The 71,469-nt window shown below is 35.4% G+C and overlaps 9 protein-coding genes across 9 annotated transcripts in view; 6 read left to right on the top strand and 3 right to left on the bottom strand.

The window, feature by feature from the left end:
- Positions 1–6,755, bottom strand: part of LOC107038046 (mediator of RNA polymerase II transcription subunit 15) — an 8,438-nt gene extending 1,683 nt beyond the window's left edge. Inside the window, exons 1-7 of the mRNA XM_015256915.1 lie at positions 6,533–6,755; positions 6,361–6,448; positions 6,008–6,059; positions 5,750–5,935; positions 3,370–4,032; positions 2,669–3,107; positions 1–1,411 (exon numbers count right to left, since the gene is read on the bottom strand). The exon at positions 1–1,411 is cut by the window's left edge and continues 1,683 nt beyond it. Coding sequence (XP_015112401.1) covers positions 979–1,411; positions 2,669–3,107; positions 3,370–4,032; positions 5,750–5,935; positions 6,008–6,059; positions 6,361–6,448; positions 6,533–6,597 — 1,926 coding nt within the window. The 5' untranslated portion in view covers positions 6,598–6,755 and the 3' untranslated portion in view covers positions 1–978. The remainder of the gene's footprint in view (positions 1,412–2,668; positions 3,108–3,369; positions 4,033–5,749; positions 5,936–6,007; positions 6,060–6,360; positions 6,449–6,532) is intronic.
- Positions 6,756–7,177: 422 nt separating this feature from the next.
- LOC107038063 lies at positions 7,178–15,834 on the top strand. Its single transcript, XM_015256939.1, has 4 exons — positions 7,178–7,384; positions 10,754–10,950; positions 11,850–11,982; positions 13,873–15,834. The coding sequence occupies exons 1-4, from the start codon at positions 7,299–7,301 to the stop codon at positions 14,411–14,413; spliced, it is 957 nt and encodes a 318-aa protein (XP_015112425.1). The 5' UTR covers positions 7,178–7,298; the 3' UTR covers positions 14,414–15,834.
- Positions 15,835–16,556: 722 nt separating this feature from the next.
- Positions 16,557–25,741, top strand: LOC107038026 (protein roadkill). The gene is made up of 4 exons (XM_015256890.1): positions 16,557–17,242; positions 19,298–19,821; positions 23,282–24,224; positions 25,285–25,741. Exons 1-4 carry the CDS (start codon positions 16,688–16,690, stop codon positions 25,501–25,503), a joined length of 2,241 nt encoding a protein of 746 aa, XP_015112376.1. The 5' UTR covers positions 16,557–16,687; the 3' UTR covers positions 25,504–25,741.
- Positions 25,742–28,989: 3,248 nt separating this feature from the next.
- On the bottom strand, positions 28,990–32,391 carry LOC107038053 (protein roadkill). Its single transcript, XM_015256925.1, has 2 exons — positions 32,144–32,391; positions 28,990–30,282 (listed from the first exon to the last, which is right to left on the bottom strand). Exon 2 carries the CDS (start codon positions 30,227–30,229, stop codon positions 29,261–29,263), a length of 969 nt encoding a protein of 322 aa, XP_015112411.1. The 5' UTR covers positions 30,230–30,282; positions 32,144–32,391; the 3' UTR covers positions 28,990–29,260.
- A 108-nt stretch (positions 32,392–32,499) lies between these two features.
- LOC107038065 (speckle-type POZ protein A) lies at positions 32,500–37,324 on the top strand. The gene is made up of 3 exons (XM_015256943.1): positions 32,500–32,584; positions 33,164–33,840; positions 35,418–37,324. The coding sequence occupies exons 2-3, from the start codon at positions 33,172–33,174 to the stop codon at positions 35,781–35,783; spliced, it is 1,035 nt and encodes a 344-aa protein (XP_015112429.1). The 5' UTR covers positions 32,500–32,584; positions 33,164–33,171; the 3' UTR covers positions 35,784–37,324.
- An 8,317-nt stretch (positions 37,325–45,641) lies between these two features.
- LOC107038083 lies at positions 45,642–49,652 on the bottom strand. Its single transcript, XM_015256965.1, has 2 exons — positions 49,534–49,652; positions 45,642–46,544 (listed from the first exon to the last, which is right to left on the bottom strand). Exon 2 carries the CDS (start codon positions 46,524–46,526, stop codon positions 45,822–45,824), a length of 705 nt encoding a protein of 234 aa, XP_015112451.1. The 5' UTR covers positions 46,527–46,544; positions 49,534–49,652; the 3' UTR covers positions 45,642–45,821.
- A 2,855-nt stretch (positions 49,653–52,507) lies between these two features.
- Positions 52,508–53,551, top strand: LOC114841225 (speckle-type POZ protein-like). The gene has a single exon (XM_029126108.1). The coding sequence runs from the start codon at positions 52,508–52,510 to the stop codon at positions 53,549–53,551; it is 1,044 nt and encodes a 347-aa protein (XP_028981941.1).
- Positions 53,552–59,069: 5,518 nt separating this feature from the next.
- On the top strand, positions 59,070–60,186 carry LOC107038059. Its single transcript, XM_015256934.1, has 2 exons — positions 59,070–59,136; positions 59,215–60,186. Exon 2 carries the CDS (start codon positions 59,221–59,223, stop codon positions 59,803–59,805), a length of 585 nt encoding a protein of 194 aa, XP_015112420.1. The 5' UTR covers positions 59,070–59,136; positions 59,215–59,220; the 3' UTR covers positions 59,806–60,186.
- Positions 60,187–63,696: 3,510 nt separating this feature from the next.
- LOC107038091 (4-coumarate--CoA ligase-like 3) overlaps positions 63,697–71,469 on the top strand; it is a 12,545-nt gene continuing 4,772 nt past the window's right edge. The window contains exons 1-4 of the mRNA XM_015256973.1: positions 63,697–63,717; positions 63,813–63,941; positions 69,427–69,637; positions 71,268–71,469. The exon at positions 71,268–71,469 is cut by the window's right edge and continues 277 nt beyond it. Coding sequence (XP_015112459.1) covers positions 63,697–63,717; positions 63,813–63,941; positions 69,427–69,637; positions 71,268–71,469 — 563 coding nt within the window. The remainder of the gene's footprint in view (positions 63,718–63,812; positions 63,942–69,426; positions 69,638–71,267) is intronic.

Below are 71,469 nucleotides of genomic sequence, written 5' to 3'. Positions count from 1 at the left end.
TGTATTTAATGGTCCTCCATGCATTTACATAAGCTTTTGTTACTCTGTAGTTGAGAGGGTATTCAAATAGTTGCTTTTTTGTACTATTCTGACTCATTTTCCATTCTTTTTGTGAAAATGCACTCATTCTAATCGATATTCATGCAAAAGTCGACAGATTAAAAATTGTTGAAAATAAAGTTGACTCATTTTTTATAATTAAGAAGCGATAAATGGTAATCATATTCAGAAAACTATTTCAAAAACTTATACGTTGGGTTTAAAAAAAAAATAGTACTTAGTAATATGAAAATAACTTGAAATTTGAGGATTAAAATTTGTAATAAATTCTAAATGAAAGATGTGATGAAAAATGTAAATTTAAACATTTTGGTTCAGTTCGTCCTCAATTGGCAGTCTAGTATTATTGATAATAATTAATCTAGAAGTGCAAAAATAACACAGAGTTTTATGAGCAAATTAACTTTTCGAGATTAGGGAGAAAATAAAAATCTAGAAAAGAAATCTCGAAGCCATAAAAAATAAATAAAAATTCTTTGCTCAATATATTGTTCAAACAAATAATTGAAAAAAGAATTTGACGGATCGATGGCATACACTCATCAAATTTATAATTCATGGGAAAAATTATCACCTTAAATAATTTTTTTTTCTTCTTGAATCTATTTTTACCCGTTACACTCAACGACTCAACTGGAGTTCATTCATAATACTTTCAAAAAAATTTATCCTCGAAAAACGAAAAGGTTTCTTTCCCGGGATGGACCTCTCCCTAAATTCTTCATATTCAAAGATATAATTTTTGTTGAGCACAAACATCCCCTGAATAAAAAATTCCTCCATCAATAAATTCATTAAAAATTCATTGATTCTAGAATTGATCCCTCAGTCCAATGAATTACTCGTAATAAATATAGGTACGTCATAAAAATAACTAAAGACGAATTCGCTGTCCGAATTCCTCTTGATTCAATTGAACTAGAGCCCCATGAGTACAGTGGCACCACTGGCAGGCGTCTGAGTGGGTGCACTGGCTTGGCGAACGCTCATCTCCCATGTGTCCAACAATTGCGAGACCGAAAATCGTTTCGGTAATTTTGTTATTCTCGCATTGAGGGCCTTCTGAACAGCGCAAAGAAAGGCTGTCGCGTATTCGTGAGGTGCCATCACACATCGTGGTGGTGTCAGTGGATAGTCTGATGGCACTGTCACTGAGACTGGTGGTACACAGGGGAGATGGCGATCGTCCAGCCAACAGATCAATTGAATGCACTTCGAGCCTGTCTGTTGGGCTGGATCAAGGCTGACTTTGAATCTCTGATCTAGACGAGCTATTTCACCTTGGAGGACATCAGGAATTTCACTCGCTGGTTCTTCTACTCGTTGTCTTTTTAATGGAGGTGGTAAACCCCTGTAAAAAATGCCATATTTATTTTCACATTGATTTACTCCACATTAATTATTGAATACACTGGATTTAAATTAACAATTTAGTTTTTATTCCAATTCATCGTCTCATATTGATCATGATTTCATTGTGAAAAATTTTCAAGAAGAAATGTAGACTGAGAGGACTGAGAGAAATACTAGAAATGAATTGTTCAATAGAATAGCCACGGCGATATGCAGTCCTGTCATTTCGAACGAAATTTTTATGATTGAGCATTGACTACTGCCTCTATGAAATTCTTTCAAAAAATAAATGAGATTTTACTGAAAAAATGCGGAATTTATTATGAATAATTTCCTGCTTTCGATTGAAACTACTCTATCCTATCTAGAACTAAAATTTTTGGTCTTTTCATTCCTTTTTTCTCAGCTTAATCGACAGAGGCATTATTTTTTAATTAAATTTGGAAAAAGACGTTTTTGGGCATTTTGAGGACTTTAACATTTTTTTTTCTCAGATTTGAAATCAGCGTAGAAGTCAGCGTGGAGGACTGTGTTATTCATGTTTGGAAATTTTGCATTTTCCCTTATGAATAATCACAGAATTATTCTTTGAAATTTTACTGAAAAATGCAGAATTTATTATGAATATGTCCTTACTTTTGATTAAAGTACTCTATCCTATCTAAAACTAAAATTTCTGGTTTTTTCGTTGCTTTTTTCTCAGCTCAATTAACACAGGCGTTACTTTTTAATTAAATTTTGAAAAAGGCGATTTTGAGCCATTTTGAGGAATTTAATTTTTTTTTTCTCAGAAACTAGGTCATTTTATGAGATTTGACCTGCAGATTTGAAATCAGCGTGCAAACATCTTTCGAGTGGTGGCAGTCTCATCCCTGTGCCAAAAAAGCCGGAATTTTGGAGGACTGTGTTATTCACGTTCGGAAATTTTGCATTTTCCCTTGCGAATAATCACAAAATGAATCGTTTCAATTTTCAATCTATCCTACAAAAAACTACAATTTCTGGTCTTTTCGTTGATTTTTTTTCAGCTCAATTGACACAGGCATTATTTTTTGATTAAATTTTGAAAAAGGCGATTTTGAGCCATTCTGAGAATATTAATTTTTTTTTTCTCAAAAACTAGGTCATTTTATGAAATTTGACCCATCCCTGTGCCAACAAAAGCCAGAATTTTGGAGGACTGTGTTATTCACGTTTGGAAATTTTGTATTTTCCCTTGCGAATAATCACCGAGTTATTCTTTTCATTTACTTACTTTATCTCTGGACCAAAGAGAGCCTCCAAACACGGCCCAAAAGTCCTCTGCAGCGTGTGATTGACCACTGGGCTCTGCAAATGCGTGCTAACAGCCTCCAAGAGTGGACTGAAGAAGTGATGCTCCTTCATCGATGTACCCACTGGTCCAACACTATTCTCCGACCTCTTAAGATCCATCTTCTCCAGCACAGCCTCACACTTGATGATCGTCTCAAGTGGCACTCGCCTCGAGGGGGTTGACAGAATCTCCAAGAGCTTCTTCATTTTACTCAACTTGTCGACATTCCCCTCATTACCCATTTTCGTGATCATTCTTCTCAGGGGGTCCACGTATTTACTCAATTGTCGAATTTTTTCACGATATGCAGCCTCTTCCTGGGGACTTGCGACTGCTCCACCTGGGGTGTTTAGGGAACTGCTTGGAGATGGAGCCATTCCTGGAATGGAGTGACATTTTTCATTTTATTTTTTAGAATTATTAACTTGAGAAAACAATACGAGCAAGTTTTCCACATTTTATTGATGAAGAATTATTTTATAGATTTTCTTAAAGTGAATGGTAACAGAATGTTTTGACTGGGAATTTATCTTCTGTGGAGCTAGATCATAATAGATTTATACAACACAAAAAACCCAACACTTAAATTTGATCGATTACGAAGTTTCCATTCGAAAGCAAAAATCGAAAAATTATCTTACCCACAGACCGTTGTTGTCCCATCATGGGATGCTGAGGACTAGGTGAAGGTACGAGAGCAGGTGATGCCACCATCTGATTGCTGGTGGGTGCGCCAAGACTAGCCGGACTCGGCGCTGATGGTGACGGACTCTGTCTCAAAAATTGATTTGGCGTTACATTTCGTGGCCCAGTAAAGCCAGTATTCATCATCTCTGGTTTGCGCTGCATGTGCCCCATCTGCGGTGGCATCTGACCGGGTCCCATCTGCCCCATGGGCTGGGGTCCACCCTGCATGCCAGGTCCCATAGGCCCCATTTGTCCAGCCAACTGTGCTTGCATCTGATTGGGCATCTGTCCCTGCAGTTGGCCCTGTAATTGTCCCTGCAGCTGTCCCTGCATGGGATTCTGCATTTGACTCTGCATGGGGTTCTGCATATTCTGCTGCATCTGACCAGGCATCTGGCCCATCTGACCGGGCCCCATCTGATTCATCTGGGGCATGTTACCCTGGGCCATTTGGTTCATCTGCGACATCATTGGTCCACCCTGCATCCCCTGCATCGCTGCCATGTGGCCCATTGGCCCACCAGGCTGGCCAGGCATCATTCCCATGCCTGGCATTTTATTCTGCATGTTCTGCATTACCATTCCTGGCCCTGGACGTTGATTCAATGACTGCAGAACTGGAAAGCAAAAGATAGGGATGCGATGAAGTAGACCATTTTTATTGGGAAAAAAATGTGGGATTCGGTGAAGGATAGAAGGGTTTTGTAACGTAAAACACTCGGAATTAACATATATATCGAATTGAATTTATTGACGGCGAAAGGAACTTTGGTTTACACCATGAGAGCTGGAACGAGAGTGTGCTCCCGCGACAACGGTATTCATCCTCCGATCGAGGATGTCCGAACTATTACCAATTGTCGCGAAGTGACGTAATAAGGTATTCGGCTGCTAAGGCGAGCTCGAATACAATAGATTGAAATAATGCGAAATAAATATAAGTAGCTTTGCTACAAAAAATGTTATTTAATTGTTGAATTGTTGGGGGAATGCAGTCTTTTTTTTTCATCGAAGGAAAAGAACACTCCTGTCTCTTTGAAATGAATTGGCTGAGTTTATTTATAAATTTCTGATTCATGGGCATTATTATAAAATTTCAGAATGTCTCCTCAAGGATTTGATCATCCTAGAATTTTTGAAACTAAATGTTCTCTGTACTCGATTTTTAATTCAAAGAATTCAACTATATTCCACGGAATTTTAACAAAAATAATGAATTAATAACAATTAATTGTTGTATTTTTTAAATTCAATTGGAGTAGGTTTGATTCAATGAATTAATTATTGTTTAACTTATAAACATTATCATAAAATTCAACAGTATCTCCTCAAGTAAAAGATCTAATAATTTAATAATTTAATGAAAAGTATCAATTTTCATTAATTGACAGAAAATCTCACTGAATTCTTCAGAACTTTAACAAGAATCATAAATTCACAAAAATTAATTGTCATATTCTCTTTATTTAAAGTGTCCTATTGCTCCAAAAACTAATCATTTGAGGAATTGAATGAGTTTCAAAACGAGACGAGACGATTACATGAATTAGTCATAATTTACAGTATTTAATGGCTGTTAGGTCGTCAATTGTCACAGCAGCCAATGCCTGTCAGTTCGTTAATTGTCATGATACTTGCCATTTCAATTGATGATAGGACTATGACATGAAAAAATATAAGAGAATAATGAAATAAGAATTAAAAAAGAGAATCCATCCGGAAGCAATTACCACCTTATAAGCAACAATAACTCTTCTCATTTATAAAAAAAAATGAAATTATCCACTTGTTTCGATTGTCCAATCATAATTTTTCATCACGCTGTGCGAAAAAGTGACTTTCACTTTGGCTTCGCGTGCCAAAAACGTTCCTTTTCCACACATTGTGATGAAAAATATCGTTCGATATCCGTGGGAAAAGTGTTTTTTGGCTCGTGGGAGGTTTATAGCACGAGCCGAAGGCGAGTTTCTCTTTTCCGCACTCGTAACCAAATATACTATTTTAAATCCAGTGGAAATTGTGATGTATTTTAAAGTAGGGGAGGGTGGGGTAAAACGAACACTTTAGACTTTTTTTCAATTATTCATAACTCAGAAACAGATTGATCAATTGAGCTCAGTTTAGGCTCGTCACAAAGGGAAAGAATTTTTCTTTGTACTGAAAAAAAATTATTAAATTTTATCAACATTTCAACCCCTCATTAACATTTTTAAAAAAGTAAAGTGTCCGTTTTACCCCAACCTCCCCAATGAATATGGAAAAAAATCGAGATAACATCAGAAGATAATTCATTTGTGCCATAAAATTAATCAAACAATAAAAATGCCATATTACGGTTAGCTGCTGTGTTCCCCGGTTGCTGCTGCACCATTCCCTGTGGATTGGGTCCCCCCTGCATCCCCATAACCTGAGCATTGCCAGTCCCCTGTCTAGCCAGTGTTTGCAGTGCACTCATGGGGTCTGGCATACCCTGACCCCCACCTCCAGCACCTGGAGGCATTCCTGGTACTTTCTTGGCATCTAGTAATCACCAGAATTAACACAAACCCATTCAGCTACGAATAATAATGGAACAAGAACCACTCTACTCACTCATCTCTCGAACATGGAGAATCAGTCTAGCCACGAACCCCAGGTAGTCCTCCTGGAAGTTCCAAAAATCTCTCAAAAAACATAGAATAAAAAGAAAAACAAAAAAGTCAAAAGACAATGAAAAACGACATCAAATAAATAATAGGGGAGGGGAGGGGAAAATGGACACTTTTGACTTTTTTTGAAATATTTATGACGTGCTGAATTGTTCATGAAATGGAATAATTTTATTTTTCAGTTGAAAAACAATGAGCTCAATTGATAAATCTGTTTGAGTTATGAATATTTTTAAAAAAGTTAAAAGTGTCCATTTTACCCTACCCTCCCTTAATGATAATGTATTCAATATTAACCTTGTTCTTGGCTTTTTGAAAAACATGACTTTCCATTTCGATACTGTTCTTGGAGGTTGGTGTTCCCGAATTTTTTATAGCCTCTTCACTGTTTAAAAATAATAAAAATTAATTCAAGCAGGTTCATTCATCAAGATTTACAGATTTTCCAATGTATTTAGGATTTACTCACATTTTGGCAACGACACTCTGTCGAAATGCCTGGGTACGCCAAGAATTCTCGTCTGGTTGGGACATTTCGTCGATATTTTATTATTCCACTTAACAATTTACAATAATTGTCGTATTATTTTGTTTATGCAGAAATTCAGATTCCAGTGGAAGCTTTCACTGCTCCAATGGATTATTTATCGTTGTTATCTGTTTGGCATGAGTGTTACGTGCACGAGCAATATGTTTATGATGGGGGATGAATAATAATAATGACAATGGATCTTTAAATCGTTGACTTCTTCATGAGGACGAGGTCTGGATGTTTAATGGGAGGTGGCGCCACTGGGATGTGCCAGCAGGGCAAAACCACTTTTACCACTGATGATAAAATATTCTTGTGAACTCTGTCGATAAAAAAATCTTTTTTACTCTCACGAAATCTTTTTTTTTTGTATGAATTATGTTTCCTGTCAATGAATGTTTAAAAAATGTCGCGGGCTTTGGAATAAACGAATTGTTTCCATTAATTGTTAATTAAAATCGATTCACTTATTGTTTTTAGTTCATTCTCTTTGGAGAATGGTTTATTCGGTTTTTGTTGCATTGAACATGATCTTCGTCGATGTATGCGGTACCGGGGGCTCATTTCCGGTTGGAACGACGCCACAGAGGGTCCATTTGGTCCATTGCTGCTTTGTCTGCTCGAGATTTCGGAGATTTTTGGGGTGTTGGGGATAAATACTGGGGAGAAATCGTGAATCGTTTGGTTTTATTCACTCGTGAATATGAAAATGTTGATCCAAGTGATGTTAATTTTCCTGACAATGCTGGGGACTTCAGATTGTCGGCTGCTGACCAGGAACGAGAGCTTGTGAGTCATCAGTCCTCTAATTCATGAATTATCTTGTTCAGGGAGAGGGAGGAGAACAAAATGAACCGTTTTTGACCAATAACCAGAGATCGGTAGAGTGGAATGCAAACATTTTTTCTCGTTTGGAAGATATTTTTTTAGGCTTTAATTTGATAACTGAATTAAATGTTTTTGAAGGTTCTTGGAAAATGTGACGAAGTCGGTAGAAAAGATCCAATAGAAACCATTTTCGTAAGAAAAATCAGAATTTCATTTTTATATACAACTTATGCTATTCCTATTTACCACTCCTGGGCTTCCCATAAAAAAAACAAGAAAAAAAATGCTTCATCACTGAAATAATGCGAAACAAAGGGTCTATTGTTGCTTTGTCTGCTCGAGATTTCGGAAATTTTTGGGGATAAATATGGGAATAAATTGTGAATCGTTTGGTTTTATTCACTCGTGAATATAAAGATGAGTCAAGTGATTTTAATCTTTCTGGTAATGTTGGGGCCTCAGATTGTCGGCTACTGGCCACGGATCGTAGGAACTTGTGAGTCATCAGTCCTCTATTCATGAATTAAGGATAATCGGGCGAGCCCGGAGGGTTAGAAAAAAAGCAGCCATTTTTTTCTTTTTTTTTTGCGTCTTCTTTAAATGATGGAAAAGGCGTGTGCAAAGTTTCAGACTGCTGGGGAGCATGGTTAATTTATTATGAATTTTTGAAAAAGTGGTCATTTAACCCGTGATCTTATGGAAGTCACCAAAAAAACTGCAAAACCCAAGAAAAAAATGCAGCCAAAGTCACGAAACTTTAGACACATTTAGAACATGTGATCAATGATTTTTTGAGTGAAAAAGATTGTCACCTAGGAGCATTGTTTATTAATAATAGTGAAAAAAGTACTGAAAAATGAAATTTCTGCGCACGCAGCCTAAACGAGCAGCAACGTCCCAAGCAGCACAGTTCTGGAGGGTATCTGCAAGTATACCAAAAAGGCTGTCTAATGTCTGTCCAAAAAGTTAACCTGTGTCTAGAAGTTAACTAAAAGTTATCGTATAACTGCAAGATACCTTTTGGACGCCCAAGTAGCAAACCTTGCAAAAGATATCTGAAAGTATACCAAAAAGGCAGACTAATGTCCGTCCAATAGGTATCTTGCAGTCATACGATAACTTTTAGTTAACTTCTAGGTAACTTCTAGAGACAAGTTACCTTTTTGGACAGACATTAGACAGCCTTTTTGGTATACTTGCAGATACCCTCCAGAACTGTGCTGCTTGGGCGGACATTGGTCTGCCTTTTTGGTATACTTTCAGATATCTTTCGCAAAGTTTGCTACTTGGGGTCCCAAGTACCGATCGGGTGGGGGTAGCGCGGTCAATTTAAACGTCTCTCGAGATAGAGCGATGAAGCGTTTTGTTGTGTGGAGATTTTCAGTCTAGGTATTTTTATTTAAAGGGGGCGGGTAAGTTAGCCGTGGAGTGCTGAACCACTCTGCTCTGTAAGTGTGGGATATTTTAAATAATTGTTTAACACGAACACAGATTTATGTCACACAAATAGTTCCTTGTATTTAATTAACTTGTCAATAGTCCGCAACTCGAGTTCACATTAATTTCACAATTAAATTTTTTTTCCAAAAGTCTTTACAATTTCGTCTCTTCACAACTTTCAAATTCACAATTAAATCTGTACTTGTTGAAACATAAGATAGGAGTTTAATTTCTAACTTCTCTTCGATCGTCCGCTCGGTCAAGCATCCATGAGGTGTCAACAATTTTAGGGATGGAGGGGGTTCAACGAATCATTTTGCAAGAAACCCGAAACTTCATCCTGAGGGCGTTGGTCAGTGAGATGGTATCGAGGGCGGGGGGGGGGGGCAATGAGGGTACCGAGAGAGGGGTGTCACGACTCACGCGTCCCTCGAAGGGGAATTTCCAACTCCAGGTAAAGAGGTCCCGTGCCCCCCGGCGTAGAGGCATAAAGCAATAACGAACGAAAAACTGAAAATTCCCGAAGTGAAGACCAGATGTGCAATAAAAAGGATTAACTAAATGATGGTCGCGGGGAAATTCAAAATAACGAGCAAACTCCAGAAAATGTACCCCGAATGTCCCTTTACATGGATATTATTTATGATTGGCAAAAACCATCTGGTAAGACTCGGTTATACTTGGGGAAAATAACAAATGTCGAGAAATACCGTTGTGGGGGAATTTCCAAATAAAAGAGTCTCATGAATGCTACGATGCTTCCAAAAATACAAGCGATGTAAAAACAATAAATATTGATATCATATTAGATAATAATTTTTCATTCCTCTTCATTCAAACCACGCTCGAATCTAGTGAAAATGACGGAGTGTCTAGGGACCCTAATTGTCACTAGTTGAATACACAACAGTTTCGATTGGAGCTCCCTCGAGCCAGTGGTACCAGCTCCTGGTTAAAAAAAAAACTACCGACGATGTTGCCACTTTTTCGAATGGATTAATATTTTTTCATTTATTGAAAAAAAAACAACCTGAAAACCAAAAAGCGTGGAGCAAATACGAATAAATTTGATTAGCTCCAAAAATAATTTTTAACCGGAGATACTCCCTAATATTGCCTGAATTTTGAATCCGAATCGGAAAATTTTTTCTGTTCAGCGATTGGTTTTCTGTAGGAAAACAATAGAAACCCCTCCACCTCACCTTCTACATTCACCTCATTTATTCATTTGAATTGTGGCGTTTACCCGGGAAATATTCATGATTTAACACGCTTGATTTTATCTCGTATTTCCCTCATGTTTTTGCAAGTTCCTGTGATTTTTAATGACACGGTGGAAAAAATTCCATGGAAAAACCTAACGAATTCGAAAGAAAATTTTATTGAATTTCGATTGAACTTTCATTGGAAATTCTAGTAGTTTGTGGTCGACTCTATTGAGCATTCCGCAAAATTGGTGCCTATTTTTTCATAACAAGTTTCCAACAGAAACTTTTATAGGAAAAATGAGAAAAATTTCATCTTTCAATATAACTTTTTCTATTGAAACATTTTCTATAGGAATGAACTCAACATGAATTTTCTATTTTTCTTCTCTTCTCATTAAAAAATCAAACGAAAAACCATTATAAAATTTATGCCGAGGAATTTCTACCGAAAATATGTCAATAGAGTAAATTGTATAGAAAAATCAAATTTTATGGATTTTTTCGACTACTGAATATTTCCCATTCAACATTTCTATTGAGAAAAAAACGCACAGACTACCTTCGGAATTTATGAATACAATCGGCAATAATAGAGTGCAGTAGAAATTCAACAGAATTTTCTAGCGAAATTTCTCGGTTTTTCTATGAAGTTTTTTCATATGTGAATTCATTTTGCATTTAGGGTTGTCACAGGGGTGAAGTTCGGAAGAGACCATGGAGATTTATACATAATGCTGGAGAAAAGGGAACTTCTGGCTGATGGGCTGATTGGCATGAACAAGAGCATAAGGCACCTCAAATTGTTGACCCGTAATCCCCACGACATAGACGAGGTAAATGTCGATGACTTCGTTGCGGAGCCGGGAAGCTTTATCGCTGGTGAGTCCCCGAGATATTTTTCGGTTTTGAATTATTTTGTAAGGCCCAGTTGAATTATGTTTCGAACGTTATCTCGATTGTTTTTCCATCCTCGTAATCTAAAATATATCACAATTTCCATTGGATTTTACATCACGCAGTCCCTAAAAATTATGCTTGCACAATCAAAAAAAAAAGTAAAAAAAAAACATTTTCAAAGAGTGTTTTTAATAAAGATTATGAAACAAGTTCGATAGAGAGGAAATAGTGAATGGATAATTTATCATGGGAACTAACGATTTGACAGCCATTGACTACCGTGACAAATGGCGACCTAATAGCCATTAGACACATCAAATTATTAATTTGCAATTTTGCTCCCTATTGGGTTTATTTTCCAATTTTATTCACAAACGCTCTTTTTTTTATTACAATCATAATTTTTGGAGACTCCAGGACAATGTAAAACTGAATAGCAATTGGGGATCATTTTAGTTTATCAAAATAAAAAAACAACAAGACGACTGGGGGAGATGGAAGGAGATTGACGAGATTAGCGATGCAAAGTGGCCGTCAATTTTGGTCATATGCCGCGCAAAATTTTCAACAAAAAATTATGGTCACAAATAATTTGGAAGCAATTTGTTGTCAATACATCTATATAGGTGCATAATGACGGTCATAACTAATTTCTAATTTGTGACGGTAATTTTTCATAAATGAAAAAAATAGTTTCACCCACAGAGATGAAAAATGAGCGTGATTTTCGTTTCGAAATGCGCAGTAGGCTAATACGAAATGAGTTGAAATAAAAATTGATACAGAAAAAAAGAAATTGCATTTATATTGGTGAAAGTGGGGGAAAATGAAACAGCCGGGCAATATGATAAAAATACAGAAGCCTATTCATCCTTTTCCAGATATTCATTTGAAAAACTCGGAACGATGCCCAGGAGTGTTGCAACTCACTCTCGTCGTGGGCTTTTGCAAGTTGAATAAGACACTGCGCAAATTGGATGTTTTGGAAATTCAACCGTTCTCCGAATATCGCTGGTAATTATAAAAAATCCAGTTTAAGGCCCGGCCCCATTATCTGCCCAAACGTTATCTAAATCAATTTTTTTGTTCGATTGTTATCTCGAAATTTCAACTCGATGCCCCAATCAATACTCAGGAAAACCCGAAAATTCTGAATTTAGATTTTTAAAAAAGTAAAAAAAATCTGAACATTTTGGAACAGCGTTTTTAATTAATATTGAGAAATTATTTCAATAGAGGTAGGAATAATGTATAATTACCGTGGCAAATGGCAGCTTGTCAGACGCCACCATGAGGGCGGAAAGACGGAATAATAAATCCTTTGGCACATCGGAACAAGATGATTGCTCAAAAAAAAGCGCTTTGAAAAAATTTATAACATTTTGAAGAATTTTTTGATGACACTTTTATGATGAATTACTAATGACTTCCGACAATCTCCTTCATTGATAATTGTACTGGTGATTACCTGTCACTTTTGCCGAGAATTGCAAAAATAGGAAAATCGCTCTTTCTTTCCTTTTTTTGCGCCCCAAACTAAAGTGACGGTTGATGGACAGTACAATTTTCAATTGAGGAGATGTGTGTAAGTGATTAGTAGTTCATCGTAAAAGTATGATCAAAAAATTCTTACAAATATTACGAAATTTTTCAAAGAGACTTTTTTCGTACAATCGTATCTCTCAAAATTTAATGAATTTTATCAGTAGTAACACCTCGAGAGCTTCAAAATGATCGGGTATTTACCGATAGTTTCGTGGCAAACAAACGAGAGTGTCAAGTTGTGTAGGAAAATTTTTAAACCTACAAAACCTGACGATCGTTTGTTTGCAGGGAAGATTGAGGGAAATACCCGATGCATTTTGAAGCTCGAGGGGTATTTGAAGGAGTATTTCCTCCATCGGAATTTCGGTCACTGGAGGGCAGCATTTGATGTCAATGTGGTACAACCTACACTTTCGCATTTCAATTATTTTGTTTATTCTCCCTTAGCAACGTACCGTGGTTTTACCAAATTTTACCGATATAAAACCGTGTAGGTTATACCACGTGACATCAAATGCGGCCCTCCTATTGGCCGAGATTCCGATGAGGGCAATACTCATTGAAAATTCATGATCTCATGGAGAAATCCGTGGGATGTGTAAATTTCAGTTTAGTTATTCCGGGGAAATTAACGACAAATCCAGAAAATTTATAGATATCTCTTCTTGAATTCCAGATTCTTTTCAATTTCCAGGGAATTCCTTGAAAAATTCCTGAAAATGCAAGAATTTTAAAGGAGTTTCCTGAAAATTCGAGAGAATTCCGCAGGAAATATTCATTTTCATTTGAAAATTCATGTAAATTGTGGGATTTCCGTCTTCCTGCCGCTAAGAAAATGAGACTACTTGAAATTTCAGAGAAATTTGAAATTCCATTGATTTTTCCTCTTAAATCGAATTTAAAGTCTTTTTCCGGAAAATTGAGCCAAATGTTTTAAACGTTGCACTATTCAAATTCAAATGAATTATTTCTCTGGAAGTACACTCACGAAAAAGTGATACAAAAAAACTTAACGAGTTCGATAGAAAACTATTGAATTTTAGAATTTTCAGCCAATTTTATGGAAAAATTCCGCATTTTTACTGTGCTTTTTGAATAGAAAATGTCTAACAGAAATAATTTCATAGAAAAATCAATATTTTCTATAAGAATTCCTCAACATAAATTCTCCATCTTTTCCCCACTTTATTTTTTTTCCCTTTCTACCGACCTTTGTCCACCGAACATTTCTGTTGAACAAAGTGCGCAGATATCTGCGGAATTTTTCAATAGAATCAGCTAAAAACTATAGATTTTTCTACGTCTTTTTCGTACGCGTACGTGATCATAAAAAAAATACTTCTCATGCATCATTTTCAGGAATAACTGGAACCCGATCTACAGAGTCGGTAATCTAGCAGAACAGAACATTGAATGTATTTGCTATTCATCCAAGGATTTCATCACATTCCGGAAGTTTGATGCCAACGGTTTAATCGCCAATGCCCCTCTGCTGTTCTTCAGTGAACAATTTCTCGAGAGTGTTCCCCCAGCTCCACTAACTGTCATTTCCCTGACATATAAAGCTCTACCGACAGCTGGTGGTCTTCTGTCCCTGGAAAATCACCCTCTCCTAAATTCCTCTCACCAGAAAATCATCTACAATCGAATGAAACGCTACGTTAGCTACTCGTCTTCCAGCACTTCTTGGGACGACATTATTACGGATCATCCAGAGTACATCTACATCCCCGTTCTCGTCGTCCTGGCCATCATCATCTTCCTCATTTGCTGGTTCTTCAAGTGCATAACTGATTGCATTTGTGATTGTTTCTGTGGCAGACGTCGCAATGTCATTGTCAATAATGTCTCTCTATTGACTCCTGATTATGGCAGCAGACACAATCTTCCCCAGGTCTGAACAATCTCATGATCATAATCATGACGCAATTTCATTACTGTTTATCCTTCGATAATCAACATTATCATTATCTCAACATGATCTTATATAATAACATTATCATTATTCGTCGAAATTACCCATGCTGGCTTGGTATTATTCATTTTGTGGTCCACTAAGGACTTAAGTTCTTATTCAGTCAGATTTGATCTTCATAACGAGCAATACATAAAATGTATTGGATCTTCGTTCGTTCATTGACTTCTTTTTTTATGTATTCACTCATTACGATATATTCTTTATAAAAAAAACGTTATGAGAACGTAATTCTTGTTTATTCATCAAGTTTTAGTGTCTACATAAATCCTCAGGGACTGAATGTTCATATTTTGTAAAACTATTTTTATAACTATGTATTCTTTGTTCAATTATCATTTTTCACTGTATGTCCAACTTTTCAATTAGTTATTTTCAGACATTATCACTGATCTTTCAAGCACAACTTCTAATCATTAACATTATTCACTCACACAAGACTCAAGTTCTTATTCACTTGGATGAAGATCAAATGATCTTCATAACAAACAAAGAAGATACAATACATGAAATTTATTCATTGATGTCTTTTTTATCCACATAACAGTCATTACATGAGATGTATTCAGTCATTTCGATCCATTCTTGATAAGAAGAAACGTTGTGAGATTATATTACCTGTTCATTCATCAAATTTTAATGTTTACGTAGATGTTCAAGGGCTAAATGTTGTGATTTTGGAAGATCTCTTTTATAACTATTCAATTATTGTCATTTTTCGCTGTATTTTCATCTTTTCAATTAGTTTGGTCATGAATTGGTAAATTAGGATAAATGCATTTTTCTCAAAAACAATTTTTTTTTGCTAAATCGCTTTCACAAATTGATGCGAAGCAACTTAACAACAAAAACGAATTTAAAGAAATGTCCTTATCATATTTTACCAATTCACTACAGAGTTGTCTCCAGGCGTTATTACTTTGTCTTATTGTGAAACTACCTCAGCTGGATTTACTTTATCTTTTCGTAACAATGTAACAGCAGCAAAGTAATTATATATTGTTGATGAAACGAACATAAGATCATGAATCTTGTCCCTTCATCAAGTTTTAATGTTTACGTAGACCTTTCAGGACTAAATGTTGATGTTTTGGACGATTATTCTCATAACTATGTATTCTTTAGTCAATGATGGCCATTTTCGCTTCATTTTTTGACTTTTTATTTCGTTAGCTTTAGATACTATTACTACTCTTTCCAGCATAACTCGTTAGTCGTCTAGATCGCCTACTTGTTCGAACTAGCTTTAATTATCGTTCATTGTCAATTAATAATCTTTTGGGAAACTACTTCAGTTGTATTTTACTGATCTTTTGATAACAATAAAGTATTTTTCGTACTGATAACCTTGAGTAATACATTTTTCTCTATTAATGAAGGGAGAGAATTTTTTTTCATTTATTTATAACTCCTGCCATTCGATAGAAGCATCATTGAAGTATTTTCAATAAAAATTTCAAAATTTTTGGGGGAAATTTTGTCGATAAACGAGATGATTTAATGTGATTTAATCGGTTGGATGTAAAATTTTCATCTACCACTTTCGTTCACAGAAAAAAATATAAATGCAAAATATTATAAAGCACAATTGGCACACGACCCAGGGAAGCGGCTGACAAATACATTTCAACAATTCGGTTATTAAAGATATCCAAGTATCTTACAGTTTGATACAGACTACACTATAGAATCAACAACTTTCAATCATCAAATTTGTCCATTAAATTGCGGGAGAAAATGTGTTAAATGTGCCTAAGCATTTATTTTTCTAGTCAATCCTGCCTAGAAATTTTCCACGTGTTACGGATAAGGGACTCAAATGGAAGCTCTGATGTTCGTCTCCAAAAGTAGAAAATCATTTACTCGAGAAAAAATGGCCAAAGTACTTGGATATCCTTAATTCATAAGCGGGAGGTTTTGAAATAAAGGCAACGCAATCCTTTGCAGAATACAATTTCTAACTCCAATTATCCATAATTTTCTTCAAATTCTCCCCGCGCAATTTGAATTCAACAAATTCGACGATTGAAAATGCGCCCGAAATTCTCAAATAACCCCAAAAGTCTGGATGAAAAATCAAAATATCAATAGACAGAAGTGTCCACTTTTGCAATAATTCTCCAAGAAAAATAATTAACGAATCATAAAACGCTCAAACTAGCCCCCCCCCCGCCCCTAAATTAACAAAATCCTTCAACAATGTCAGTCCCTGAGACAGCAGTCTCCTCATCCCCAAAGCAATGGGGCTGCAGCAAGATGAACGTCGCCCGGATCACCTACGACTGGACGATCACGGAATTCAGCCTCCGCCCCGAGGACGTCAGGCAGAAGGTGATCTCCCCAGCGTTCTACTCAGGAAGCGCCAAGATCGACGAATGGAGGTTGGAGTTGTATCCCCGAGGTGACGACGACGGCAACAAGGACCACCTCTCCCTCTTCCTGAAGCTGATGGCCACGGAAAAACCAGAGATACCCCTTCAGTGCAAGTTCTCCATCCTTAAGACAAGTACAAACACAAAAACGAACATGAAGAAGTTCTTTCGGAAGTACCAGGCTGGGACAGTCCTGGGGTACCCCTGCTTCATAGCAAGGACGCACCTGTTGGACAAGGCCCAGGGGCTCCTCACAGACGACACTCTAGTCATCTGCTGTGAGATTGACATCCCAACGGACACAATAACGACGTCTTGGGTTGATGACGGGAGAAAACAACCTAAACAAATCCCCAAACGTCGACTCGTGGATGATCTCCAGGTTAGAGATGCAAAATGACCGGCATTTTTTAGACCAAATTTTTTGACTCAAAATGAGGGAAGATTACGAACCGGCGACGGTGGCCGAAGTGGTTAAAGTAGTATGGTCACGGATCGATTTCCAAGATTAAAATATGAAATAATTTTTTTATGAAAGTTAATATCAATAAAAACCTCCTGGTGCAATTTGTGGTACATTGATCGTTTAGTATGGTTGATAAGAATTACTGAAAAACTGGATTTTAACAGAGAGTATTATGGGCAAATCACATTTTTGGGTAGTTTTTATGATAAATCCAAGATTAAATTATAAAAAAAAATACAAAAAAATGGGAAAAACAAAACAAAAATTTACGACCATCGATGAAAATTATTGACCGTTTGGGACTTTAGTTATAAATAATTTCTGCTCCTCGGTGTTTGGATATTGCGTGTCGAGTAGATGCGGCAACGACGCGTTAGTGGAGTGCGGACAAGCGGGCATTTCAAATCTCGTTTTCCCTACGCTGTTAAGTTAAAGCGTTGCCACACATAAAACGACGCTAGTCAATGGAGATAGATTATTTGACTAATAAGTGAAAAATAATAAAAATAATCGATTAATTCTTATATTCATAAATTTTATAATTCGCAAAGAGAATTTTCAATTATAAATCATAGTTTTTTAATTAATTTTTTTAGATTTTCTTGACGGACACTCAACGATCACTTTGGAGAGTGACCATATTACTTTAACCCCTCACGTACGGGGTGCATTGGAAGCAAATTGTTGTCAAAATATCTAGATGCATAATGACCGTCATATAGTATATTGTGTTACAAGTGCGTAAAGTACCACTTTTTCGCACGCACGCGTGACACATCCTATTTTTCATCGCGCAAAACCCCACTTCCCACACATTGTGATGAAAAATAGGGTTCGATACTCGCGGGAAAAGTGTTTTTAGACTCGTGGGATTATATCACTCGCCTTCGGCTCGTGCTATAAACCTTCCACGAGCCCAAAAACACTTTCCCGCAATCGTATCGAAATATACTATTTTGTAATACCTACCGAGTTCACTGTTCGGAACCGTAGTGGGGGTAAAGTGGTTTCTTTTGTGCACGGTGTGCACTCGAAATTCACTTTATGCACGACCTCTGAACTTTACGCACATTGTGTGTAAACCAAACACTTTACACACACTAAACGGTTTCGAAAGGTGAATTTTTGAGGCAGGTATTACAAAAACTCATTTCAATGTCTAATTTGTGAAGGTCATAAATTCCTATTTACTAAAGATGAAAGAAATGTGAAGTTGTTTTATATCGAAATATCTCGAAACTGCCTGACCGCTAATCCTTAATTCTGATTGGTCAATATGTGACACGAAGTTATTCACAAAAATAAACACGCGGCATTTTCAAATTCTTCAGTGACATAATTTCAAATTCTTCAGTGGTAAATTTTTTTTNATATATATATATATATATATATATATATATATATATATATATATATTTCACAAGGTAGGTTTTGCGGTAGGTTTTCATAAGGTATATATATTTCACATGTATATATATCATCGGTGAAATGAATAAATTCTGTCCTTTTATGGAGACCGATTATTAAAAAAAATTGACATTAATTAATTGAAAATGAAAAATTCTTTATAGATTCTTTTACTCTACTTCGCTGTTCACTTCAATCATTAGTCGAATTCTCTTTGATTCATTATCAATATTTATAAGGTAATCATGAGAGAATGAAATTTAATGAATTCCATTTCTACATTTCAACAAATGAATAGATCAGCGCGCGCATAGATCTTGTAAAACAAATAGTTTCCTCTACAGAGATGAAAAATTCGCGTGATGTTCGTTTTAAAATGCTCATTAAGCTAATACGAAATGAATTCAAATGAAAATTGATGCAAAAAAATGAAGTTGCATCTATACAGATGAAAAATGACTCATATTTTTTGGCAAATTGCGACGGTCGTAAACCAGAGAGAAGAGAATTGCGGGAGCCGTCACAAATGTCTCGTCATGTGACGCATTTGCATCTCTCCTCTAGGTGCTGCTGGACAATTCCAACTTGTCCGATGTCAAGATCATCGTCGAGGACAACAAGTTCAACGCCCACAAGTTGATCCTGGCGTCGAGGAGTCCAGTATTTGATGCCATGTTCAAACAGTCGATGGAGGACGAGAGTCTAGTGCAGATTGACGACCTGAGGGCTGACGTCGTCAAGGGAATGCTCCAGTTTATTTACACTGATGAAGCGCCAGACCTGGAGAACATGGTGGAGGAGTACCTGGGGGCTGCTGAGAAGTTTCAGCTGGGGGGGTTGAAGGGAAAGTGCGGCGAGGTCATTCTGGAGAGGGTCAATGATGAAACTGCTGCGGGATTTCTCGTCGTTGCTGATCACTTCAAGGCTGAGGAGTTGAAGGCCAAGGTCATGAGTTACATTATGAGCCATCTTCCTCGGGTCGTCAGGTCTGAGGGGTATAAGGAGCTGGAGAAGAAGCATCCTGTGTTGTTGGGGGAGATTATACGGGCGCAGGTCACCTTGATGGAGCAGAAGGCTATGGCCAGTGAGTGATTTTTGGATGAGAATGTTTTGGTTCCATGAAGATGCTCAATTAATTCAGATAGTGTAATGCTAGTGGCTCAGAGAGAGAATTTAAAGGTTTTTTGTTATTGATGAAATTTCTTTAAGAAAATTTCTCAGTATCAATTCCATTCTGTATTTTCTTGATGTTACAAAAGTTTTTCTTTGTTTTACACCTGCACGTGCCTCCCTCTACCTTCGTCGCAGAACTGAGTCTATAGGCCTCTCCTCCTTCACAGATCAGCAAAAATCATTTTAAAAAAACTCAAATAATTATAAAAAATTTACCCAGCGCCTCAACCTCAAGTAAACATTTCTTAGTCTCATTTCTCAGTTAATGCAATTCGATCAAGCCATCAGTGAAGATTTTTTCGAGCGAAACGTACTGAGTAAATTTACATTTTCTTGACAATTATGTAGATTCCCTTTGAAGCTAATTGTTTTAACAGTGAAAAACAAAATATCTTTTCTTTAGATTAAAAAATCTTTTGTTTTGATTTTCCACTGATGTAATTCATTATCAAGTAATTGAAGAGATCTTTATTCGCTCTATCGTGTCATTGCTGATCGACTCAATGCGGAAAAGGAAAAGGCCATGGCCAGTGAGTAATTTTGGTATGAGTATTTTTTTGTTTGATGAAGCTAGATGCTCACTTAATTTAGATAGTGTAATGCTAGTGGTTTATGAAGAGTATTTAGAATAATATAAATTTGGGCCGTTAAAAAAGATAATTTATATCAAAATTCGAAAAAAATTGTTTCAAAATCTAGTGGCTCTCAGGCTAAAACGGTTTATTAATTTTGAAGAGATCTGTAGGATGATGAGAGATTTTTTGGAGTCAAACGTACTAAGTAGATTTTCATGTTCTTGTTAATTATGTAGATTGTCTTTGAAAGCAATTGTTTTAGCAGAAAAGGTCGAGATATGTTTTTTGTAGCTGGTGAAATATCCAACAAAAAACGTGTTTTGATATTTTCCACTGAAATCATTCATTATTGAGATATTGATATTCACGCACGAAAAAATTTAATAGAAAAACCTGTCGAATTCGTTAGAAAATTCTATTGAATTTCTATTAAACTTTCTATTAGTTTTTGGCTGATTCCATTGAGATGTTCAATAGGAAACATTCAATCAGAAAAAGTCAACAGAATTCAATTTTTCTATATAACTTATTCTTTTCATATATTTTCTGTAGAATTTGCTCGACTCAAATTTTCCAAGTTTTTTTCATTCTATTTTTCTTTTTTTCTCATCAAGAAAATCAAACGAAAAAACTTAGAAAATTTGAACCGAGGAAATTCTATAGATAATATCTCAATAAAATAAGTTATACAGAAAAATTGAATTCTGTTGACTTTTTCTGCTAAGTATTTTCTATTGAATATTTTAATAGAATTGGCCAAAAACTAATAGAATAGTTCAATAGAAATTCAATCGAATTTTCTAACGAATTCGATAGGTTTTTCTATTGAATTTTTTCGTCCGTGTTGACAATGTTTGAAGAGTTTTCTGCCTCTAATAAAATTTCTTACAGAAAATTTCTCATTATCAGATTCATTATCATAATTAAATGTTTGATGAGAAGGGAAAAATTGAATTGTGTTATTTTTCACTATTTCACTTCTTTTTCTCTAAAGGAGTTCTTCTGAGGTTTTTTGGCTCAAGTAACTAGTTTTTTCGGGTGAAACGTACTAAACAAATTAATATTTCCTTAATAATTATGCAGACTGTCTTAGCAACTAATCGTTGTCGCAGAAAAGGTCAAAATATAGCGGAAATTGAAGTGTAATGAAATATCCATTAAGAAACTTCTTAAAATGCTTCCCTAAAATCATTTATTGTCAAGATAATTGAAGAGATCGTTTTGCCAAGAGATTTCCATTCAGTATGCACGATAATATGACTTCCAAAGGAGTCAGAGATTCCATTGTACCTTTAGAATACATTATGAAAACGAAAATTATTTCGTTTCTATTTTTAAGTCCTTTAGTATTTTCAAGTTTTTAGTTTTATGTTAAAAAAATGTTAAAAAGTCCTATCCCCCAAAGGAATATCAACGTTTTGTCATCACATACATGGGAATAAATTATAAAATTTCTTTATTCAACAATTCCATGAGTTTCCTTTAATTATCCGCATTTCTCCCATTTGATCATAAATGTGTTGTTGAATAACACGTATGACAGAACTTGACAGGATAATGCTAATTTTCAATAAAATTGGCGTAGAAAACTAATGAAATTCTAATAGAGCTCCAATAGAATTGTTATCGAGTTCCAATTCAATGCAATTTCTTGAAGAAATTCGATGAATTGGATTCTGGCTGAATTTTTTCATGCATGAGGAATTTATTTCTCCACGTGATAGCGCAATTAATTTTATACTTTGGGAGGAATAGCATTTAATTAATATTCAGCACCCCATATCAGTAGCAAATATTTCATACAGAAAAAAAAATCATTAGAATTTGATATCCACTCAAATTGATATCAATTTGATATTTGACTTGATTTTTTTTTGAATTAATAGAAAATTAATAGAATTTGATTTTTCCATACAATATTTCTATACAATATTTCCTATAGAAATTCCTCGACTGAAATTTTTTGAATTCCTTTGTTTGATTTTTTCAAAAAGAGGAAAAAGAATATAGTGCGAAGAAATTTGAAAAAAATGATGTTGAGTAAATTCTGTAGAAAATATCTCAATTGAAAAAATTGCATTAGAAGATGCAGTTCTGCTAATTTTTTCTACAAATGAGTTTCTATTAGACACTTTCTATTAAAAAAATGTAGAAAAGTGATATTTTGTAATAGAATTAGCGAAAAATCGAGTGAATTCTGTAGAAAATAACTCAATTGAAAAAATTGCATTAGAAGATGCAATTCTGCTAATTTTTTCTACAAAAGAGTTTCTATTGGACACTTTCTATTAAAAAAATGCAGGAAAGTGAAATTTTGTAATAGAAGTTTGGTAGAAATCCCGTGGAATATTTTCACCAGTAATTTACTAGTAATCATTATCAATTTCATTGAATTCTGATTCTGAATGTTTTACTTTCTGATATCCAATAAAAAAACATCCATCTTCCCAATAATTTAACCACAAATATCGAGCTAATAATATATTCAGTATAATTTTCTTGCAAATTCACTATTAAAGTTTTCTCCACCCTATTCTTTCGCGCAAGAATTCAAAATTGATCTTCTAGATAATTTAGAAATCCTCTTTACCCACAGATAAATTCTCCCATCAAGTTGAACAAACTGATCAGATTTCTTCTCCCGAAGTTGTCACTCTGCCTCACCATGCCATTTTTGACAACCCCATAAAACAACAGTTGCCTGCCGAAAAAAAAGAGAGTATTTCCCCTCTAAAACCCTCTCAATCTCTAAAAATCATAATTTAAATCCGAGAGCCCCAAAACAATAATTGTGTGCTAGTGCAAACTGCAATCAAAGCCCCACCATGCGTGCCAGGAATCCCGCGTTAGAGTCCCCAGTGTCCTTCGAGACGAGCAGAACGACAAAACGAGGAATCCGGAGGATTTCAATGTCAGACGTGAAGCGCTTGAGAGAGACCTGGGAGTGGACGATCCAGGACTTCCAGAACCTCCCTGAGGGGTCCGGGGAGAGCATCCAGTCCGGGGTTTTCGCGACCGGAGCAGACAGGGACAACAAGGACAAATGGTACCTGGACCTGTACCCCGGAGGGAGGGACAAGGACTGCAGTGACTACTTCTCCCTGTACCTCATGCTGAAATCCACGAAGCACCCAGAGCTGCAGGTGCATCTCCAGCTGTCGATCGTCAAGGCTGGGACGAAGGAGAAGTTCGGAGTGAAGGAGGCCCACAGGAAATTCGTCAGTGGAATGTCAGTGGGCTGGAGGCACTTCATCAAGCGAAAGGAGATCTTCTCCAATGTCCAGGATTTCCTGGCAAACAACGAGCTCAGGATCTCCTGCGAATTCAATTATGAGATTAAATCTGGGGAGAGGTCGTCTGATCTTGTGGTCAACGATCTCCCAGTGGTCAAGGACCTGTGGCTCTGCTTCGAGCAATCCAAGTTCTCTGATTGTGCGATCATCGTTGGGAAGAAGACTTTTCACTCCCACAAGATGATCCTCGCTGCTCGCAGCCCCACTTTCTGCAGAATGATCGAGGAGACGTGCCAGGAGAGGAAGGGAGCGACTGAGAGTCTCCCTCGTCTGCATGTCGAGGACATGAAGCCCGAGGTTGCGAGAAGAATGCTGCAGTTTATTTATACTGGGAGTGTGGAGAACCTGGAGGCGATGACTGAGGAGCTGATGGCAGCTGCTGATCGATTTAGGCTGGTGGAGCTGAAGGACATTTGTGCAGCGGCTTTGCTTGAGAAACTGAGTGTTAAGGTATTTATGGCGTGGTGAGGGGGGGTCAGAAAAAAAAAGTCAAGAAATTAATGGTTTTTTTATGCATTCTCTGATTTTTTCAAAACCCCTATACAAAATCAGCACGGAAAAATTTGACAGAAAAACTTAGAGAAATCGTTAGAAAATTCTATTGGATTTCTATTGAACTTTCTATTAGGTTTGGGCCGATTCTATTGAAATGTTCAATAGGAAATATCCTTTAATAAAAAATCAGTTCTGTAGTATCATAAGAGCTACAATCCTACCAAATTTCAACTTCCTATCTTGAATTTTCAACGAGTTATCGTTTCCACAACGATTTCCTAATAAAAATGAAAAATGCCGATTATTACTAGACTGACCCTAGTTACGTAGCAATATTTCGATTTGATTCGATAGATATTATCGCAAGGAATACTTTCCCGTCAAAAAACTTCAATTCGGTCACGTAGTTTATAAGATATTAAGGAAAAAAGATTTTTGAGAAATTGCTATATCTCGGAAACTACTGGGCTGATTAAGCTGAACTTGCGCCCACAAATGCTCCAAAGTAATACCAATTATCCGACAAAATTTGAGATTTTTAGCTCAAACTTTAGTCCTTTTTTTCGGGGGGATTTATAAAAAAAATCCGAAAAATCGGCATACACATTCTGACATACATACATACATTTTCTAAAAACATCATATTTTCACGTTTCATGACATTCTACATCATTTCCAAGCAAAATTACGAGATCGTAAAAATCATCGATTACAAGGCTTCCGTTCGGAAGCAAAAATAGAGAATTTGAGCCAAATTTGACCCCCATGGGGGTCAAATTCTATGCATAGAATGTGACCCTTACATGACTCCCATATGTATCTACAGAAATATGAACATATTACAGAGGTAGAAATAAGAATTCACTCTCAATGGCATCATCAGGCTCACAGATAATGGTCAGAATCAGGGTCGTTTCCTGAATTCTTAAACCTCCTTATTTTTGACTATATAGAGAGATTATTCTTCCTCGTTAGACGCAACGACTCAACTGGAGTATATTCATATTTCTTTAAGAATGCTGCTGACACTCTGGTGAAGGCTGATAAATGTCATGCGAAGGAGCTGAAGGCGCAGGTCATCAGCTTTATCAATGAGCATCTGGGGGAGGTCGTGGAGTCCAGCGGATACAAAAGGCTTGAGCAGAATCACCTGGAATTGCTGAGGGACCTTCTGCGAGCGCAGGCTGCTGGGGTCAAGGCGAAAGAGACTGAGGGCTCTGCAGAGCTTGAGTAATTATTTATGGAGAGAAAAGACTGTTTTGAGCCCATTTAAATCATGATTGAATATAGTGCCGCCGGGTTGTAGACAAGTGTGAAGTTGGCGGCACGAGCTGCCAACCGTACGAGTCAAACAACCCCGCGACACCAATTGCGAAATGGCATTTTATGATACAAGTGAAAAGTAATGCACTTTTTGCACGCTTCGCGTGCGAAGAATCGCCTTTTCCTCACCACTATCATTACACGGACGAAAAAATATAATAGAAAAACCTATCGAATTCGTTAGAAAATTCTATTGAATTTCTATTGAACTGTTCTATTAGTTTTTGGTCGATTCTATTGAAATGTTCAATAGAAAATATTCAGTAGAAAAAGTCAATAGAATTCAATTTTTCTATATAACTTATTCTGTTGAGATATTTTCTATCGAATTTCCTCGGCTCAAATTTTCTGTTTTTTCGTTTGATTTTCTTGATGAGAAGAGAATAAAAATAGAATGAAAAAAATTTGAGTCGAGCAAATTCTATAGAAAATATATGAAATGAATAGATTATATAGAAAAATCGAATTCTGTTAACTTTTTCTATTGAATGTTTTCTATTGAACATGTGAATAGAATCAGCCAAAAACTAATAGAACGTTTAATAGAAATAAAATAGAATTTTCTAACGAATTCGATAGGTTTTTCTATTAAATTTTTTCGTACGTGTAAATATTGTACGATACGTATGGAAAAATGTACTTTTTGACGAGTGTGATTACAGAATTCGTCGTCGGCTCGGCCTCGTCAACGACTACTTTTTTCATTTGTGTCGTAATATACTATTTCGACAGAAAGTACCTTTCCATCACTAGTACGTAAAGTGAAATTTTACACTCGCTTCGCGTAATCCCATGAGATAAAAAAAAATCCGTATTCACTGAGAACGAGATAGGGCTGTGCACGAGACGCAAACGAGACTTCACTTTGAAGGGATCGTCTCGGCCTTAGTGAGCACGGAAATTTTTGACCTCGTCACAGTCTCAAGAGGCTCTTCTCGTGATGACTCACAGTCAATTTATCTCATTTCGGTCTCAAGTTTCTCGTAGTTTTGCAATGTAAAGCTTCGGTTTCAATCTCGGTCATCTGGTCTCGGTCTTTTACACATGAAAAACGCGAAAAACTCGAAATCGAGATGAGATAAATTGACTGTAAGTCATCATAAGAAGAGCCAATACCGCCTCGTTTGAGACTGTGACCCTTTTGAGACAATCCCTCCAAAGTGAAGGCAAGTGAAGTCTCGTTCGAGTCTCGTGCGCAGACCTAGATCGAGACAATCCCTCCGAAGAATTGTCTCGTGAAGTCTCTCGCGGCATCACTACCTCTTAGAAATGGACTCATTTGATGTTTAATTGAATTATTATTCCAACCGTCTGCATGAATATCAAACTCCTACTACCTACCTCCAGCCGATTATGCGTTTCACAGTAATTTCAAATGCAGAATTGAAAAACACCCATAAATAAAAAATTACAGTGCAATTTCAAACGCAGAATTCAAAAACCACAATAAATTAGAAAAAACTGTATAATTTCAAATACCGAGTTAAACAACGACCATAAATTTAAAATTACTGTGTAATTTCAAATGCAAAAATCAAAAACAACTATAAATTTAAAATTACCATGAACCACATAACGGGCTGGAGAAGTAAGAGTTTCTTGTCCTTTCTTTTTTTTATTTACTACTGATTTGCCCCCGGTAAAAGGTTCTTATTGGAGTTGAATATTATTTTGTTTATTAATTTTCCTTGCATCTTTGTGAGTTATGGAGAATATTGTCTTCCTCGAGTAGATTTACAAAATTGTAGAAAATATATACACGACGCATTGTTCCCAATTAAATATCATGCTCAATTGTAACAAATAGATTATTAAAACATTAGATAAATACAAGGAATTGACTTCCTTGTACGATATATTGTTGATGATTATGATCATTATATTCTGATGAACTGCAACACTACAGATTTGTCCATTGGGAAAAGGTTCTTGTTGGAGTCGAATATTATTTTGTTTTGTTTATTAATGTAACTATGTGGGTTATGGAGAGATTTACAGAATTATACAAATTACATACGTGACGCGTTGTTCCCAATTAACTCAATTGTAGCGAATAAATTATTAAAACATAAGATAAATTATAAGGAATTGACTTCCTAGATACGATATATTGTTAATGATTATAAGAATTGGATTGAGGTGAAGAATAAAAATTGCAGGCGGCTGTATCTTTGCAGGTGACTCATAATTAGGGGGAGGTTTATTTTTCTAATGGAGATTGTTTCTCATAGTTATTCATGTTTACTTATTCAACTGGTGAACATTGAATATTTTATTAGTGTAGTATTTACGATAGGTTTTGAAGGCAGTTTCCCATTTATGTAATCGAAACCCAAAGTTTTTAGTGTTTTATTATCAGAGGAAGATGTCACTCTTCCTTTCAGACTCTGCGACCACCTGTGGATAGAGTTCCAGGACTGGAAGCTAGACCTCGGACATTTGATCACTCGCGAATTCATTCTGAGGACTCGCAGTTCTGTATTCGCTAATATATTAGATTATGACTCGAAGGAGAATCCAATGAATGAGATTGTGAGTTGTATTTTTATGAAGGGGTTTTAACAGAAATTCAACTCCTTGAGATTGTTCAATTGTTCAACTGGTGAATACTCAATTTTTATTACTGTAATGTATCAGATAGGTCTCGAAGGGATAGTTTCCGACTTATATGATCAGTATGTTCAGGAAATAAGGACAGGTCTAACAGTGCAAAAAATAAAATAAAGATGCTCTTACAGTACAAAGAAACATTATTTTTTTATTAACATTGGTAATCAACTGGTAGAACAAGACTCTCTCAAAATCGTAGTAAAGTTTTCATATGGGTGCATTCAATAATAAGTACGATTTGCTTGACACATGCCTAATGTATGAAATTGTATAAAAAACAGACTTTTATGACTTGGAAATAATGAGGAGTTTCTGTTGGTGATGTGATTTGATCAACCAACAAGTTCCATCGAGAGATTGGTATCAGTAATTACAAAGTCAGAATGCACGTTCATAACTTTGAGGTGTAAGACGTACGAAAAAAAATCATATAGAAAAACCCAGCGAATTGGCTCGAAAATTCTGTTGGATTTCTAATAAACTTTCTATTATTACTGAGAAATATTCTATAAAAAAAGTCCATAGGGTTCAATTTTTCTATGTAACTTATCCTATTGGGATATTATTTCTGTAAAATAAATTCTGTTGGATATTATCTATTGCAAAAATGCGGATTAAAACTACGGGATTTTCCTATAGAATCGGCCATAAACATACAATCTCCCGTGCAAGTTCATTAGAATGTTCTTGAAAGCCAATTCACTACGTTTTTCAGTGTGTGATAGAAGAAAATGACAACACGCACGGAAAAATTTTGTTAAAAAAACTATCCAATTCGCCAGATAATTCTATTGGATTTCTATTGGAATGTTGAGTAGAAAAAAATCTATTAAAAAAATGAATAGAATTGGATTTTTCTATACACCTTATTCTAGTGAGATATCTTTTATAGAATTTCCTCGGCTCAAATTTTCTATTTTTTTTTCATTCTGGTTTTCATTTCTTTTTATCAAGAAAATCAAACAAGAAAACTTGGAAAATTTGAGCCGAAAAAATTCTTGTTTTGAATAACAAAATATTTGAACACTTCAATCCTTTAGTTTTGTAGTCAGGGAGGATCAAAGTTCGACAGAGCCAAACATGAATTTCACAATACGTTGTTTAACTTCTTCAACGTTAAATTCATCAGCAATCATCAGCCTCGCGGGAGCATTTTTTGAGTTGAGATTTTCGCAAAGGACTCGTCTACACAAGGGCTTGAGGAGATTTTTCAAATCGTACTTGTAAGCAGCGTGAACGAATTCCTCATTTGTGTACCAGGCAGGCTCAACTTCATCGCTGTAGATGTAACGCAACAGAGCTTTAATCACGCGATCAGAAAAGTCTGTTATCTCGACAGTACTCTTCGTTTTGTCGGTGAACATTGCAGCAAAGACAGAACTTCGAACAGACAAAATCAGTTTGTGGGCGTAGAATTTTGTCTCTCCAACTATCAATGTGACATCGGAAAACTTTTCATCATTGAAAAGAGCTTTGAATACGTTCACGAGGCCAGAGTCAGGGTCGGGTAGGGCTGGCACGTTAGGCTTACGTTTCTTGATGGTAAATTCGCTGAATATTGTGAAGTCATAATGGAATGTCAGAGGTCCTTTCCGAAGATTATACTCTTTCTGGAGTTCAGTGAAAGACATCAGGAGGTTCAACGTATTCAGATCTTCTGCAATCAGTTCTTTTTCGAGGAATTTGGCAATAGTTCCTTTAGAAATAACTCTTTTCTGGTTCGTTGAGTCGTGAATGTACATTTCCACACCGATTCCCAGTGGTATGTCATCACCGGTAAGCATTATGCCAACTTGCGTTGCTCCCGACGGCTCCTCTGATTTGTGAACAAATTTAGACGTACTAATAAACATCATGGGATAAACTGGCAATTGGACAATTGGCGATGTTATACTAAAGGTCCGTTCTTCATTCTGAAGATTCTTCCTGTAGTTCTCCACGATCAATTCATAAGACCATTTAAGCTTTTTACAGTCAATCTGCCAAGTTTTCTTCTGCTCAAGATCTTTCTCTTTCTGTGTCGCCATCTTGCTGCTCTCCGCGTTCTCACAATCAGTACAGTTATCCTTTTTTCTGGATCCTGTCGACAATGAATGTTTTTTTTCTCATCATAATATGGATTTAATCATTTTTTACCTTTCGTTCTTTTATTTTTTATGCCTTAAGTGGTCGCATAATGGGGGAATCCCCGCCGATTTTCTATTTTTTCGTTTCACACAAAAACTTCGTGATTGAAAAACCTATAAAAATGTGTATTCCTACTTTCAAATATATAGAACGCTTCAACATCTTTTCCGGTCCAGACATACAACAATGAATTATTAAAATCTTCTGAAAACTCGACTCGGTGAAAATCCCCAAGTTTAACTTCAAATTTCATAATTTTGCACTTTTTCAAATCGAGTTCTTAGATTATCTGACAACTATTTCGCTTGCATACCCCCATTTCCTATTCATTGAAAGTTCAAAATTATCTGTGAACGTGGGATAAATTTTTTTTGTTCAACTTTTTTTTTTCTCGAAATTGAAAATACAGGGGGCAGGGATTCTCTCACTGTGCGACCAACTACGTTCGATTAAAAAAAAATGTTTTTTTTTTAATCTCAGAGATGAAGATTTTCCCTTCACTTTGATACAAATTTCAATCCACCAACCCATGTTCATTATTTAGAAATGAAATAGCCAAAATGCACCAACTGCATGTGCTAACGTGCGCTTGTATGGGATAGAATCATTCAAATATTTCCTCTTTTTGCCAGAGCACCCCAGATTTTTCCCTGGCCATTGGATTCAGTACGATTTTACACATTACCTTCTATTTTTTTTCTATTTTTAGAGTCTTCTAGTAAGTGAATTATCAATTTGAACATAAATTCCATAGAGCCCGTGTAAGGAAAAATTAGTTTATTCATTTCTGCCGAGACTGTTGCGATAAATTTTTTTTTAACGTTCGAAAAGTGAGTTTTATATGTTCGGCTGTCAGCCAAAAAATTACAGAATTTTCCTTGACCATGAAAAAAAAAACCATTTACTGACAATGGTTAAACATCCTTAAGGGCTAATGTTCATAATTCTCTCAATTGATAGAGTTAGAATAATTTTATCAATTGATCTCAATCTGGGATCACTACGAAGGGAAAGGATTGTACTATCCATTAAGGAGAAAATGATTCCATTTCATTAAAAATTCAATGAGTCATTAACGTTTGAGAAAAAGGCACAAGTGTTCATTGTGCCTCACTCGGCGAGTTCTGCAGGGGAAGTTGGGGTAAAACGGACACTTTTGATTTTTTTTTAAATGTTAATGAAGGGTTGAAATGTTGATCAAATTTAATAATTTTTTTTTCAATTACAAAGAACAATTCTTTCCCTTTGTGATGAGCCTAAATTGAGCTCAATTGGTCAATTTGTTTCTGAGTTATGAATAATTTTAAAGAAGTCTAAAGTGTCTTTACCCCATCCTCCCCTAATCGTATGAGGTAGAAAAGTTCCCACGGCCGTCGAACAATATTTTTTGTCATTAGGCCCGAAAACCGCGATTTTAACCTCGTTTCCCAGTTTTAACCGAGTGAACCGAGGTTAAAATCGCGGTTTATCGGGCCTAGTAGTGGCAAAAATTATATTATGCCACTCATGCCTGAAACCGGCTGGATTACACACTCGACGCTTCGTGTCTCGTGTCTAATTCAGCCGGTTTCAGGCTTCGTGACATAAAATTTTGTTCAGTACTTGTTGGGAAATTTCGTCCTTAACGTGTGTGGTTACATCACTCGCCTTCGGCTCATGCTGTCAACCCCACACACGTTAAAGACGAAATTGCCCCACACGTGCTGAAATATACTATTTCGTCATTACGCCAAAAAAAATTTATCTAGCGAATGTAAGTTTGCAACTGATATTTTTAATTATATGCGCTAGAAATGGATTGAATAATTCTTTACCTTTCTTTTAATTGTGTTCTACAACAAGAATGGGTTGATATGGACTGTATCAGCTGTAATTAGTCGTATAAATCTGTGTAAATCGTGCTGTACTAACGCCAACTGGGGTCTTTGTTAGGCTTTCCTCGCTCACGCCTCAGAAATCATTGTATCGATAAAATACAAACTCTCTTGAATTTTTGGGTGCGTTTCGGAATCAACTACCGTAGCTGCAGTAAAGCAAAATTAGATAGGGTTGCAGTAGTGCTACTGCTACTACGTCGATTGCGAAACGCGCCCTATAGCTTCCATCGATAAAGAGGGAAATACATGTTTGTGCACATGTGCAGACAGATGTTTACAGTTGACAGAATATTCTAAAAAAAAACACAACAGCCAACAGCCAAAAATTCAGGGACAGTTGAACATTTCCAGGATATAAAGAATAAATTATAAAAAAGGGTGAGAATAATTCATTCCCATGTACATCCTTTCGAATGTCTTCATATGCACGAACAAAAATTCATAGAAAAACGTTACGAATCCAATAATCTACTGAAGTTCTCTTGAAAATTCTATCAGTTTTTGGCCGATTCAGTTGAAGAATTCCGCAATCTCATTGCGTTTTTTTTCTATAGACAATGTCAAATAGAACCTATTTTATATAAGAACTGAGTAGATTCATCTTTCTATATAATGTTTTCTACTCAGACATTTTCTATCGGAATTCCTCGACATGAATTCTATAGTTTCTCCACTTTATTTTTGTTCTCTTCTCATTGAACAGATCGAACAAAAAAACTTGGAAAATGTGAGTCGAGGAATTTCTGAAGAGAATATGTCAATGGAATTAATTGACTATGAAAATCGAATTCTATTAATTTTTTATGTGGAATATAGTCCATAGAACATTTAGAATCGGCCAAAAACCAATAGAAATTTCAATATAAATCCAACAAAATTTTCTACTGAATTCCCTTGGTTTTTCCGAGGAATTTTTTCATCATCATCACCATCATCATTTCCCTCTACTTTATCCAGAAAACACAATGAATCAACAACCATACGGTCACATAACCTCCGACTTCATGGGTACAAAATTCACCTGGACGATCGACAATTTCACTCATCGTTACACAGCAACTGGTGAAAAATTCAGCTCCACAGAATTCTTCACAGGAAAAGATTACAAAGACGAGTGGTGTTTCGAGATGTACCCAAAGGGTCAATGCGAGAGTGACAAGGACTTTGTGTGTCTCTCGCTGAGGCTTCTTCGCACCCCAAAAGAAGAGGTCAGAGTCAACATAATGTACTCAATGGCCAAGCTTGACGATGAAAATTCGACAGAGCATCCTCCCATCACCCATCCCGTCTCCCACCAGGTGTTCATCAAGAACATGTCCAACAGGCTGACACGTTTCGTCGACTCCAGCGATATTCTGAACTACTTGAAGAACGACACTCTGAAGATATCGTGTCAGATCACCTCATCAGAGACTCGTCCCTCAGCTCAAGTGATCGAGGCCTCGGGCACCTTTCCTCTTCGACTCTGCGATCACATGTGGATGCTCTTCCAGGAGTCGAAACTCTCGGACGCTGTTGTCATCGTTGAGGACAAACAGTTTCATGTTCACAAACTTCTCCTGCAGATTCGCAGTCCTGTCTTCGCTGCCATGTTCGAGCACAATCTCAAGGAGAATCAGACTAATGAGATCAAAGTACGATGAATAAACTAAACTCCATGTACGAGAAAATTCTACAGAAATTTCCCATTATCCGTATTCTGACCCTTGTGACCTTTAATCTTACCCTCGTGACCCTTCATTTCTGACCTCTAATTGTGGAGTTTTAATTTCGAATCCCAAGTTTTCATCACCAGAAGTCGATTTGGGCTTTTGTAATATGAGATGTAAGATAGAGACCCTTATTTTGACCCTTGTGACCCTTAGTTTCTGACCCCATGACCCTTATTTGGATCCTTTAACCCTCATGACACCCTTATTTTGACCCTCATGACCCTTATTCTGACCTTTATGACCCTTATTTTGACCCTCATGACTCAATTTTGGATTTGGTTTTAATTTCAAGTACCAAATTTTCATCACTAGAAGTCGATTTGGGTTTTTGTAATATAGAGAGATATACAGAGACCCTTATTTTGACCTTTGTGACCCTTAGTTTCTGATCCCCATGACCGTTATTTTGACCCTCATGACCCTTATTCTGACCTTTATGCCCCTTATTTTGACTCTCATGACTCTCAATTTTGGAGTTTTAATTTCAAGTAGCAAATTTTCATCACTAGAAGTCGATTCGGGGTTTTGTAATATAGAGAGATATACAGAGACCCTTATTTTGACATTTGTGACCCTTAGTTTCTGATCCCCATTACCGTTATTTTGACCCTCATGACCCTTATTATGCCCCTTATGAATAACTCTGAATTTCAATCGAATGAAAAAAGAAAAGTGTAATCGGGCTAATCTACACGCACGAAAAAATTTAATAGAAAAACCTATCGAATTCGTTAGAAAATTGTATTGAATTTCTATTAAATTTTCTATTAGTTTTTGGCTGATTCTATTGACATGTTCAGTAGAAAACATTTAATAGAAAAAGTTAACAGAATTCGATTTTTCTATATAACTTATTCTTTTCATATATTTTCTACAGAATTTGCTCGACTCAAATTTTCTAAGTTTTTTTCATTCTATTTTTATTTTCTTCTCATCAAGAAAATCAAACGAAAAAACTTAGAAAATTTGAGCCGAGGAAATTCTATAGAAAATATCTCACTAAAATAAGTTGTATAGAAAAATTGAATTCTATTGACTTTTCCTAGTGAATATTTTCTATTGAACATTTCAGTAGAATCGGCCAAAAACTAATAGAACAGTTCAATAGAAATTCACTAGAATTTTCTAACGAATTCGATAGGTTTTTCTATCAATTTTTTTCGTCCGTGTACTCAATGGAATTATCATCAATTGAATTATAAGACGGGTAGAAAATTATTATTCTCGTCAATAGTGCCAACAATAAAAAAAGTTAATAAAAAAGTTAGTCAAAAATATTTAACAAAAAAAATGTTTTTTGCTTGAATTGCGTCAGACAGTCATTTTTGGACTGTTCCCTTTTGCCCCACTCTCTCCTAGAAAGTTCAATAAAAATCCATAGAATTTTCTATCGAATTCGTTAGGCTGGTCTGTAGAATTTTGCCGTGCGTAAACTTCCGTTTAGAGTCCATTTCAGATTTTAATCTTCGAAATTTGACTTATGTTCATACAACGTTAAGATCGAGGAAATCAGGCCGGAAGTCGTGAGGAAGATGCTGCAGTTCATCTACACCGACAGAATCGACAATTTCGAAGACATCGTGAGGGATCTCTTGGTCGCTGCGGATAGGTACTCTCTCGATGGCTTGACCGCTCTTTGCGAGAGGGTTCTCTGTGAGCAGGTCACTGTCTCCAATGCAGTGGCTACTTTGATCCTCGCTGAGAGCTACAACTCTGCGAATGTCAAAAGGCATGTGGCGAGGTTTATAAATGGGAATCTGCCGGAGATTGTGAATACGGGAGAGTATAAGGAGATGGAGGAGAGCAGACCGGCTTTGGTTTCTTATCTGGTTCGTGAGATGGCGACGAATATGATTAAGAATTGACGGCTGGGTTCAATTTATTGACTAATTTTGAGGGTAATTAGAGGGTGATATGGTGGAGGAGGTTTTTTATGGTGAGGAGATTACTTTGGGTTCAAAAGGGGGTGAGCATTTGGATCATCAAAATGAATTAATTCACTTAATTCAAGATTTTTTGTGATTAATGACAAGTTCACGAGTTGGAAAAAGGAGTTCGATTATAAAGAGAATATTTTTTTCATTAAGAAGTTAGAAAAATCAACTATTGAAATTAATTAATTCAGTCGATTGTTTTTCATGATTAATTAGAGATTGATAAGCTGGAGAAACGACTTTGGTGATGAGAAAATTACTTCATCATTGAAGAGTGAAGAATTTAAATGATTAAAATCATTTATTCATTTGATTCAGGATTTTTTGTGATTAATGAAAGGTCCGTGAGTTGAAGAAAGGACTTCGATTATAAAGAGAATATTTTTTTCACCAAGAAGTTAGAAAAATCAACTACTGGAATTAATTAATTCAATCCATTGATTGTTTTTGATAATTAATTAATGATAATAAGTTGGACAAAAGACTATACTGATGAGGAGATTACTCAGTAATGAAAACCAAGGAAGTCCAACAATCAAAATGAATTAATTCATTCTGAAAAGTGAAGAATTTAAATGATTAAAATCATTAATTTACGTGATTGAGGATTTTTGTGATTAATGAAAGGTTTAGGATAAATGAAAAAAAGTTGGAGAAAGATGTTTGATTACAAAAAGAATATTTTTTTCCATCATGAAGTCAAAAATTTCGAATATCCAAATCAGCTAATTCACGCAATTGATTGTTTTTGATAATTTATTAGAGATTGTTAAATTAGAGAAAGAACTTTGATGATGAGGGGATTACTGTTATAAATTAACAGGAGATTTCAATTATCAAAAGGGATTAATTCCAGTAGTTAATGATACCTGATTATCGCTTTGAAGTTCATAAGTTCCAAAAAATACTTTAATCATAAATTACTTGATTACGACATTATTAAAATTAATCAATTTAAACGATTAAAACAAATTAATTCAATCGTTTAATGTTTTCGCATCATTAATTAGATGTTGATAATGTGAAAGAAAGACTTTTGGGCTGAGAATATTACTTCGTGATTGAAGAATAAAGACTTGAAATTATTAAAATAATCAGTTCAATTGATTGAGTGATTAAATCATTAATCAGAGACTGAGAACCTAAAGAAAGACTTCAAGACTTGAGAAATTATTTTCTGGGAGATTACTTTAACAGATATTTCGACGTTATTTATTGCTTTCTAATAAGCAATTATTTCATGACAGTTCTGATAATTACATCTTCACGTCAATCAGTATTATGATCTACAGTTGTTTTTAAGATGCATTGTCTTTGCCTGTAACTTTATTTTTTGGAAAATTATTAGATTTTAGGAAATTATCGTATTAGTCTCCTACGTGTTATACTAGTTCAGTAGATAAGTGGGAAATCGTAATAAGTCCCTTTCAATGTTGATGGTAATTGTTCATTGATTTTATGAATTCAATAAATATCACGATAGCCTATATTATTCAGAAAACTACGAAAATGACTTGTTACTTTCAACCACTTCAATCTCAGATTCGTTCACTAGTATTTCTTATGTGATTTACTGTTCATGCTGATGTGAAGCCGTTGATTTTGCGTTAGAAATATATTACTAACGTCACAGCGTGATGAAAATACTATTTTGCAACTTTTAATTCTCTCTACGCAAAAGGTTTTTACGTAAATTCTCTCACGTCCCTTAGATGTGAAGATATTTATGGAAATTGAGCCGAGGTGGTTGACTCGGGCTATCCGCCCCACTATTGATTTACGTGGAGCATTCGAAGTTCTGTGAACCGGTTGGAACGAATAGTATGCGTTTACTGGGATTTCCCCATTTCTGTACACTTAGTTGTCGACAAACTTTAAGAAAAAATTCTATAGATTTGGGAATTCAAATCGCAGACTGGGCGCAGCGGAAAAAAATGAACATTTCTATTCACTAAGCAAATAGAATAAATTTTCTCTCATCAGTATGTCTCATGACATTAAGGATATCCAAGTATCTTTTACAGTTTGGTATAGACCAAACTATAGATTAAACTATTTTCAATCATCAAATTTATTGATTGAACTGCGCGAGAAAAATTTAAAAAAAAAAATCGTGAATATTCAGCAAGAAAACCGTAAAAAATCAACATTCCAATCAGCTGTGGATGATAAATTATTGTCATGGACTCCGCAGTTTTTTTCCGAAGGAAAAATCATCCCTCCACTTAGGTACGATGGAGTGTACGGGATCAATCGGAGCTGTTGCACGTATGAAAAAATCCTATAGAAATTTTCTATACGGATTGGGTATAGAATTTATATAGGGTTTGCATATGTTATTCGGATATTTCTATACGGATATTTGTTATAAAAGTTATTTCTATACGATTTCTATAGATTTGATCCCATACGACCCACTGCCACATGCATAGACACATTTCCTATGGAGTTGCGACATTTCTGTACGTTTTTCTCCGGAGCGTTTAGCCATCTTTCGTATGAAAACAAAAATTTATGTAAAAATTTATGTATAGAAATGATTCGTGTAGAAATATCCGATCATATTCGGAAATCTTATAGAAATTCTATATATAACCCGTATAGAAAATTTCGATACGATTTTTTCATACGTGTGTCACCCAAGACCACGCGGGTACCAGGGGTGTCGCCATTGTTATTAGGGCGACCTGGGAGAACAGTGGAACACACGGCTGCATGAGGGGACAATTTGCCAATGGGGAAACCTCGACCCTACGGGGACACTGTGATTCTTCTGAAAATGTGAAAATACCACGGTGAAAACCGCACCCAGGTCTTACCCTCAACGTACATAGGAAAACCATAAAATATGCAACTTATGAGGGCTCTGTGATGCTAAGTGTGGGAAGACCGATTTATGGATGCCCCTCAGAAACCACTTGAGGGTGATTTTTATGACCACAGTCGTAAAAATCGCTCGAATGGAAAGGCCAGTAATCAAGCGTTTCCAAATAGCTGGACCCAGCCCCCATCGACCATTGTTATGGTAAGAAAATCACCGGAAAATGAAGTACTCGCGCGTGTCCTCGAAATGCAACCCAGGTGTGAATTGAGATACTTCAGGAGGAAAATGAATAAAATGACAGTTGACTCCCCCCTCACGGAAACTCTGTTTTTTTCATTCAATACATTTGGAATTTTTCACCGGCGGAACCATAGTGGACTTTATTGGTCACTCCATACCTCAAAATTTTTGAAACGTAGAATTCCACATCTCAAAAAAATTGAAAGAAAAATAATCGTTCTACAATTTCATCAAATCTGTATTTTTTTCCAATGACTGAGCTGAGTTAGATTTAGATCAAATTTTGGATGAATTTATTTCACGAAAGAAGAGAAAAACGGCTTTCGCCCAAAAACCCCTGGGAGAAAAATGGTAGGAAAAAATATTTCGGGAAAAATTCCTCGTAAAAAAAATATTTCGGAAACAAATTTCGCGACAATAAAATGGAAGAAAGGATGCGAAGAATAGTTCGTGACAACAAGGACGAAGATAGAAGAACTGACACTAAAAATACTGCAAATAAATTTACAATTATATATATATTCACAAAACAAAAACATAATGCCGGAAAGATACAAAATCGCTAAATCAAAAAGAATAGCTCAATCAATAATTCAATGTCAACAAAACAACATCAGTCAACTGTTTCCCAATGAAAATAAATACTAACAAATACAATTTGCAAATTTCGTGATCATAATATGCAAACACTCAACCGTAACAATCCCTCAATCTCCATCAATACATCTTCAACGTTTCGATAAAAAATTAACACTCTGAGCAATCTGATTGAAATTGAAATCAATCAATTGAATTTTTTTCCAGAAAAACAAATTCCATAATTTACCTCCCTGTTAAAATTTGTAATTTATTATTTGTTACATTTTATTCCGCAATAATTTTTCACGAATCGTTTATTCAAAAGTAAATATTTCACAGGACTTCTATTCCTAAAAAATATGTTCCGAAATAGTTTTTCCAAGAATTTTTTTCCCAAGAAATTTTGGGCGACACCGAGAAGAAGAGGTCTGTTTGCAACTTCACTTCCAAAGTCTGATATATTAATTAATAAACAAAATAAGAGAGAAGTATTGCAATGTTTTGAAATAATTAGGGGAAACCAGGGAAAATAAGACCATTTGATCCTCCTGATGATCCCGCGCGTCTATCCCGGTTGACTCCCGTGACCCTTGTAATTCCGTAAAAATTTACTCCACACCTCAAATTTTTATGTCCCGCCCCTGAATAACAGATAATTGTCTACCCCCCCGGAATAAGGGAACACACCTTTCCCAAAATTCTACTGCGGTTCGTCGCACATCCCGGGTTAGGACATAATTTTACGCACGTGTGCGATCATAAAAATCCAATGGATCGGAAATTACGACCATGTCCAACCCGTTATCACTCTCCATCGACGGGCAAGCGTCGTTAGTATGAGGGGTCGAACCGAGATTCCTGGAACCATAAAGGGGGATCGAATCCGTGGACCCTTGTATTTCGAAATTTTAAGGGGCGGTCTCACCACTTTTTTCAAGTCCTAGAAATATTTGACGGAAAATTTTGTCATTTTTTTAATAAGTTTTTTTAGGTATGGAAAAAGTGGAAGCATGAAGAATCATATTATCTCAATTTCACCTAATTACGTAAGTCACGAATTCAATGAGATTTTCCCCTCCTGCTCCCCTGCTCACCAATATTGTTCACCGGTTTGCTGTCACCTCCTAAGTTGAAGAGTAATAAAGAAAAAAGGAGAAACAACCTACAGAGGGCGGGAATATAATGCTGACTTTTTCCATCACATTGTGATCGTTTTCTGAAAGATAAATATATTCCAAGCATTTTTTTTCGTTTTTTCCTATTGAAAATGGCCATTTTGGAAATTCATTGATTCGAAAAATCGTATCCTATTATTTACTAAAGATGAAAGAAACGTGAAGTTGTTTTATAACAAAATATTTCGAAACTGCCTGACCGCTAATCCTCAATTCTGGTTGGTCAATGAGTCACGTGAAGTAGACGCTGAAAAAAATCGGCATTTTCAAATTCTTCAAATGCCAAAAATTTGTTCTGCGTCATATTTTTCATTTTTTCATGTGTGAAGTTGATCTTTATATCAAAACATATCTGAATTGCCTAATTGTTGATCATGAGAAAAAAAAACATAGTATTTCTAAATTTTTTTAACTCACAAATTATTCTTCACTTCCCAAATAATTCGAGAAAAATCTGTGATTTACGGTTATCTGGAAAACTGTGAAATTTTCCGAAGAATTCAAGAAATTTTTTCAGTTTTCTAGGAAATCAATTCATAACCCTCCCCTGATTTTTCAACAATTACAGATTTTAATCAGATTATTTTAAAAAGTAAAAAAAAATAATTAATCGAAGATTAAAAATTATTCATTGATGATTCACTCTTCATTCTCTTTAAGTCATTATCAATATTTGTAAAACATCTATGAGTATATGAAGTTTAATAAATTCGATTTCTTCATTTTCACAACACAAAGATGAGCGCGCGCGAAAGCGCGCGCACAGATCTAGTCTCCTATATTTTTTGATTTTTTCGAACTTTTTGTTCGAAATACTCGATATGATCTCCCGCAAAATCAATCGGATGGGATTTGGATTTGCTCATCTCCTTATAGGAGAAAATAAACGAATAGTGTCGTAAAATTGAGATAATGTGATGACTTTTTCATACCTTTCATACTTTTTCATACCTAAAAAAACGTATAAAAAAAATTGAAAAAAATTTTCGTCAAATATTCATGGGACTTGAAGAAAGTGGTGAGACCACCCTTAACACATTACGCATTTTCCACCCTCCAGAAAAACGGAAGTAAAAATAAAATCCAACAAACTTTGGGGCATACAAGGATTCATATGGGACCAATGAGGGTGGAAATTTAGTTCCAGCCGACCTATTGGGACCCCGTCACGCGCCAGAGCAAAAGATCTTCGATATTTAGGGCTAACGCAGACTCACTCATTGATACAAATACCCAAATTCGGGAATCTTCATGCGAAATATTGAGTTACTATGGGTCCACGCCCATAGGACGGATCCCCTTTGGCGTCCAATCAAGGATATATATAAGGGAGGCTCCTGGACGCCCGAAGTCAGTCATCTACAATCTTAGACTCGGCTACGTCACGGACAGTGACTATTCTTAATCTACATACGTCGATCGTACTAATTTTTTGAGTCATTCAGTACTCATATTCGTATCCAGTCACTGCTAATTACGAAACTCATCTGCACTAATTTCGTTGAATTCGTAAAATCACGATCTTGAACGCGGTATTCGTCACGGAGTTGTTGTCAAACCGTTCAAGGGGACACCCGGGGTCATTCTTTCGTAAAAATCCAGGTAGTCGAACCCCCGTTCTACACGTTTTCACCGGACAAGTGAAAACTCGTACTAAAGCACCGCATCAAGTCACGCGTTTGAAGTGTTAAAACATTAGTCAGTGACCTCACCGCTCTTCGGGGCCAAATCGTTATTGAGAGGTAGTCATCATCACTGCTGGATAAAAAGATTTTTGTCAAAAAGAGTCTCCAGAGTCCAGCGTCATCGTGACTGAGTGATCACACCCGCCCCAATTTTATTTAATCAACGACTGTAAGTTCAATGTCAATTCGCTATCCATTAATTTTTCTATTCTTTCTATTAGTTTCATTCATCCTCCAAATTTTTCCTTGTGACCCTCGTGACGGGTTTATTTTGAGATTATTGTAATCAGACTCGTATTATTATTAATAAATACATTTCTTCCATGGGATGAGAGCGGTTTCCATCTCTTTTTACGCGATTATCATCTCAGGCTCCCGCGTAATCCACCACAGGGCACATTAGTGTTTTGAACTGAGAAAAAAAATTACTTTTTCCAAGGAAGCATTTTCTTTGAAGAAGAATTTATTTTTCTAGAAGCGCATTTCTCCAGGCTAATCATTTCCAGGTGGTCCAAGTCCATCTTCAAACACGTATGAAAAAATCCTATGGAGAATTCGAACATTTCCTATTAGATTTTTCTGGTGGTATTTCCTATAGGATTTCCTACAGAATTCACTATAGGGTTTTCTACAGAAAGTAATACACAAAATTGGGACTCGACAACAATCGGTCCCAAGGGTCATTAGGGTCATAAATCTGATGGGAAATTCTATAGGGAATCCTATCGGAAATCCTGTGGGAAATCCGATAGGAAATCCCGTGGGAAAAATCCTATAGGAAATGTTCAAATTCTCTATAGGATATCCTATAGGAAATCCTATAAAATTTTTTCATACGTGAATATTACAATTCATATTGAATTACGAGATGATTATGCTGCATGTGACTTTGAATGAACACCCTTCATTATTTTCCAATTTCTTCAAATTTGAGATTTTCTTAGATGAAATATCTAAGTAAAGAGTAAGCAAATTAGTAAAGCTAATTTGCCAACGCTTTTTGAAAATAGCTTTGTCTTTTGAAAAACTTTGGCGTCAGGTTTTTCTTCATTTCTGAAGAGAATATCGATCTTCAATGCATATTGTTAGAACAATCAACATTTCAATTAATTACGGATAATTCATAATGATCGTGCAAAACAATCGAAATTCAGAATTAAGGTTTTGTCACTTTTATTTAAACAGTCTCCAGTAATAATATGAGAACTCATTAGATGAGTCAATATAATATATTTCGAGAGGTAATTATAAAAGTTGAAATTATAATCTAGTAAAGCTAATGCTGGGAAGGGAGAAAATTTGCTGTCAAAATTGTGTTGAACAGTCTTTGAAGGGAGAAAAACTTTGTTGTCAAAATTTTAACCGCACTTTTTCTCTCTTCAAAGATTCATTAATAAAAGCTTCATTTCAATTTTTTTTTAAATTTAATAAAAGTCGTAAAAATTGTTGTCAAGTTTTTTCAAAGAAATCTCAATCTTCAATAGATATTGTTCGAAAAAATAAATTTGATGGAACATAGAATAAATTGATAAAAATGTTGACAACAAAGTTTTTCTCTCTTCCAGAAGGAAATATCAATTTTCAATAGATATCGGTCGATAAAATAAAATGAATAAAACGGATAAATCAATAACGTTGAAGACAAGTATCATATCATTTTGGAACTTGATAGCATATGAATAAGGTTAACTCTATGATGAATGAAGTAGACAAAATAAACAAATAATGATTCTTAAATCATCTCGTTAGATAAAAACTGAATACAAAAACTATAAACTACCAATATTTAACCAGTTATGGATAATAGCTCATAATTATCATGCAAAAAATGGGAATTTAGAATCAAGGTTTCGTCATTTCGATTTGAACTTCTCCAATAGGTATGTGTGACTGCTCATCGAATTCGTAAATAAAATATCTTTTAATAAGTAATCATAAAAGTTGAAACTAGCATCTAGTGGAGCTAATATTTGCCAACGATGTTTAGAAATAGCTGTCTTTTGAAAAATTTTGTTGTCAAGTTTTTCTTCCTTCCTGAAGGGAATATCAGTCTTCAATACATATGGTTCGACAAAATAATATCAATAAAGCTGAAGACAAGTATTATATCATTCTGTAACTGGATAGAATATGAATAAAGTAAACTCGATGACGAATAAAGTAATAAAAATAAAGAAATAATGATTCTTAAATCATCACGTTAATATTAGGTAATCATGGAAGTTGACATTAAGATCTAGTAAAGCTAACTTTGCCAATAATTTTTCGAACTGGCTTTGTCTTTCCAGAAGCTTTATTGTGAAGTTTTCTCACAGAAATATCAATCTTCAATAGATATCGTTTGATCAAATAAAATTAATGAAACATAGAATCAATTAATAAAATCGAAAACTATTATATTATTCTGAAACTCGATGAAATATGAATAGTCTCCCGAGATTCCGGAATTAGAACAAAGAATATTAGGATGAAATTAAAATATGAAAAATTACAGAAGAAAAATCGCCAGGGACAATAGGATAAGAGGATGAGACACCAGCTACATCCGTAAAATTGGAAGCAAAAAATCCAATCATTGTTTTTAAAGAACTTTAACATTCCAATATTCACATTGATCACAAAACCGATAGTTCTGTTTCCTCTACCGCTGTGAATGACAACCCTATGAGGATTTTACCAATTTTGTTTACATCCATGACAAATATGAGTAAAAATTATTTTCATTCTGTTACATTGAAGTCACGAAGCTAATGAATCAACAACGATCCTCAATGATTCTGTATGGATCTCAGAATCGAATGATTGTTTTTAAAAAACGTCGAGATCTCTCGTAAGTAAGAAAATCCCCAATTAAAAAGTCATGTTAATTGTTCTCAAAATTCCCAACTCAGATAATAATTTCATAATTCGGTAGTGCAGTGATAAAATGGTACAAGTCAATTTTGACTATTGACCAGTTTTTAATGAATATCTCGGAGTCTAAGGGAGATAGCAAAATTTTCGATATAACCTTTTTTGTTGAGCCGATTAAGAGCTACAACAAATGTGATTACAAAAATTTCGCTATCTCCCTTAGATTCGGAAATATTCCTCAAAAACTCAACCGGGAGATAATTCGACTTAAACCGTTTTACCACTTCGCTGCTGAATTAATGATTGGATAGAAAGGATCAACCTCTCACGTACGGGGTCGATGCATGGTATGGACCCATGCGAATGTGAACGCTTGTTTTCAAAATTGGTTATTTCTAAATCTATGAAGAATAACTTGATCAAACAGACAAAATTGAAAATCGGAGTACTGTAGCTTCAATTAGATACATATTAGATAGAAATAATGGAATTCGAGTCGTATTGAGCACACACTACGCCTCGTAACATAAGGGCCCCGTCCGTGACAGGTTAACAGTATCTAGATTATACCATATTGTCAACTCAAATGATGACCAATCGGAGTAATACCATATTAATCAAAACCAACAATATAATAAAAATCATCATCATATCTCAAGCTCTGGTTGTACGAGTTCAAACGATTCTTGTACTTGTGAATCATAGCGCCAACAATCTGTCGAGAATTAATGATGTCGTCAGCTGAGATGTTGATCTGTGGATGACAGATCAATTTCTCCAGCATAATGACGTCTTCAAGAGCGTTATGAGCCCCCTTAGAGCTTCCGAAAAATTCCTTTGCGAGTTCACTCAATTTGTAGCCCTTACCCGTGGGGCGTTCATTGGGCAGACTCTTCCTCATGAGTGGTAGAGAGTCAGAGAATCCAATGACAATCCGCTTGAATCTCTGAAGCATGTCCAGTTGATCAACTAATCCAGCCAATGTCGGTCCATCGGAATTGAAGCAATTGTGGGAAATCAGAACGACCTTGCCACCAACTGACTCCAGAAAACTGATGAACGCCGATACAGCAATAGCTGGAGACACTCCATCCACTGGATTTCCGTTGTAATACATCTGCTTATTGATCATCGATATTCCAGTCATATTTGTTATTGCTTTGGGAATTGGCTGTTCGGGTATGACGTATTGATTGTGGGACGCGTCGCCACATTTTGCGGCAATCTGAGTTATCTCATCGGTGACACTTAGCCCAGTCGCTTCGAGATCAAAGAATACGATGGAGAAGTCAGGTTGACTATAGGATTTCATAGCCATTTTTGATGAATTCTCGTTCTGATTCCACATGCAAAAATGAGATAAGATGGAGAGTTAGGACCAGTTTTTGGTTTAGCTAACCACGGTTAGACCTCGGTTACAGTTAAGTCAACTCCTGGTTAACATCCCCGATTGCTCGGGTTCAGTGGTGGGAGATATTAACTCAACTTTAACCACGGGTCAACCCTGGTTAACTTGAACCAAAAACCGGCCTTCGAGGTATTTATGGCGCGGTGGGCATGTAAAAGGTGAGACGGAGGGGAATCTATTGTCTTCTCGCAGAAAACCCATCGCTGAAGAAAAAAAACGATATTTCAATTACAAATTTTCAATCTTTTCGACCATTCGTGTGTTCTAAATATTTTTTTTAATAACTTTTCAATTTTTTTCCAAATATTTCAAGCCTTTTTTTATTTTTCTAGCTTGTCTTTTGGATAATTGGAAAAAAATTAATATGGATAGAAAAAGTGACAACGTCGTGCCGTTCGAGGTACAAGTTGGTTCAGCTGTTATTAGGGATGGGCGATGTTTTTAAAAACACCGATTGTCGAAGTGTCGGTGTTTTTTAAATACATCGATGTTGTGAATCGATTTTTCTACAAAAAATATCGATTATTTACAAAATCGCTATTTTTTCTCATTGCGCAGAAAAAATAAAATTTGTTAAAATAATTTTTTTTATCTTGTTTTTATTGAAAATATGTATTGAAAATTACAACCTGAGGAATTTGCGTTTCAATGATAAGTACTTTTGGAGAGTGGAATTTTGAATCTCGAAACAGGGTTGTTGATTAATTGAAAAAAATATATTCAATATTTTCCATGGCTGGACGTTAGCTACAACATTTGTTGATTGTTATATATATTATTTGTAATAATGGTTGTAGCCGATAGACTAACTTAAAAAAACAATAGCCAAACAATAGCGTTCAATAGCCGATTGAATGTGTCTACTTTCCATTTATAACATGCATACTGTAGTAAATGATTGTTTCTGGTTGCGAATAAATTTTTTTTTTATTCTCAATCAATCAACATTACTGTTCGACAAAAAAATGAAAATTTTTTTTTTGACACTGCTGCTACGTTCACCTCGTGTCGAAAAGTGCCTTTTCGTTTACTAGTAAACGAAAAAAGGCACAGTTCGCCACTCGCTGAACGTAACATCACTGTCAAAAACTATTGTTCGACACATGTGAGACAGGAATTTTCAGCTCGTGTGATTGGCAGTTCACACTCGTGAAAATTCTGTCTCACTCGTATCGAAATATACTATTTTGTCATTCCGGTCGTAAGGCAGCGTTTCACGGACGCTCCGCTTCGCTGCGCGTCCGTGAATCTCTGCCTACGGCCGTCATGACAAAAAATATTGTTCGTCATACGGTCAAAAAACACTTTTCTGACGAATATGATTGCAGCCCTCGCCTTCGGCTCGTGCTGCAAACCTCATATTCGCCAGAAAATTTTTTTTCGGCCTAATGACCAAATATACTATTAGTTTGATCAAAAACTTCGATGTTTGGAAAAAAAAAAATCGAAAATCGATTAATTGATCGTTGAAAACATCGATGTATGGGTATGAAAAATCGATCTTTTAGATTAATCGACAAACAACACCCATCCCTAGATGTTATTCTCTTTCCCATAGCGAAATGTATCATCACAACTCCATTCCGTATTTGCCGTGCTTGTCCCTCTACGATTTCTAACCTCGACGTCGTCGCTATTCCAAGTTGCGTGCGCAGAATATTATTTTTCTGTACTGCTTCTCACGATTTCTCGTCTGGGAATTGGTATTACATACTTCCCAAACTCGAAAACTTGAAAATCACTACAGAAAAATATTGTTCCTGGGCTGTTGCGATGGGGTTTTTTTACTCGTGTGGTTGGCCAGTCCTCGCCTACGGCTCGGAGGCCAACGCCACACGAGTAAAAAACCCCATCGCAACAGGCCGGAAAAATACTATTTCATGTTTTTTAATTCAGTACCGATCTGGTCAAACGGTTCAAGTTGATTTTGGCTGTTGGCCAGTTTTCAATGAATATCTCGAAATCTAGGGGAGATCGCAAAATTTTTCTCATGACCTTCTTAGTAGCACTCAATTCGCTCTACAAAAAAGGTTATTATGGAAATTTCGCCAACTCCCTTCAATTCGGAAATATTTCTGGAAAACTCAACTAGAGACGAAATTAACTTAAACCGTTTGACCACTGCGCTACTGAATTATGCCTTCTAAACGATTCTCCTAGGGCACTAGAATTTTTTTATGTTCCTCCATTAAAGCTTTACCCAAGTGCGAAATTTTAGGAAAATGATTTCTTTCTATTTTTTATTTTTTTTCCAATTACAGTAAGAGTTCGTGTTAAAGTGCATTTTTTAGAAAAATTCCTGTTTCAACCATTCTTCTGGGCTATCTAGGGGAGGGTGAACTAAAATGGACACTTTAGACTTTTTTTAAATTACTCATAACTCAGAAACAAATTTATCAATGGAGCTCAGTTTAGGCTCGGCACAAAGGGAAAGAGTTGTTCTTTGTATTGAAAAAAAAATTATTGAATTTCGTCACCATTTCAACCTGTCATTAACATTTTTAACAGTCATGTGTCCATTTTACCCCAACCTCCCCGGTAAATTGCATAGGGGGTTTATAGGGGTTTTCCAAAATCAAAGAATGTATAAAAAAAATTATCGATTTCTTGACTTTTTTCGACCTCCCCTGACTACACCATAAATAGGGGAGGTTGGGGTAAAACGGACATTTAACTTTTTTTCAAAATGTTAATGAGAGGTTGAAATGTTGAAAAAATTTAATCATTTTTCTTTTCAATACAAAGAACAACTCTTTCCCTTTGTGCCGAGCTTAAACTGAGCTCAATTGATAAATTTGTTTCTGAGTTATCAATAATTTTAAAAAAGTCTAGTGTCCATTTTACCCCACCCTCCCCTACCTTAATGTTTCAGGGGAGAAAACGAATACCTCAAATATCATACGTAAACAAAAATTACCCAATCCTTTTTCGGAGGTCCTATTTCGTTCTAATGATCCTCGAGTTCAGGTTTATTATCACGTATACTTCAAACAGTTTGAGTCGTATAAAGAGCGCAGTCCTCAGAAAATAAATGAATGTACATACGACGCAATTCGCCTAGTGATTGAGATCACCCAGAATCAAGATCAACCTAGACTCGAACCTTCACGCACCATCACCCTTCACTTAAAAATTACGTCACCAGAGGGCTACGACAATTCCAAAATCACACCCCACTTTCTCTTCCTTTTCTCGAGTATATTTTGAGGTGCGCGGGTGCGCCGACCTGTCACTGTTGATTTACCAATTCCAACAATCAATACCCTCGATCCATCAAAAACTCACGGTAAAAATAATAATCATCAACTCCTTTTTATCACTTTTAATTTGGAGCATTGAAACCTTTTGGTTTATTTATTGTTGCATTATACTAAAGATGAAAGAAACGTGAAGTTATTTTATATCGAAATATCTCGAACTGCCTGACCGCTAATCCTCAATTCTGATTGGTCAATGAGTCACGTGAAGTAGTCGCTGAAAAAAATCCCCGGTATTTTCAAATTCTTCAAATGCCAAAAAAATTTTCTGCGTCATATTTTTCATTTTTTTATGTGTGAAGTTTATCTTTATAGTATAGCAAAACATATCAAAATTGCCTAATTGTTGATCATGAGAAAAAAAAACAGTTTTTCTAAATTTTTTTCACTCACAAATAATTCCTCACTTCCCAAATTTTAATTTTTTCATATTTATCATTCGCAAAAATGATCAATACTTGCTTCTCAGATTTTCATACATAAATTCTAAACTCTACAAAATTCATAAAAGNTTTCTGCGTCATATTTTTCATTTTTTTATGTGTGAAGTTTATCTTTATAGTATAGCAAAACATATCAAAATTGCCTAATTGTTGATCATGAGAAAAAAAAACAGTTTTTCTAAATTTTTTTCACTCACAAATAATTCCTCACTTCCCAAATTTTAATTTTTTCATATTTATCATTCGCAAAAATGATCAATACTTGCTTCTCAGATTTTCATACATAAATTCTAAACTCTACAAAATTCATAAAAGTTCTTCGGTTTCCCAAGTAATTCGAGAAAAATCTTTGAAGATCTACGATTATCTGGAAAAGTGTGAAATTTTCCGAAGAATTCAAGAAATTTTTTCAGTTTTCTAGGAAATCAATTCATAACCCTCCCCTCATTTTTCAACAATTACAGATTTTAATCAGATTATTTTAAAAAGTAAAAAAAAAGAATTAATCGAAGAATAAAAATTATTTATTGATGTTTCACTCTTCATTCTCTTAAAGTCATTATCTATATTTATAAAACATCTATGAGTATATGAAGTTTAATAAATTCGATTTCTTCATTTTCACAACAAAAAGATGAGCGCGCGCACAGATCTAGTTGCATTAAAAAGAGGGTAGCAATAAGATATATTAGGGGAAGGTGAGGTAAAATGGGCGTTCTTAAATTTCCAGAATCCCCTGACACCGCACAAAAAGATTGAGACAAATCAGATCTCAATTTGAAGTCTAAAAATCCATTCAAAGTGAAAAAAAATTGGATTTCAAAACGGCTCGTTTCACCCCATTTCCCCCTACGTGTTGTTGCGTTCTTACATTAGATTCCTAAATATTTAACGTTGCTCTACCCTCAAGAGGTCATTTTTCAATTAAAAGATTTTTAAAATTACAAACAACCAAAAACTCTATGAGGTTTGGAATCGTAGTTTTTTTCACCATTTAATTTCCGTTTTCGTTTTTATAAATAAATATGTTTAAAAACCATTATTTAACCCAGGATTTTACGTGAAAATCCCCAAATGATGCATATCCCCGGTCAAATAAACGATTAAAATCTGATTTTTTAATTAAAAATGCAAAAAAAATTTAAAATATTGGCACTTGTTTAATCAAGAGTTATCGTTTTTTTTTTATTATTATTAATAATATCCGTCCAAAATCGCAGACGACTGGGACCAAATCACGGCAAAATATCACATATCAAAATATCACCGGCAAAAAATCATGCCTCAAAATATCACGAAACAAAATATCACCGGTAAAAAATATCACAAATCAAAATATCACACACAAAAAATATCACAAACCAAAATGATCATAAACAAACAAAAAAAAAAACAAATTACGAGTGTACATGAAGAAAAACTTTATTGATACACCGCAATTATTCGTGACCTCAAAACATGTGGGAAAAACCCAGCAGTGTTTACATACCGAAAATGGAATTTAATAGCCGTATTGTGGTAATGAATTATCGGAGAAAGAAAGAATTACACGGCCGTGTTCACACANAAAAAAAACACAAATTACGAGTGTACATGAAGAAAAACTTTATTGATACACCGCAATTATTCGTGACCTCAAAACATGTGGGAAAAACCCAGCAGTGTTTACATACCGAAAATGGAATTTAATAGCCGTATTGTGGTAATGAATTATCGGAGAAAGAAAGAATTACACGGCCGTGTTCACACACGCGACGAAAAATCAAGAAAAACTATCGAAATATCATTGAATATATTGAAAATTAAAAAAATTAATTAATATTATTGAAAATTAAAAAATTACATGATATGATATGATATTTTAAAAAGTGATATTTATCACAAATGATATTTTCATATTATGATATTTATCCATGTGATATTTTTTCATGTGATATTTTGCGGTGTGATATTTTGAGACTGATATTTTGCCGTGATGCCGGGAGGCGGGGGAGGGTTACTAAAAAGTCGAAAAAACGTCTGACGTAACATTTGAATGGCCCCTTGGACTCTCAAACTCTCAAAAAATTCCTAAATTGAATTTTCCACTGGCGAAAATTCCCCTATTTTCAGCCTCACTCCCTTCAACCCTCAAATATCACATCACCACCTCAACAAAACCCCAAAATTTCTGTTCAGCTCCCACCGAAAGATGAATCCCCAGTTGTTCGTGGGTAGCCCCACGGGAATCCGCTTCACCTGGACAATCGACAAATACAGTCACCACTACCTGGTCACAGGCGAGAAGCTGAAATCCTCGATCTTCCACTCAGGCGAAGACCACAAGGACCAGTGGCGCCTGGAGATGTACCCAAAGGGCCAGCGCCAGTCCACGAAGAACAATGTCTCAATCTACCTGAGACTCCTCCGCACCCGCAAACCCGAGATAAAGGCCAACGTGAAGTTTGAGATCCTCAAGCCAGGGTTCAACTGCGAGCCCGTCCACAGCAGCACCCAGACCATCAGAGACCTGAAGTGGAGCCAGGGGGAGAGACAGGGGATCAGCGAGTTTGTGGACAGCAGTGAGCTCGAGGCGTACGTCAAAAACGACACTCTGCAGTTGTTCTGTGCCATTGACTTCGCAGCAGACAGCAAAGAAGCTGCCAAGAGGCCTGCGAGGCTCTCTCAGGAGTTTGGGACAGTCAATCATCGATTGACTGACGACCTGTGGCTCCTCTTCAGCAACAGAACTTACTCAGACACGATAATTACTGTTGGCAATCACCAGTTCTACGTACACAGTCTCATCCTGAAGATCAGAAGTCCTGCTCTGGGGGCCAAACTCCCTGACAGGAAGAGGGAGACTGGCCATTACGACGAGATTCTCCTTGATAAAACGAAACCTGAAATCGTGCAGAAGATGCTGCATTTTATGTACACTGACAGGATCGAGAATTTCGAGGGAATGATGGAGGAACTGCTGGAGGCTGCTGACAGGTACGAGATGCAGGCTTTGAAGACACTTTGTGTCAAGCATCTGTGTGGAGAAGTCAATGTGCAGAATGCTGCTGATATTCTCATCATGGGGGAAAAGTACAACGCGAAGACTTTGATGAATTATTGCGCCAGGTTCATCAATCTGCATTTACCTGAGGTCATCGAGACTCAGGGGTTCAAGAGCATTGAGGAGAATTATCCTGAGCTGGGGTGCTTTCTCATTCGCAGGCTCTCGGAGGAGATGGTTGTTCAACACTGAGGGGTCTTCGGTGAGGAAGATTTGTCGGTCTCTTTGGGGAGGACTTTGGTGTGGGGATGATTGAGGGCTCAACGTGGTACGTTGGAGAATGGTGTATGATTACATTCATCGGGAATCTGTATAGAATGTTTATGATCATAGTTAGAATATTTATGAATTTTTGTAGAATTTTCTTAATTTTTCTGCTCAAGTTAGTAAACTTTTTGGAAGAACTTGAACTCGCAGATAATTATCTTTTGGATTTTTTAAGGCCCGGGTTGATTATCTTTCGAACATGATCTCGGTTATTTTATTTTGATAATCTGAAATGATCTCCAATTGCTATTCAGTTTTACATAGCCCTGGAGTCTCCGAAAATTATGATTGTACAATCAAAACAACGTTGAAAAAAAGCTGAACATTTTCAAAGAGCGTTTTTGTATAGTATTGGGAAATAAACCCAATAGGGAGGAAATTGGAAATTAATCGTTTAATGTATCTAATGGCTGTTCGGTCGTCATTTTTCACAGTAGCCAATGGCTGTCAGATCGTTAGTTACCATGATGAATTATCCATTCGCTATTTCCTCGCTATCGGACTTATTTTTTAATCTTTATTTAAAAAAAAACACTTGTTGAAAATGTTCTTTTTTTAATACTTTTTTTGATTGTACAATCATCATTTTTAGTGACTCTTGCGTGATGTAAAATCCAATGGAAATTGTGATATATTTTACACTATGAAGATGGAAGAAAATTGAGATAACGTTCGAAAGATAATCCACCCGAGCCTTAAGTTATGAAACTTCTTGGAAGAACTTGAAGGCTTGGGTAAATATCTTTGGATTTTTTAAATTGAATTTATAATTATGGACATAGATCAGTATTTAACAGAATAAGGTAATGTAGTTATTCTGTTACATTTTACAATCTTAGTATTAAACTGATCAATATTGAATTGATCATAGACTGCCGGTGTCTTCTGTACTTCAGAGATTACAAAAAATAATAATATTGGAATTAGGATAGGATAAAATACAAAGAGAAATGAAAGAAAAATTGTTAGAGGTAATAGAATGAATTGAACAGTTGCTAGCTCCATCGACTGATGATCTATCGTATCTATGAGCGCGACAATTATTGCAGAACTGACAGCAAAGAATCCAATTCAGTGGCGAACCGGTTTTTGAAGAATATCTCCGAATCTGAGAAAGATAGCGAAATTTTTGTAATGACCTTTTTTGTTGAACAAATTAAGGGCTATAAAAAAGATAGTAACAAAAATTTTGCTATCTGCCTTAGATTCCGAGATATTTAATGAAACTGACCAATAGTCAAAATCGACTTGAACCATTTTGCCACTTCGCTACTGAATCATTGTTCCTGAAGAACTTTAACATTCCAATGTTTATATTTACATTAAAAAAACAGGTAGTTCTGTTTGCTGTCATATTTTGTCGTAATTTAATACAAATATTTTTTGGTCAGTCAGAACAGATTAGAACAATTCTAATGAAAAATGTTTTCTCACATTTTTGTATAAAATTAGTAGTTATGGAGGTAATTACGAATTCCAAAAACTGAAAAATAGATTCGTCTGATCTAATTTTCTGGTCTTTAGAGGATTTATTTAGAAAATTAATAGCTTTATTCTAGGAGAAATTGCGAGGAATTTTTTTTTTGCGAATGGATAAATTTTCTTCGAAGAATATCTTTTAGATTTTTTAGTCGAATGTATAATTATCCAGCTAGATCAGTATTTAACAAAATGAAGGAATGTACTTATTCTGTTATATTTTACAACTTTAGTATTAAATTGATCTGGGACTGCTAGTATCACCTGTAACTTAGAGATAAGAATAAATAATATTTAAATTAGGATAGAATAAAACAAAATGGATTGATAGTATCTATGAGTGTGACAATTATTGTCAAATGAAAGTAAATAATTCAATCATTGTTCTTAAAGAACTTTAACATTCGAATGTTTATATTTGCAGCAAAAAAACAGATAACTCTGTTTGCCCTGTCATATTATTGTAAGCGACGAGTCTATGAAGATTTTCATTCTTTTGTTTTTGCCCGTGACAAATATGAATTAAGAGTTTTTTTAGTTATATTGAAGTTGTGAAGATAATGAAACCAATAACGATCATCATAGATTCTATAAGGATCTTAGAATCGAGTGATTTTATAAAAACAACGTCAAGAGACATGTTTTGCAACTGAATAAATTTCCACAATAAAATCGGTGGTAATTGTTTCTAAAATTCCTCAGTCTTCAGATAATTTCATAATTAATCATGTAATAAACAGGATTAACAGGATGTGGATTATCATGTTACGTTTGACAACTTCAATACAAGTATTTTTGCTCAATTAGAGGAGATTAGAAAAATTCAAGTGGAAAATTTCTTTTTCATATTTTTTGTACAAAATTACTAGTAGAGTTTGTAGAGTTTTATTCGCCGTCGAATCCGTAGATGGCACGGCCCCGACGTTTGAGGGCGTACACCACGTCCGGAGCAGTGACCGTCTTCCTCTTGGCGTGCTCCGTGTATATCACTGCATCGGCGATGACCGTTTGCAGGAATGCCCTGAGTACCTCCCTTATGAGTTCGTAAACTCCCCCTGAAATTCTCTTTACCCCCCCTCTTCGTGCCAAACGACGAATTGAGGGTTTACTCAGCCAACCGCGGGGTGTTTGCCTCACGCGTTTTACCCCCGAGCGTGCAGACCCTGCATACTGAATTGCCATTATCTATAATAAATCGATAATTTTTTACTTTACTTTTAGTTTTTTTAACAAAAACAAATTAACAAAAAAACAAATTAACACAAAAAAACTGTCGAATTGAACTTTTAAAGTTTATCACTTTGTCATTAATATCTATCAAAAGTAATTAAAATCGAGACTGAATTGAATGAGAACGAACCATTCATCACTGGAGTGTTGTTTTAGAAGAAATTAATGATCTAAGCCACTCAAATTACCAAAACAAAAATCATAACACCGAAAATTTTTTAAAATAAAAACCGTCGAGAGACGTTTCTTGGAACTGATTCCCAATAAAAAGTTAATGTTAATTTCTCCTAAAATTGCACAATCTCGAGATAATTTCCTTAAAAAATATGTTGTATTCAATTTGTTAAAGTTTATCACTTTGTTATTAATATTTATAAAAAATAATTAGGGAAGAGTGGGGTAAAACGGCCCCTTTTGATTTTTTCAAAAATGTTAACAGCTCATTAAATTTTAAATAAAATGGATTTTTTTTTCCATGGAAACTACACTTCTTTCCCTTTAGAACGAACCTAGACTGATCTCAATTAATGAATTTGTTTGAGTTATAAGTATTACAAAAAAAAGTCAAAAGGGGCTGTTTTATCAGTCTCCCTTATGTAAAACCTAGACTGAATTGCCTTGACGGTTTACGCTCCGATTACGACGATCCACCTCCCCCCTCACAAATTACCAATGAGAACGAGCGATTTATCACCGGATTGTTGTTTTTTTCTATGTCAACCAGCAAAAAACCCTTGTTATGATTTTTTCCCTCAACTCTCACATTCCATTTCTCAAAACCAACACCTCACTTAATACCCAAATTTAATTCACCAAAAATACGTTCACGCATTGATTAATTGAAATTAATCACCCTGAAAAACATTGAATTGAATCCAAAAATAATGTTGACATTCACCAAATAAAGAAAAAACCCTGTCACTTTGTAATTTCTCCAATTAGGAGTAACTAATTAATTAAGCCGCTCAAATAACCGGAATAAAACTCAAAACATCGAAAATTTTCTAGAAGGAAAATGTCGAGAGGCGTCTCTTGGAACTGAACAGATTCCCAATGAAAAGTTAATGTTAATTTTTTCTAAAATTGCGCAATCTCGCGGGATAATTTCCTTGAAAAATATGTTGTATTCAATTTGTGAAGGTTTATCACTTTGTTATTAATATTTATAAAAAATAATTAAGGGAGAGTGGGGTAAAACGGCCCCTTTTGATATTTCAAAAATGTTGACAGCTCATTAAATTTTAAATAAAATGGAATAATTTTTTTCCATGGAAACTACACTTCTTCCCCTTTAGAATGAGCCTAAACTGATCTCAATTAATGAATTTGTTTCTGAGTTATGAGTATACAAATAAAGTCAAAAGGGGCCGTTTTACCCCACTCTCCCTTATGTAAAATCTAGACTGAATAGCCTCGACTGTTTACGCTCCGATTACAACGATCCCCCTCCCCCCTCACAAAATATCAATGAGAACGAGCGATTCATCACCGGATTGTTTTTTTCGATGTCAACCAGCAAAAACCCTTGTTATGATTTTTTTCCCTCAACTCTCACATCCCATTCCTGACATAATCACCTCATCACTTCATACATTCCATTCCCTAAAAATACGTTCACGCGTTGATCAATTCAAATTAATTACCCACGTGCTAACAAGCCTCTCATCAAACCGTTCGAATCCAAACAAAAAATTCACTTGCATCTCCGCTCTGTCATCCGCCTCCAAAACTTTGACTTGAATCCAAAAATAAGGTCAACACTCACCAAATAAATTAATCAACCTCTTTACTTTCCTCCAATAAAAAAGATCCTCCAGCCACTCAAATACCTCAACCAAAACTCAAAAACACTTCAAATCTCCCGAGTGTCTCGTTTCTCGAGTGTTCCCTCTTCTCTGTTCTGTTGGTTCTGTCCTGCCGGCTTCTACCCCCACCCCCCGGATTCGCGGTCACGTGACTCATGTGTGCGAGGCCTGAAGATTTCAAGGCCACCGCGAGTCGCCAGCGATTCCGCGAGAGGGATAAAACACCGACCATTTCCATCAAAATCATGACACAAAGATCGCGAAATCCAAAAACATCTTGAAATTATTATAAAATGAATGTGCAAAATCAATTCGATTCCTCAATAATTAAGGGGAGACTACGATGAGTTTTAAAAGTCGCGGGCTATTTTATACATTGAAGATTTGAAATATTTTAAATATTTTAAGTCTGTCTATTTTACATGAATGCTGTAATTTTTTATGTTAAACAAAACGAAATTAGCTGTGTAAGAGTCGAATTAAAAAAAAAATTCGTAATTGTTATTGCACACATTTTTTCAAAAATTTTGAAAAAAAACCTCTGTAACTCAACAATTGGAAGCCCCAGGCTATTTTTAACATTTTAAGCGCCTGCGGGGCAAACGAACTATAAACAATTAATTTTTTTACACTAATTATTTATTTTTAGACATGTATAATTGATCTTCAATACATGAGAAATTGCACTCCAATAGTCTGCGAGTTTTAAATCTCATAGTGGACTCCCCTTAAAAAACAAAATTGAATAACTTAAACAAAAATTGAGCCTTCAATCCTATCTAAAAATAATCAAATAAAGGAGCCTTTGTGCTCCCGGGCCACGCGACTCATGTGTGCGAGGCTTGAAGATTTCAAGGCCACCGCGAGTCGGCAGCGGTTCCGCGAGAGGGATAAAAACACCGGCCATTCCAGAAAAATCGTGACACAAAGATCGTAAACCCAAAAACATCTCGAAATAACAATAAAACTAGTGTGCAAAATCAGTTCAATCCCTCGGTAAATTCCCCCAATAATTAAAATAATTAAAAACCAACATTGAGTGATCTAATCGAAAATTGAGGCTTCAATAATCAGATAAAAATGAACGGCCTGTCGACACCGATTCTCTACGACCTCCGAGGGCACGTGCAAATCGCCAACCTGGGTCTCTGCTCCCGTAAAAACATCGAGGAATCAATGCTGGACATTGCGACGATAATTACCTCCCACATGGTGTACCAGGAGGAGCCCTGGGCGAATGGTGCAGCTCACGTGGCGTATCACCTGGGCCAGGAGTTGGTGAACACTTGGCACAGGAATGGACCAGCCCAGTCAGCGAGTGTCTTCGAGTACGCTGACATCCTCAGTGGGTACTCCATCAAGGCGTTCGTCCCGCCGGAGCTGGCGAACGTCAGGGGAAATGTCGAGGGGAACTGGTCGTTCTTTCGTCAGGACAGCTCCATGGACTCAGACGCCTACACCAAGATCTATTACGACTTTCGTTACATCTTCTCCACTGCCGTTCACGAGGATCGACACATCTACGAGCAGCATCTCTACGAGGGGCATGACTTCTACATCGGGCAGAAGGTGAAGACGTCCATCAGGTCGATTCTCACGTCTGCCAACAACTCGAGGGCGTTCAATGCTGATGATGCCTGGATCGTGCTGGAGAGCGATAAATAGGGGGTTGAGGGGGCTGAAGGGTCTCTGGGAGGTGAGGTAAGATGGACCTTTAGATATTTTGATGAATGGGGGGATTCGGAGGGGTTTACATGGATGAAAAAATTCAATAGAGGATGGGTAAAATGGACACTAGATTTTTTTAAAATTATTCATGGGGGAAAATGGGGCAACATGAAACATGGGGTAAAGTGGAACAGTCGAAAATACAACTGTTTGACGCAATTCAAGCAGAAAAAAAATTTTTTATCCACTTTTTTTTTTATTAATTTGTGCCTATCAACTTTTTTTTTTATTATTGGGAGTACTGATTAGAATAGTAATTTTCAGTAGTTCAGTAAAATGGAAAATTATTGAGAAGTTTTGACGGGAGAAAATTTTGTCAGTGGATTAATTGAAAAGAAAATGAAACGGCAAAATCCAAAGTCCAGAGGAAGGTCCAGGGGGAGACCCAGATAAAGGAAAATGGAAAAAGGAAATGAGTGGGAAAAAGGGAAACGGCCTAAGCGAATCAATTGAATTATAAGATGAATAAAACATTATTATTCTCCTCAGTACTCCCAATAATAAACAAAAGTTGACAAAAAATTTGCTTTGCTTGAATTGCGTCAAATTGTCGTTTTTCAGCTGTTTCATTTTGCCCCTCCCTCCCCTAACTCAGAAACACATTTATCAATTGAGCTCAGAAGTGGTAAAACGGTACCAGTCAATTTCGTTTATTGACCAGTTTTCAATGAATATCTCAGAATCTAATGGAGATAGCAAAATTTTTGTTATAACCTTTTTTGTTGCTACAGACCTAAGATTGAGTGCTACAACAAATGTAATTACGAAAATTCTGCTATCTTCCTTAGTTTCGAAAATATTCCTCAAAAACTCAACTGGGTGATGAGTTGACTTAAACCGTTTTACCACTGCGCTACTGAATTGTTCTTTGCGTTGAAAAATATTATTCTATTTCATCTACATTTCAACCCGTCACTAAGCTTTAAAAAAAAGTCAAACGTGTCCATTTTACCCTACCCTTCCCTAGAAAAACTTAGCGAATTCGCTAGAAAATTCTGTTGGAATTCTCTAGAAATTCTATCGAGACCAGTTAAAATTCTAGAAAATTCTCATTGAAATTCTATCTGTTTTTGCGCTGATTCCATGAAATATTTGATAGGAAAAAGTCAATAGATTTTGATTTTTCTGTATGAGTACTCTCTTGGAATTTTTTCTATGAGAATACTTGGGCATGAATTTTCCTGGTTTTTTTACTCGGATCCTACAATGGAAAACAAAATAAAATGTAGCGCAAAAAACTTGAAAAATCCATGCCCAATAGTTTTAGTAGAAAAAATCTCAAGAGAAATACTTCAAACAGAAAAATCAAAATCTATTGACTTTTTCCTAACAAATATCTAATATAGTCTGCACAAAAAAAAAGAATTCCAACGAGAATTCCCTAGAATTTTAATCGAATCCCCATAGAATTTCCAGAGAATTTCAATAGAATTTTCTAGCAACTCCGCTAAGGTTTCCTATTAAATTTTTCAAGTAATGTTTTTTTAAAGTAATGAAAAAATTCAATGGACAAAGTTTTCGATTGACATTCCATGGAATTCCTGGGGGAGATCAATTAGGTTCTGGTGAAATTCTTGAAATGAAAAAGTTCTTGAAAAAAAAGACGGTCCATTCTACCCCACTGTTCCCTAGTTTCCAGAGGATTGAATCGTGAAGAAGAGTAAATGGGATTAATTATGAACAGAAGTGCTGCCGGTTCAAATGAGCTTTTTCTTCATCGTTAGAGAGGAATAGTTGAGATGAAATAGATGGAGAACAGATGCCTGCAGCATCCTGGTAGATTAAGATAATTATGTATCTTGAGTCCTTCGACTGATATTATCGCGAGTATTTAGGTTAAAGACAATTAACATGAAAAATTTTAGATGTGCTAGATTTGAAAAAATAGATACGCGTTGCCTAGAGATATCATTGACACCTCCTATTTCAATAATTTCGATTTCGATTTAGATTGTTTTTTTTTAACTTTGTTAATGATCGAGATATTATGGATATATTAATCCATATAAAATAATAATGTAGTTAAAAAAAACGAAATGTTACATGTATGACCATCGTTACAAGGAATAAAATAGAATAATCATAGTTCACGTTGTCAGTTATTAGAATTCTTCATTTCATGTTGAGAAAAATAATTTGAAGAATTACAATATTTATCTGCATAGAGACCACCTAGACTGTATTATTTCAATTAATGATAGTAATAGGGAAGAAATCGACAAAATAATATAAACAAGATGATAGAAAGTACTTTACCTGACGGAAATTAATTGTTTCTCTATCACGGAGAGATAAGAGGAATAATCGTACATTTCCATTTTGACGAGCATGAAAGAAGTAGACATGAGTTGCCTAGAAATTTTATTCACATATCTCATATCAATAATTTCATGTGGATTCGAACAGTAGTAATAGCCAGAGAATTTGCCTAGAATATTCATAATGTTTTCTCTTTTTTTTTAGTTCGTTAATTATCGAGATATTGTGGATGAATTTTTTCATATAAAAGACTAATGTAGTTGAAAGAAATGAAATGTCACATGTATTATCATCTTTACAAGGAATAAAATAGAATAATCATAGTTCACGTTGTCAGTTATTAGAATTCTTCATTTCATGTTGAGAAAAATAATTTGAAGAATTACAATATTTATCTGCATAGAGACCACGTAGACTGTATTATTTCAATTAATGATAGTAATAGGGAAGAAATCGACAAAATAATATAAACAAGATGATAGAAAGTACTTTACCTGACGGAAATTAATTGTTTCTCTATCACGGAGAGGTAAGAGGAATAATCGTACATTTCCATTTTGACGAGCATGAAAGAAGTAGAGATGAGTTGCCTAGACATTTTATTCACATATCTCATATCAATAATTTCATGTGGATTCGAACAGTAGTAATAGCCAGAGAATTTGCCTAGAATATTCGTAATGTTTTCTCTTTTTTTTATTTCGTTAATTATCGAGATATTGTGGATGAATTTTTTCATATAAAAAACTAATGTAGTTGAAAGAAATGAAATGTCTCATGTATTACCATCTTTACAAGGAATAAAATAGAATAATCATAGTTCACGTTGTCAAGTCATTAAAATTCCTCGTTTCATTGTGAGAAAAATCATAATTATGATTTTATAAAATCATAAAAAAATTATAATTTCACGTAGATTCGAACAGTAGTAACTATTCATTATGTTTTCTCTAATTTTTTTATTTCATCAATGATCAAGATTTTATGGTTGTATTATCCATATGACAGAATAATGTAGTTGAGAGAAAAGAAATACCACATCTATAATCATTATTCATAAAACAGAATGATCATAGTTCACATTGTCAAGTTATTAAAATTCCTCGTTTCATTTTGATGAAAATCATTTAAATAAATGTAATAGTTATCTGCATAGAGTACCATGTACATTGTGTTATCTCAATTGATGATGGTACTGGGGAAACAATCGATAAAAAACAACAAACGAAATGATAGAAAGTATTTCACCTCACTGAGAACAATGATTTCTATATCATGATGATGATGATGATGATGATATAAGAGGAATGATCGTAAATTTCCATTTTCGTGTGCTATTATCAATGATTCTGGATATTCGCCTTGAGTATGACATTGATTAATAATCCCCGATCAGTCAATTGCAAACATCTCATTCATGATAGGATTTTTTGAGTGCAGGTAATTACCAATATTCTATCTGATGGAACCGTAATGAGATAAGAAAATGATTGCGGATTGATCCGCAGATTTTTGAAAATTCATGAATAGTAGTATTTGGACATTTCTCGGGAAAGAGACACTCTGAGGATGATGAATACGGTGTCAAAGGTAAATCGATAGAGTGAGGAGTTATTGTTGGGTTCCATTTTGTGGGGAATTTTCTTTCATTGTTAATTTTGTGAGGGATTTTTTGTTTCATTCAGAAATATCCACAACTGAGTTTTGAAGATGGGATTTGGAAGGGTCCTACGAAAATATATCGGGATGATGATTTTCAAGTGGGGAAGAGGGTACTCCAAAGTCTGAAGGAGGCACCGAATTTTATTGCTCAAGTAGGTAGAAATTAATTGTGAATGTCTTATAAAGGATGAGTTTTTTATGGATCACTTATGAAAAAAATTAACAGAAAAGGCGATTTCTTTTCATGAGAAATTCTATTTAAGTTCCAGGCAAGATTCTGTTTTTTTCACCGACATTTTTCGATGGAATAAAGTGAATAGGTGTTGATTTTTCTAAATGAGTTATTTGGTTGATTTTTATAAGAATAGTTGACTATTAAAAAAAATCTTGCATTGAATATCATCATTGGTTTTCTCTAAGAAATTTCTCTCATTTTTTCCATGAATTTTGTAATGATGAACGAGGAAAAATATAGCAGAAAAACATGGAAAATTTATACCCAAGAATTTCAGGAAAAACTTTCAAGGGAATAATTCTTATAGAAAAATAACAATCTATTGACTTCTCAATTGAAATTGCACAAGTAAATAGATTCCATAGATTTTACATTGCTCTACAAAGACGTCAAAATCTCTCCTGGATTCAGAGGTTTTTTTCATTCCAAAAAATTAAAAAAAGTGAAACTGACGTGTAAACAGATGTTTATTGTAACACGTTTAATCGTGATTGATTTGCATCAATTAGCTTGATTATGTCACTGGAAAATTGGATACCTTCGGGGAGATGATGGACAGGAGCATCCGGTGTGCCCTGTGGCTGAGGGAAAAAGGGATTGGCTGCGGTGATGCTATCTCCGTTGCTGGTGATAATCACCAACACACGGTGATTCCTATTCTGGCCGGTCTCTATGTGGGCTGCATCGTGAACACTTATCCACATAATCGGCTAGATGAAGGTAATGATGAGACGCACGAAAAAATTCCATAGAAAAACCCAGTGAATTCGCTAGAACATTCTATTAACTTCTGTTGAACTTCTATTAGTTTTTCATTGATTTTCAATAACTGTTCAATAAAAAATGTTTTATAGAGAAAATTGACAGAATTTTATTGTTCTATAGAACTTGTGCTATTGATATTTTTTGAATAGAATTTTTGGAATAGAAAATTTGAATTAAATTAAATTTGATTTTTTTTAGGAAAACCTAGCCAATTTTCGTTAAAAACTTCTATGGGATTTCTGTTGAACTTTATGAGCTTTTGGCCGATTCTATTGGAAATTTCCGTAGCTTATCTACGGAAATTGTCTTGTTTTTTCAATGCAAACGTTCAATGGACAATATATAAAAAATCAATAGAATTCGATTTTTCGGTACAACTTCTTTTATTCGGATATTTTCTGTAGAGAATCCTTGGCTCAAATTTTCCATGTTACTTGCTTCTGAATGGAAGTTCTGTGATTCTATTCTACTAGAGCCTTAAGTATGTTTATCTGTTTTCCGAGATTTAAATTCTTTCATGTTCTGCAATTATTTTGATTGGGGAAACATGAAACCAACATTCATTATAGTATAGAGAAAAATCAGTTGCAGTAGCTTTGACGGAATGTAATAAATACTTTTTTTCTTATGTACGGGATATTATGGGATTTATTTCCCAATTGATAATTCATCTGCAGGAAGACGCTAAAAATAAAAATGAAAATAAAAATAAAAATAAATGTGAAAAAATGTACTAAATGTATTCAATGGCGAAGCAAAATCTTGAGGTACCCAGTCAAATAATGCAGATGTTCAAAACTTTGAATCCCATATAATGACGGCTGCATCCAGTGCATATTATCTATTTTATTTCTGTACAATCGACTCGAGTGGGTGAATTAAAATTTCTACCAACACAAGAAAGATAACTCTGTCTATCAGTTGAAAAAAATTTCTAAGTACTTGTGATTGTGTATCCACATTTAATTCTTAAACACTCCAGAAGCCCGAAAGATGTTGAAGATAAATAAATTATCGGTTGTATCACACCGATTAATTGCCCTCGATATCATCACTTTCATTACAAAATTAATATCTCATTTCGTAAGAGACCTCGAGCCAAAGATTGTTTTCGCAGATGCAGTACTGATTCCGCAGTTACCATGGGCCGTCTTACTCTTATCTGTACCCCATTCGGGCTAGGACTGCACGGGAAACCATGGAAAACCCTAGTCGTACAGCCGGCCGATTGTGCAGAGCCCTAATGTGCCCTTCTGTCACACTGACTAGAGGGGCCCATTAGGTCACTAGACAGTGCCTACCTTCCGATATTTTTGGGCAAAGGTGTTTCTAAGCGCTCACCCATCCAAGTACTAACCGCGCTAAACGCAGCTGCACTCGGATGTCCGCCGGAACAACACCTACCTTTTTTTTTGTTTAACCATGTTTTTATTCAAGAATAACAGTCAGTATTTACAATATTTACAAACCTTAAAAACTAGTATCAAAAAAAAGTTCTGAGAACATTATTTAATAGAGCGTATAAACATTTAGCCAGGAGAGGCTCTCGAGTTTATTTTATATCTAATTATTGTTTTAATTGTCTTAATGACATAATATTCCTCTTTGAGATTGATACGTTATTTATTGTAAACAATATCAATATTTAGTGCTTAAAAAAATGTTTTTGAATTGGAGCAACTCACCCAACCCTTACGGTCGGCATTACTATTATTATTATTATCTGTAATTGTATATAAAATAATTAAATAGTAATTGTTAATGGAACATAATCTGAATAAAAAAGTAAAAGGAGGATTTCCTTCTTTTATTATTTCGAACTTATTCAATGCTATCAATAATTCCTCTGAACTTTCCTCAATCCACTTTCACGATAATCAATACAAAATTAATCAATCGTGAAAAAGAACTCATTAATCACGATATAAAAGTCGGGGTCATCCTTGACATTCTGTTTTGTTAAACTCAAATGATGAAAAAATCAATGGGGGTACTAATGCATATGAAAATATCGGCTAGACATGTAGACATACTATACCTGCACTGCTCATTTCCCTCCAAGGCCACCGGATATTTAGTAATATTTCTTCTTCGATTGTTATGGCACGGACAAAATGCCCTGCGGCTTGATATGTTTCTTTTCTCTTTCTCTTTCTGTTAGAGCTACACTGAGAAAACAATTTTCTAATATCTGAAACATATTTTCTTGAGACAAGTAAATTTTCTTCAATTGCTTAATTCTCTCAGGCATCTCAACTCACATGACCCGAGAAAGGCCTCATGCTTTAAAATATTAAATCGCGTAGAAGAATCGTCAATCTTCTAGTTTTTATTGTTTTCATGATTTTTTCGTTATGCACTTCCAATATTGCAATATGTAAAATATTCATGACGTAACGCGGACCGATAGTGATGAATGAAAATTTATTCGAGTTCCGTGAAGTGCACACATTCTGTGATTTAAGCCATTGAAAATAATTTACTTCTCTCAAGAAAATATGTTTCAGATATTAGAAATTTTTTTTCTCAGTGTATTTGCACGGAAATGTCAAATTACACCAAGTATCCCGGTGGCTTGGCGCATTGGGTAATTTCGCTGTCTCACATGCGAAATTAAGGTTCCGAGTTCAAATTCCGGCCGGGTAGAATGGTGCGATCTAACCATTTAAAGTCTTGATCATCATCGCACTATACCTAGAGATGCAAATGCGTCACATGACCCGTCATATGACGGTCATGTGACCGTCATTGACGGTCTTACGCTTGTAAATTTACGATAATGTTATGTGCCGCATACAAAAAAAATCGTATTGTTCACCAAAATGCCTCAACTATTTTCTTATTGTAAATCGAACTTCAGATTTTTCTCTCAGTGTAGTAGTTAGGAGAGAATCTGTTATCGGCTTCTCGTAAGACTAGAGCGAAATGTAGCTACGGGAGGGTGCTGTTTGGGGTTGAACGGCATGAGTCCCGTACCCGTAACACGTGAACGAATTTTTTACTGCACATTTTTTACATTATCGCTGCGCTATCTATACGATGAAATCTCAGATGGCTTTGAAGTATAAATTACATGGAAAGCAGGATACTATATCCAATCTTTCAACTTTCCGAATCTCTATGGGAGGAAAACAATTAAATTATTTTCACATACTTTCGGTAATAGTAATATTAGCCAGAGAATTTGCCTAAACTATTCACAATATTTTCTCTCATTTTATTTGATTTCGTTAATGATCCAGATATTATGTATCTATTAATTCATGTAAAGGAATAATGAAGTTTAAAGAAACGAAATGTGACATGTATGACGCTCTTTACAATGAATAAACCAGAATAATCATAGTTCACGTTGACAAATTATTAAAAATCCTCGTTTCATTTTGACGAAAATCATTCAAAAAAATGCAATATTCATCTGCATACAGTACCATGTAGATTGTGGTATCTCAACTGATGATAGTATTGGAAAAACAATCGATAAAAAACACAAACGAGATGATAGAAAGTATTTCACCTGACTGAAAACAATGCTTTCTGTATCACGATGAAGATATAAGAGACATCGCAAATTTCCATTTTGACGTGTGCTATTATCAATGGTCCTGGACATTCGCCTTGAGCAGTGACATTGACAAATAATCCCCGATTAGTCAATGGCAGGCACATCATTCATGATAGGAATTTCTGAGTGGAGGTAACTGCCAATATTCTATCTAATCGAACCGTAATGAGATAAAAAAAAATGATTGCGGATTGATCCGCAGGTTTGGTAAATATTCATGAATAGTAGCATTTGGACATTTCTCGGGAAAGAGACACTCTGAGGATGATGAATACGGTGTCAAAGGTAAATCGATAGAGTGAGGAGTTATTGTTGGGTTCCATTTTGTGGGGGATTTTCTTTCATTGTTAATTTTGTGGGGGATTTTTTGTTTCATTCAGAAATATCCACAACTGAGTTTTGAAGATGGGATTTGGAAGGGTTCTACGAAAATATATCGGGATGATGATTTTCAAGTGGGGAAGAGGGTACTCCAGAGTTTGAAGGAGGCACCGAATTTTATTGCTCAAGTAGGTAGAAATTAATTGTGAATGTTTTTATAAAGGATGAGTTTTTTATGAGTCACTTATAAAAAAAATTAACAGAAAAGGCGATTTCTTTTCATGAGAAATTCTGTTTAAGTTCCAGGTAAGATTCTATGTTTTTTTCACCGACATTTTTCGATGGAATAAAGTGAATAGGTGTTGATTTTTCTAAATGAGTTATTTTGTTGATTTTTATAAGAATAGTTGACTATTAATAAAAATCTCATTGAACATCATTGGTTTTCTCTAAGAAATTTCTCTCATTTTTTCCGTGAATTTTGTAAAAACATGGAAAATTTATACCCAAGAATTTCAGTAAAAACTTTCAAGGGAATAATTCTTATAGAAAAATAACAATCTATTGACTTCTCAATTGAAATTGCACAAGTAAATAGATTTCGTAGATTTTACATTGCTCTACAAAGGCAGCAAAATCTCTCCTGGATTCAGAGATTTTTTTTATTCCAAAAAATTCAAAAATGTGAAACTGACGTGTAAACTGATGTTTATTGTAACACATTTAATCGTGATTGATTTGCATCAATTAGCTTGATTCTGCCACTGGAAAATTGGATACCTTCGGGGAGATGATGGACAGGAGCATCCGGTGTGCCCTCTGGCTGAGGAAAAAAGGGATTGGTCGCGGTGATGTTATCTCCGTTGCTGGTGATAATCACCAAAACACGGTGATTCCCATTTTGGCCGGTCTTTTCACGGGATGTATCATAAACACTTATTCACAAGATTGGCTAGATGAAGGTAATAATCTAAAAGCCCAGTACATTCGCTAGAACGTTTTATTGACTTTTGTTGAGCATTTATTACTTTTTCGTCGATTTTATTGAAGAATTCCGCAGCTTATCTGCACTTTTTTTCAATTTAAATGTTCAATGAATAATATTTTATGGAAAAAATCAATAGGATCAGATTTTTCTGTTCCACTCATGTTATTGAGATATTTTCTACTAGCGGGCTGTGCCCCCTGCTCGCTCCGCTCGCCAACCTGGGGAGGAGGCTTCGTCCCCCCCCCCTCGCTCACTTCGCTCGCTTACCACTCTTCCCATGTGACCGAGCCGAGTGATCGTGAGGATTCTTTCGACAACTGCATTCTTCAAATTTCACAATTGAATTAAATTGAATGTGGATTCTTCCGTATATAGACACTCCCTATCATGTGGACCCCCTTCAATATACGGATATTCCCCCCATACATCGGTATCCCCCTATTAATCATTTCTGTAAAATTTATTCTTTTGAAAATTTCTCTTGAAAAAGAGAAAACACAACCAACTAGTTCTGCTCTACTACAGCCTTAAGGGTGCCAAGTGAATTTGGCGATGACCTTGAAAATTGACATTTACCAACAAAGTTATAATTTTTTTAATTAATAGTATTAGACAGATGGTGAACATCGGTGACAATTTTAAAATTTTAGAACTTATGGATATCGAGAAATTAAATAAACAAAATCAGTCTTATACACGGCCTCTTATGGAGTTTTGATTAAATTGAACGTTTCAACCCCCTAGGAACTCAAGAAAAATTTGAAAAAATTTGAAGATATGGGGAATGATGTGTTCAATGTGATGGCGCCAAAAAACAATGGGGTACCAGGGTGAATAAGAGAGATATTTTAACCCGCCGTACCCATTTGATCCCATGCTTTCTCGAGGTTCGTCACGCGAAATAGAGGATTTTCCGCATTTATTTTCTCGATGTCTAGTTCCGGTTGCGGGTTTGAAATTTCGTCGGATGGATGAATACATATTTCTCCAATGATGGAGGGAAAGAAAAAATTTGTTTTGAATCTTTTTTCAAATTCACTTGGCACCCTTAAGAATGTTTATCCATTTTCCGCGAAGAGAATTTTTTTATGTTCGAACAAAATTCTATTTTTTAGATTGATGTGGGAACATCTGAAACCAATATTCATAATTGAAAAAAATTAGGTGCAGTCGCTTTGACGGAATGAAATGCACAAATTTTTTTATACACGAGATCTTATGGGATTCATTTTTAAATTGATAATTCACCTGTATGAAGACGCTAAAAATGAAAATGAAAATATAAATAATAAAAATAAATACTTTGTCCCATAAAATCACATGCTGACGCCTGCCTTCAATGCATGTTGTCAATGCATATTATTCAGTGCATATATACAATGTATTTTATTTTTGAATTATTAACTCGGGTTGGTGGATTGAAATTTTTATCAATATAAGAAAGATAACTCTGTGTATCAGTTGAAAAAAACACTTTCTAAGTGGTTGCGATTTAGGATCCACATTCTTAAAAATTCCAGAAACCCGAAAAATGTTGAAGATAAATAAATCGTCGGTTGCATTACACCGATTAATTACCCTCGATATCATCGCCTTCTTTACAGAATTAATATCTGATTTCGTCAGAGACCTCGAGCCAAAGATTGTTTTCGCCGATACAGTACTGGCGCCCAGGATGATGAAATACAGCAACGTCGATAACAAAAAATTCGAAGTTATAGTTTTCGAAAATCTGCCTGGATTCACGTTCTTCAAAGATATCCTGGATGAGCAGAGCGCAGTGGAAGTTGACAGTTTCGAGTGCGT

The sequence above is a fragment of the Diachasma alloeum genome, unplaced genomic scaffold (assembly GCF_001412515.2).
Source record: "Diachasma alloeum isolate Michigan unplaced genomic scaffold, Dall2.0 Dall_scaffold_00277, whole genome shotgun sequence".
NCBI lineage: Eukaryota > Metazoa > Arthropoda > Insecta > Hymenoptera > Braconidae > Diachasma > Diachasma alloeum.
Note: the sequence above shows the minus strand (reverse complement) of the source record. Positions and strands in the feature narration are given on the sequence as shown.

Coding starts and splice junctions, on each gene's coding strand:
- LOC107038063 (XM_015256939.1), top strand. CDS start 7,299: ATGAAAATGTTGATCCAAGTGATGTTAATTTTCCTGACAATGCTGGGG. Junction 7,385..10,753: donor CTGACCAGGAACGAGAGCTT/GTGAGTCATCAG, acceptor TTTTGCATTTAG/GGTTGTCACAGGGGTGAAGT. Junction 11,983..13,872: donor CCGTTCTCCGAATATCGCTG/GTAATTATAAAA, acceptor CATCATTTTCAG/GAATAACTGGAACCCGATCT.
- LOC107038026 (XM_015256890.1), top strand. CDS start 16,688: ATGTCAGTCCCTGAGACAGCAGTCTCCTCATCCCCAAAGCAATGGGGC. Junction 17,243..19,297: donor GACTCGTGGATGATCTCCAG/GTTAGAGATGCA, acceptor TCTCTCCTCTAG/GTGCTGCTGGACAATTCCAA. Junction 19,822..23,281: donor CAGAAGGCTATGGCCAGTGA/GTGATTTTTGGA, acceptor ATTGTGTGCTAG/TGCAAACTGCAATCAAAGCC.
- LOC107038053 (XM_015256925.1), bottom strand. CDS start 30,229: ATGGCGACACAGAAAGAGAAAGATCTTGAGCAGAAGAAAACTTGGCAG.
- LOC107038065 (XM_015256943.1), top strand. CDS start 33,172: ATGAATCAACAACCATACGGTCACATAACCTCCGACTTCATGGGTACA. Junction 33,841..35,417: donor ATCAGACTAATGAGATCAAA/GTACGATGAATA, acceptor TACAACGTTAAG/ATCGAGGAAATCAGGCCGGA.
- LOC107038083 (XM_015256965.1), bottom strand. CDS start 46,526: ATGGCTATGAAATCCTATAGTCAACCTGACTTCTCCATCGTATTCTTT.
- LOC114841225 (XM_029126108.1), top strand. CDS start 52,508: ATGAATCCCCAGTTGTTCGTGGGTAGCCCCACGGGAATCCGCTTCACC.
- LOC107038059 (XM_015256934.1), top strand. CDS start 59,221: ATGAACGGCCTGTCGACACCGATTCTCTACGACCTCCGAGGGCACGTG.